The 72,089-nt window shown below is 38.5% G+C and overlaps 1 protein-coding gene across 1 annotated transcript; it reads right to left on the bottom strand.

Moving 5' to 3' along the window:
• Positions 1 to 32,999: 32,999 nt before the first annotated feature.
• On the bottom strand, positions 33,000 to 71,700 carry ICE1 (interactor of little elongation complex ELL subunit 1). Its single transcript, XM_070940789.1, has 19 exons — positions 71,554 to 71,700; positions 64,348 to 64,406; positions 58,795 to 58,829; positions 57,900 to 57,918; positions 57,507 to 57,618; positions 56,611 to 56,687; positions 55,550 to 55,587; positions 53,076 to 53,158; positions 52,171 to 52,210; positions 52,006 to 52,065; positions 49,555 to 49,644; positions 48,017 to 48,372; positions 42,601 to 46,869; positions 39,936 to 40,104; positions 38,378 to 38,538; positions 37,754 to 37,944; positions 37,058 to 37,164; positions 36,035 to 36,133; positions 33,000 to 34,153 (listed from the first exon to the last, which is right to left on the bottom strand). The coding sequence occupies exons 1-19, from the start codon at positions 71,644 to 71,646 to the stop codon at positions 33,957 to 33,959; spliced, it is 6,255 nt and encodes a 2,084-aa protein (XP_070796890.1). The 5' UTR covers positions 71,647 to 71,700; the 3' UTR covers positions 33,000 to 33,956.
• Between the last annotated feature and the right edge of the window lie 389 nt (positions 71,701 to 72,089).

Here is a 72,089-nt window from a genome sequence, read left to right as displayed (position 1 = left end):
TTTTTATAAAATGTTTTATAGATGGCATTTAGATCCTAAAAAGTTGTCATGTATGTACCCTAATGTTCAGCCAAAATGTTGGAGATGCGAATGTTTGGATGCTACGTATTATCATGTATGGTGGACCTGTAGGAAAGTTAAGGCTTTTTGGATAAAAATTTGGTGGGTCATGCAGAATGTTTTGAAGAAAAAAATTCAATTTTCTCCACAATTGTTTTTATTGGGTATAGTTAAGGGTTTTACACGGGGTGAAATAAAACTAATATTGTATATGATAACAGCAGCAAGATTGTTGATAGGTAAATACTGGAAGAATGAAGCTTTGCCTACTATCGAGGAATGGACTTTGAAGATGGCCAGTTTTGCAGAGATGGCGAAGATTTCAGCGTATTTAAAAGATTGTTCACAAGAGACTTATGAATGGGAATGGAAAAGGTGGATAGAATATGTTCAGAACAAATACCAAACTAGAAAGTATCAAATAGCTTTTATTTGAAAATAATGTATTAGAAATATTTTAATGTAAAGAGACAAAGAGGAAAAATTATATAGGGGGAGGGATGGGTTCAGGTTTATTTATTAGTGTTATTAGTTATGAGTATGTAATAGGGAAGTCTGGGGGGGGAGGGTTAGGGAGGGTTAGGGAGGATGGGAAGTTTGGGGAGAGTGGTGGGGGGGTGAAAAAAGGGGTGAAAATGTAATTGTAAAACTTTTGCAATAAAAAAAAAAAAGTTTGACACCCTGGTGTAGGGGCTTAAATAATGAAATAGGCACTGAATCGTGAGAATTGGCATTCTGCTTAGTATCAAGTGTGCTGTCTTGGAATATATATTTTGTATATGACCAGAATGAAGGAACAAACTTCAATAAACTTAGCAAAACAATACAACTCTGGAACTACCATAAAAATTAGGGCTATAGAGCTCCTGAATATTGGAGCAGTGATAAATCAGAAAACTGGAGCTAATCATTCTCTGTACTGTAGGCCTCAGTAAAGGTTTTGTTCAGCTCGTGCTGATAATGGCTGATGGGACTGAATGCAAAATCTCTATCCTTTTTTGAAGCACCTTTCTAGCCCTCTTAATGATATATGTGGAAGATTAAGATTTCATATATGGCTCTGCAGTCCTAAGACTGCCACTTTTTTGTAAAAGCCTGAAAAGGCTTTAAATATGGGGTAGTAGTAGAGTTTTGAAATTGTAGAAAAATACATGAAACTGAGGGACAACTGAAGGGAACAATAAATATATTTCTATTCATATATACTATAGAACAAAAGATTTTGAACTATTGTCTAGTTCCAACATTTTCTTCCTTTCATTCACTCTGCTTTTAAAGTATGTCACATGAATGCCACTAAGATATAGCAGTTGTTATGACTACATAATGAAAAAAAAATGTTGCTAGCATGAACATTTTTTCATGATCTTTTCTTTTGCTTGATCCTGGAACAACCTCTTAAGCAAAAAATAGGTTATATTTGCCAGTAGTTACATAAACCAAAAGAGAGGACTCAGGCAAGGTTGGACAAACATACAAGTAATTATATGTTTTGTGTCTGGGTATTTATTATACAGGGTAGTTATTTGTTTTGGCTGAAGGCCCATCATAAACTCAAAATTACAGACTTTGACCATTAACGTCATATAGTAAATGGAAGTCTGTAGTGGAAAATAATCAAATTATTCCCATTAGATTCTTCCACCATCATTGCATTTAATATTGCATTCATTTTCATTGTCAGCTTGAATACTAGCTTGAACATAAGTAACCTGAACTGAATATTCTTTAACCATAATTTATTTCTGGCTCTCAGACTTCCTATCAATAATGAGGGTATTAAATTTGTGGAGCTCCAGGATTTTGGCTGTTGCTACTAAATGTTCTGAGACAGTGGTGGATTGCTATCGGTTCTATCCGGATTGGCAAACTGGTAGCGGCGGCAGTGGGAGGCTCCGGCTACCAGCGCCAGATGCTTCTGCGCATGTGCAGAAGCAGTGTGTGTGCACGCAAGCACATGCACATGCACAAGCAAACTGGTAGCGATGGATTTTGCAACCCACTACTGATCTGAGAGCTAGTTTGATGTAGTGGTTAAGGCACCAGATCGGAAACTGGGAGACTCTGAGTTCTAGACTCACAAAGCCATCTGGATGACCTCGGGCCAGTCACTCTCTCTCAGCTCTAAGGAGGAGGCAATGGCAATCCACTTCTGAAAAATCATGCCCACAAAAATTGCCGGGAGTTGTCCAGGCATTCACCAGGGGTCAAAAATTGACTTGGGCACTAAACCCTAAATGATTTATCGTTAATAAAAACCTCTCCATCCATATTTTATTATGGATGAAAAGGCCAAAACTCCATTACCAAAACTTAGATGGGGAAAAAGGAGAGTTTTCTTCTCTTTGCGATACATCCAATCAACTTTCAGTTTTAGTGGCAGCTATAGTCCCAGAGATGGATGGTGGGGATAACCATTGATATCTGGGAGACTGTTGACATCAAGAGACACTTTGCCAATAACTGACTCTACACCTCTACTTGGTTTGTGTAATTAGGCTCAAGGGGAAAAGTTTGGTCTGATGTTGTTATATTGCTTTTCCTGTTGCACAGTAGCATCCCTGCTACGCTGCTCAGCCTATGTGGGGATGGCAGTGGAGTTCCCTACACTTGTGGCACTGGAGACTTCAACCAGCCTTTCATTGGTGAGATGTATAGAGCAGTTGGGAAGTCATGGCCATTGTGATAGACACGGGCCTGATTTAACTTATGTAGGGCTCAACAGACATAAAAGTCACATGTTAGATGTGGTTTCATCTTTTAAATGTATCTTTCAGACTTTATTGCAGGAAATAGAATTTTTTCCCTTCTAAAATAAAGCCAGACTCATGATGTCAAAGGGTCAGTGTTATGTATGTATCTCTTTTGTGTGGGAAATTCAAATGTGAAGTGAATTCTGATTGGTTCATGTTTGCCTCTGAAAAGTATATAAGGAGGGCTGTTGCCTGTGTTTCTTTGCTGAAGTCTCACCCTGAATTAAAGAGCTGTTGTCACTAGCTTGCTTGTGCCTCTCGTTATTCCCGCGCTACAACATTGGTGACGAAGGTGGGATAGAGGCCACAAGAAGCAAACTCAAAAGCTCGGACTTCCAGCCAGGGTGACGAGGGGACTATGGAGACATACTGCAATGTCTGCCTACGTCCCGCCCAAACCTTTCGATCCAACCCGAGAGAAGTGGGGATCGTATCTGACCAGGTTCGAGTGCTCCTTGGAGGCGAGTGAAATGCAAGGACTCTCAGCGAACTGGAGAAGAGCCCTGTTCCTAAGCCACTGCGGGCCAGACGTTTTTGAGATGGCCAAGTCTCTCTGCGAGCCAACCCCAGTCCAGACAGTCTCCTGGGATGTCCTTCAAGCCAACCTGAGAGCTCACTACGCTCCAGTTCCATCTAAATTTGTACAGCACTACGAACTCCGGCAACGTGTACAAAAAGAAGGAGAACTGGTCAGCGCATATGTGGCCGCCCTTCGAAAAGCCGCAACGCATTGTGACTACAGAGACTTAGACGACGCGCTACTTGAGCAACTGATTTGCGGCGTTAGAGACACCGGGTTACAGAGGCATCTTCTGGCCAAGCCAGACCTAATGCTAGCCGGTGCGCTGGATGAAGCCTGAGCACACGAAGCATCAATGAAGGCTTCTGAAGTGCTGCAGCGACCACTACCAAGTAAAGACAGCCCGAAAACAGCCCCCGTCCACAGAGAGGAGGCGTGAACCAGCACAGAGGAAGAGTCGGACGAGGACGTCTTCCATACAGAAAAGAAAAAGAGCGAACAAAGCCGCTGCCACGAGAACTGTTCTAGCTGTGGCGGAGATCACGAGAGACAATCGTGTAGATACAGAGACGCCATTTGCAGGCATTGCGAGAGGAAAGGCCACCTAGCACGAGTTTGCAGAGCTCAATTTCTGCGTAGTCGAAAGCCACGTGACTACCGCAACCAACCAGAACCAGCGCGTTCAAAACAGCCAATCAAAGATGACGGCATGAGAAAACGGCACAAATCTCAAAAGCGGGAAACCTACAGCACGAGAATCGGCCAAGCCAGCACAACCGACGATGAGAAAGTCTACACGAAAGTAGAAATCGAAGGCAGACCGTGCGAAATGGAAATTGACACCGGGTCTACACTATCGATAATGTCCTGGACAACACTCAAAGCGCTCCTGCCTAAGTTCCAGAAAGCCCAGCTGTCCCGACAGAAAGTTTGCCTCCTCGACTACCAGGGAAACCGAATTCCTGTAGAAGGCGTGGGCACATTCCGGGTCACCTACGGCGAGTTCCAGAGAGAGCTGCCCCTGACCATCGTGAGCAAGCCGATACCGAGTCTCCTGGGCATGAAATGGTTCCGAGCCCTCAGCATGGGCTTCACGGGTGTTCACAGCATCGGCGGCCCATCCCTCAAAGAAACCCTCCTTCACGAGTTTCGGGACATTTTTGAAGAGACTCTAGGCAAGTGCATGGGGACCCCTATTTCTTTTAATTTAGACCCCAACATAGCGCCAATTAGACTGAAAGCAAGACGGGTTCCATTTGCGTTAAAGCCCAAAATAGATGCAGAGCTCGACAAGCTCATAAAGCAAGGGGTGCTAATTCCCATAGATCACGCTAAGTGGGAAACTCCAATAGTCACGCCAGTCAAATCGGACGGTTCAATTAGAATTTGTGCTGACTATAAGTGTTCGATCAATAAGGCGTTGCAGCAGAGCGCCTATCCCGTTCCAATAGTCCACCATCTACTACACTCCCTGGGGCCTGGCAAGCTATTCGCAAAACTAGACCTTGCGCAGGCGTACCAACAGCTGCCAGTAGATGACGCTACGGCAGAATCACAGACCATAGTAACTCATAGTAAATGCACCAGACTACAGTTTGGGGTTAGCATTGCCCCAGGGCTCTTCCAGAGTACCATGGAGCTCCTTCTGCAAGGCCTCCCAGGTGTCGTCCCATATTTCAATGACGTTTTAATTAGTGGCCAAGACGAGATTCAGTTAGGACAGAGGGTTCGACAAGTCCTAATCAGATTCAGAGAAGCGGATCTCAAACTTAAACGAGCAAAATAAAAAATAGCGGTCCCATCAATGGAATTCTTAGGCTACCGAATCGACGGCACAGACATTTACCCCACAGAAAGCAAAGTCAGGGCCATCCAAAACGCACCCACCCCAAAATCGAAGACCGAGCTACAGGCCTTTTTGGGGCTGCTCAATTTCTATACCATGTTTTTGAAACACAAAGCCACTATTGCGGAGCCACTGCACAGGCTCCTTGGAAAAAACGTTCCTTGGGTGTGGGGCAAACAAGAAGTGGCCGCATTCAACGCAGTAAAGAAACTTTTGTCTGAGGACAGTTTCCTCATCCAATACAATTCTGAACTACTTCTAGTGTTGGTGTGTGACGCTTCCCCCTTTGGCGTAGGTGCAGTTTTAAGCCATAGACTGCCGAACGGGTTGGAGGCGCCCATCACCTATTACTCTCGCACTTTGTCTAGTGCTGAAAGGAACTATAGCCAGCTGGACAGGGAGGCCTTAGCGGCTGTAGCTGGGGTCAAAAAATTTCACGAGTACTTGTTTGGCCATACCTTTGAACTCATTACGGACCACCAGCCTCTTTTGGGTCTTTTGGCTGGAGATAAGCTGACCCCAGCTGCTCTTTCCCCCCGGATGACCAGATGGTCCATTTTCTTAGCCGCGTACTCGTACAGACTGCTCCACCGGCCGGGCAAACCTTTAGGACATGCTGACGCCCTCAGCCGATGCCCTTTGCCCAAACTGTTGGACAACCCGACCCCGGAAGCCCCAGTCCTACTTATTGACGTTGTATCTCCGGGCCCCATTTTTTCAAACGAGGTGGCAACGGTTTCTGCCAGAGACTCTGTTTTGCGCACTGTAATGGGCTGGGTTATGTGGGGTTGGCCTACCAAGGTGGACAGTGGGGATTTTCAATTGTATTTTAACAAGAAGAATGAACTGTCAATGTTGGGGGGTTGCTTATTGTGGGGGTGACAGGGTGGTCATTCCTTCACGGTTGAGGCACAGGGTTCTAGAAATGCTGCATGAGGGATACCCTGGTATTGTTCGCATGAAAGACCTAGCTCGTAGCTATGTTTGGTGGCCACATCTCGACCAAGACGTCACTGAGTGGGTGGGGAAGTGCAGGCCCTGCCAGAATCCCGCCTAGATCTCCTATTGCTCCCGTTCGGGAATGGGAAAAACCAGAGGGCCCATGGGGGAGGATTCACATTGATTTCGCTGGCCCATTCCATGGCCAGAACTTTCTAATCATTGTAGATGCATATTCTAAGTGGCTCGAGATCGCCTTAATGCCATCTACCACTTCTGAGGCCGTAATCAAAGTACTCAGAAAACTATTCGTAACACACGGGTTGCCGGACACCCTGGTATCCGACAATGGGCCCCAATTCACGGCGACTCAATTTGAGGGTTTCCTAGCCGAATTAGGCATAAGACATGCATTATCAGCTCCTTTTCATCTGGCTTCGAATGGCTTTGCAGAGAGATTTGTAAGAACGACCAAAGAAGCCCTTTCCAGGCTCAATGCAGGGGACTGGCAGGCTAGAATAGATGAGTTTTTAGCTGTACAGCATGCCACCCCATGCCCAACCTCGGGCTGCAGCCCAGCCGAGCTTTTAATGGGCCGAAAACTAAGGTGCATTCTCGATCGATTGCATCCCAACTACTCCCCCGATAATTTCAAGGGGGAGGGGGGAGGACTAAGGCAATTCCAAGTGGGAACACCAGTATTCGCCAGAAACTATACCAATGAGCCCTTGTGGGTAGAGGGAACCATCGTAGGAATTACCGCCCCAAAGTCATACACAGTTGATATAGGGCATGGTAAAATTTGGAGGAGACATATTGATCAATTGCGTAAACGATTACAACACGAAAATGCAATTGCTGTAAATCCTAACTATCAAAGTCTTCCTGACACAGCTACCTCAAGCCCGAGTAAGCCGGAATACTTATCTGGCAACCCAGAGTTCCAGCGCTGCCCCAGCGAGTCGACACTCCCAGCCGGGGATAGCCACACCTCCGGAGAAATCCAGGAGGTTCCATTGGCGGAGCCGGGAGAGACGGGAGGTCCCTCCGACTGGCTCGACGCCTCGCCAACAACTGAACTGCGCAGGTCAACCAGGACTAGGACATGCCCTGGTCACCTGCGTGATTTTGTATGTAAATATGTAAATAGATAGGATAAGTGCCTTCTGGGAGTGGAGAGGTGTTATGTATGTATCTATTTTGTGCGGGAAATTCAAATGTGAAGTGAATTCAGATTGGTTCATGGTTGCCTCTGAAAAGTATATAAGGAGGGCTGTTGCCTGTGTTTCTTTGCTGAAGTCTCACCCTGAATTAAAGAGCTGTTGTCACTAACTTGCTTGTGCCTCTCATTATTCCCGCGCTACAACAGTCAGGGTTAACCTAATAAACTTGGTGCACATCCCAGATTGTCCAGTTATTTGAGTTCTGTAGAACACCTGAAGTTAAAATGTGTGTCAAATGATAAAGTTAAAAATCAAAATGATAAAGTCAAGAAAGTTAAAACTCCTACCATCACATGATTACATTTATTTCTGTAAGCTGTCTGGAGTCACTGTGATTGAATTGGGCAGTTTTATTCATTTTCTTAATAAATAACTAACCATGATTTAGGTAAAGAAAAATCAGAGATTTTGTTTTCCATAGACAACATCTTAATTTCTCACTAGTCTATTTAAAATAACTTAATTAGCATAGGAAGACCTTCTATATATGTATATCAGCTTTAAAATAATATTCTTTTTGCAAAATATATCTTTCCCTGTAAACTCAGTGAGGTTTCTCAACTATCTATTTATGTCAAATCTTATTGTGTGCATTTGTACATTTCCATGGAAACATCGTAGTTTATAGAAAGCATATGAGAGTTCCTCCAGTTACTGAATAACTAGATAAATTAACAAACCGTTGCACAATATTAATTTTAATTTTAATGCATTTTGGCTATGTGTTTAGTACCTTTTGGCAAAAATGCATAACTGTAAATAAGCTATATAATTGACAGGTATGTAATAGCCATTTACGGTATGTTCAACTCCAGCCACTGTTATACCCAAAATATCTTCTGTCTATCTAAAAGGGGAGTCCAGTGATTCCAAAATGAAGTTAAAAATAAGAATTGCTAGAAGACTACCTTGACAAGACAAGACACTAGATATCTTGATAGATGAGGAGAAAATACTTTTTTCTAATAACTCTAGTACAGTACCACATGTTGATGCAATTAATGTCCAATTTTCCAATTAATAAAAATGATAGGATTTTTTTTCTGAATATACATGGGAATGACACTTAACAATCTAATATTATCAAAAGCCTGGCAGGTTACTCAAAATTTTTTGAAATAGATTCCCCAAGGTATGTGGGAGAATTTGTATTGGCTATGCGTATGCCCAATTCTCTCTTCATTTGCTTGTGATTATTATGTCCATGTTGGGATAGTGCACCACAGCTAGCTGCCATTGTTTCTGTTCTCTCTCTCTCTCTCTCTCCCCCCTCCCCCCCCTCTCTCTCTCTCTCTCACACACACACACACACACACACCGCTTGGAACAACTAAGGCACATAAAATGATTTTCAATTATATCTCTAAATGAATTTGTAGCAACATGTTTTGACTTCTGCACTACCTGCCTAAGCTCCTGGGACAGCTTTTAATGGTATATTTCCTTTTGAACAGAGAGGGCAAGGTTGATACCCTTTTATTTGTATCTGGGGGAAACAAGCAAGGTATAGTTTATGATTCCTAACTAATAATTTGTGATGCCTAAATAATTTTAATCTCTCCCATTAGAATGCTGCTCGGTGCTACTTTGGCCCTTCCCATTTCTAAGTGCCTGTTTTTCTGCCAATGTTCAAGACTGCAGTGTATGAAAGACCTCCTGCATCTTAATAATCTGCTTGCTTACTGCCAAAAGCATTTCTTAGGCAGAAATATATTTCAGAAATTATAAAAAAACCCATCACCCTCACATCTCCTTTAATTTAATGCTTCTCTCATTGCTTTCCAGATGCTTAGATTATTTTTATTCCTCCATAATCTTGCAAAATTTAATATTTTTACGCCATTAAATCCACAAGCCTGCAATTCTACAAAACATTTACTCTGCCAAAAGTCCATTGAAACCAAGCAACATAAACAATTGGGAGGCATGGGGCCACCAAGTTGTCCTTCTTTTAAATGACCAGCATGTTCAGACAGATGCCTTAATTACTGCATGTCATCTGATTCTTAAAAAACCAATGGAATATATTTCTCAGTGCAGATTTAATAAACTGCATCATGTGAATCCCAGAGAGAAATAGAAGAACAGCTTGTTATCAAGATAATTCATGAAGTTATGATTTTAAGTGTGTTAATTATATGCCTGCAAAGTCACAACCCTTTTAGTAATCTGTGTTGTTCTATCTGTGTTGTGCTCCTATCACTCATATGATTTTGATTTTGATTCATCAGATTTAATGAATCTGGGCCGTAAAATATTTGGAGAATCACCAGATGGCATTATTTATATCTTTGTTGCCATCTAGTGATAATCAGATTTTGCAGCTCAGACATGATATTTCTAAATTAACACAATTTGGCCATCTTTAACAACTCTTTTTCACAACCAGACATTCACAGGTTTTAGAGATACGACTAATTTCTCTCAAATCTTATTGTTTGGTTTTGACATTGAGAAAACCACAGGGCATGACAAAATTTTCACTGCTTGCCTAATTTTTATCAGGGAGGAAACTCATTTCAGTCCTTTGGGAGGCAATTGCAATTGGTCCCCAACTTGGTTTGATTTGTACTGTGATTTTATGGTTCAGCACATTGTGAGCCATTCAAAGCTGGTTTGATGTTGGCAGCAATTACATTTATTCTAAAACAAGTCAAGCAGTCAGTCAATCAATCAATCAAAAGAAGGTGCTGCCACCCAAAAGCCTTGTTACAAGTTCTCATCAGCTGATCCTCTTTCGTGATGGAATTTCCCATAGATTACTGTAATCCTTCTTTGGCTTTGATAGAAGATACGATGTATCTCTTGTACATTAATGTGTCACCAATAGAGGGAGCAATTTGTCCATTGCTCCCATCCAACTGCCAAAGCTGATGTGATGGGATGTAATCCAGGAGGGAGGGGGTGCATTTCAGAGGAGCAAGAGACCACTCCTTTCAGATAGTTTATGTGAGAGAAAAAGGGTGAAGTTGGCTCCTACTACCTACTAGTTCCCAGAGCACATGATTCATGGAGGCGTCAGTTTGCTTTAGTTTGTCAAGATTCTGTCTATGGATGAGGAACAATAAAAAATTCTGCTTAGAATTAGAAGAATCATGATGTATCTTTCATGGTTTTTGGAACCTGACAACTGAGGACAGAAATGAATGAGATCACAGGGTAGTTATAGATCATGAACCTTGTGGTCTTGTTTGTTTCCAGGGATGTGTATAGGGTGTGGTCCAAAAAGTCAACATGGGAACCATGAAGGTACCTTAGAAACTGCATCTATGCACATAAAACAGTGGATCTTTGATTGCACCATCATGGCCAGCATCCTGACATTTTTTTACTACACTCTACACATACCTCTGTAGGTTTGTGCGCAATGGTGGGAATGTTGCATTGCTTCTATTGGCATTATGAAGTCTTTCCTCTCTCTGCATGCCATTACCTTTTCAGACTTTAGAGCAGTCTCACATTTTGAACTTTTATTCAAGTTATCCAACAGGAATGATATGCAGTCTGAGTCTACTGCCCTGATGATGCTCAACACATTTCCTTGGGGAAGAGCTTGACTTTCTTGTCATGAACATGGCTAGCTGGAGGACACCTCACTATAAAGTGGTTTTGAACATAAGAGAAACAAGAGAAGTTGCAGTGAGCAAAAACTCTGTCTGGGCTGGAGGTGGGCCCCAGGGCTTCCTCTGACTCCTTCAAACTGGAGACAACATTTCAGGCATGAGGGATGAAACATTGCAATTGTAATGCAAGTCCTACAAAAAGCTTAGCAGTCTTTCCCCCTTCAAAAGATCCCTCACTCCCCAAAACAAAATGAACACAAACACAAAATAACAAAAAGCCGCCCCCAAATAACAGTTTTTAAAAAATCACCTTCATTCAATATGCATTATTGCTCCATTCATCATGGCCCTCCAAGCAGTTAAGGGTAGCCTTTGATTGACAGTAATTTGACCTCCAGTGGACAGGATGGATGTGGGCTCAAATGAATGCTACCGTAGGTAACACCATCTCTAGTTTTGGATAATCCTGGTGGTAGGGGAATACTGGACATGTATTCATCTCCTGTCTCCAGCCATGTATTGAATGATGGGTTTCAAAACCCAACTTTATCTTCTTGCTGAATTGCTATAGCTTATAAATTGTGCAAGCCTGGTTGACATTGAATATAAGCAGTCACCTTTTTTTGGAAATAAACAGCATTGTAGAACATTGTGTGTTTTATTTGGATGAGGGAAGAACAACATGAATTTTCTTTTCACCTACTAAAACCCCCAACAATTTAATAGACCTTGTTCCCTTCTCTGTCCCATGGAAATATTGATTCACAGTAGCTTGAACAGATGGAAACGTTACCGCTGCTTGGCAACAGTTCACATCTTGTCTCATTACTATTGTTTGACACATCAGTAGGTTTTATAGGCAATTCCCATTTTTCCAACTAGAACAAAATGCAAAATTTGAATAAATGGCATTCTTGGCTCTAATAGTACAGAACTGAAACAAATCTGATGTCTTGGGAATGCTTATATTAAATGCTTTTTATATATTCCCTGAATGTTTTAATATTAACAGAAAATTTATTGAACATGAGGCATTTTATAATGTATGTTATTTTATTTCAGGATATGAAAATAGTATGTATTAGAGAGCCAGTTTGTATTAGAGTGCATGATTAAGGCGTGAGGCTAGAAATAGAGAGATGGTAAATTCTAATTCTGCCCTAGGCATAAAGCCAGCTGGATGATCTTGGCCCTCTCTGTCAGACCTTGGAAGGAGACAATGGCAAAACAATTCAAAACTTGCCAAGAAAACTGCAGGGACTTTTCAGGCAATGCCAGAAATAAAAATTGACATGAAGGCACACAAACAAACAATCTAGCTTTTAACAGCAGTTAACAATTAATATATAGTAGTACTAGACTGAATAAAAAATTAAAAAAACTATTTTTTACACTTATTAGATAGCAAACCTGGATGTTCATTTTATATTTAAAACAGTCTAAGTTTGATGCATGGCTGCTTCCAGGTTTTCTCCTTTCTTTCTGACTTATATCAGTGGTGGGATTCAAAATTTTTTACTACCGGTTCTGTGGGCATGGCTTGGTGGGCGTGGCATGGCTTGGTGGGCATGGCAGTGAAAGGCCACTGTAAAATCTCCATTCCCTTCCTACTCCAGGGGAAGGTTACCGCAAAATCCCCATTTCCTCCCGATCAACTGGGACTCGGGAGGCAGAGAATAGGTGGGGGCGGGGCCAGTCAGAGGTGGTATTTACCGGTTCTCCGAACTACTCAAAATTTCCCCTACCGGTTCTCCAGAACTGGTTAGAACCTGCTGAATACCACCTCTGTCTTATATATATTAAAAGCCATTACCTGTAATATGAAACTTATTTTCTTCTCTTCTCCTTTTTTTTTTTTTTTTTTTTTTTTTGGTAAAAGGGTTAGCTAAGGCAAATATTGGTGGTCTTTGCTTTTTCTTACTTCAAGCAGATCACTGAAATCAGGGAGAGAAATCAAAATTATTAATTACCAGGAAAGAAAGAAGGAATCTTGATCTGCTTCAGAAGATGAGATTTTAGATATTTTTGAGATTCGTTATAAAAGTAAGCATATACATTATATGGACAAAACACACACCAATTATTATGAAATCTTACTTTTGAGATAAATAATTCAAAATGAAATTTGAAGCCTTTCATTTCAAAGTCTGTATTTAGATTTCAGAATCAAAATGTCAATTTACATTTTCTGTCTGGCTTATGAGAAGGATAGGAAGCACAGCCATGACACTAACTCAGTTGGAAAAGTAACAATTTGTGTCTCTTTTTTCTGTCTCTCCCCCCCCCCCAGTGGATATGATGGGAGGTCTGACAGCTGGACATTATCTGAACCATTTAACTTTACAATTAATTATTCTTTTTCTTCTGTGTCTTTTTATTTAGATTGGGAGCCTCATGATGAGTAAGGGGCCCAGGAAGTCTTTCTTCTTCAACATCATCCCAACTTTTCTACAGGAGCTCAAGGGGGCATACATTTTATCTCTACAAACTTCCATGATTTACCATAGCTGGATGTCCCCAGTCCTAGTCCAACACCTTCACATCACAGTTGAGCATAAATATTAATAGCACTAGCATTTAGACTTATATACCACTTCACAGTGCTTTACAGCCAGAGGTGGGTTTCAGCAGGTTCTGACCAGTTCTGGAGAACCAATAGCGGAAATTTTGAGTAGTTTGGAGAACTGGTAGTAAAAATTCTGACTGGCCCTGCCCCCATCTATTCTCTGCCTCCCAAGTCCCAGCTGATTGGGAGGAAATGGGGATTTTGCAGTAACTTTCCCCTGGATTGGAGAGGGAATGGAGATTTTACAGTATCCTTCCTCTGCCATGCCTACCAAGCCATGCCCACCAAGCCATGCCACGCCCACCAAGCCACACCCACAGAACTGGTAGTAATAAATTTTGAAACCCACCACTGTTTACAGCCCTCTCTAAGCAGTTTTACAGAGTCAGCATATTTCCCCCAACAATCTGGGTCCTCATTTCACCGACCACAGAAGGATGGAAGGCTGAGTCCACCTTGAGCCTGGTACGATTCAAACTGCCAAATTGCAGGCAGCCAGCAGTCAGCAGAATTAAACTGCAGTACTGCATTCTAACCACTGTGCCACCATGGCTCAAATACTTAAACTTTTTAAACTTCAATCTTTTAAGTATAATAAAGAAATGAAATTCAAATGAGAGGCTTCACACTAGCCAAATTCTGAATATTAATTTCAATCTAACACTCACTAACTCAGTCTGCACGTACAGGTAGCTTTTGCTTAGCGACTGTCATGTTTAGCAACTGTTGTCAGTTGCAACAGGGATGAAAAAGTAACTTTGTGACCAATCCTCACATTTATGACTTTTGTGGTTCTATAAAGCAAAGGAAAAATGAAATAAAGATCATAAGCACAGTTGTAGTTTCACCAAGAAGCTGCTTTGCTTAATGACTGAGTCATCAGCCCAACTATGCTTGCTAAACAAGGGTTACTTGTATCAGCTTTTACCACTTTTCAAAATCTTTGACCAGTTCCAATTCTCAGTTCATGCATACATGGGTCTATTTATGTCTGTCCTCCCTCCCTCCCTCCCTCCCTCCCTCCCTCCCTCTCTCTCTCTCTCTCTCTCTCTCTCTCTCTCTCTCTCTCTCTCTCTCTCTCACACACACACACACACACACACACACACACACACACACACACACACCAGAGACAGAATACTGGCATCTCCTTTCATCTTCACATCCTCAACATTTTGAACGGGATGTCTATTTCGGTTTAAATTCTTTATGTAAGACAAAGTTTTTTGGGCAAACATGCAGATATTTCAAAATGAAAAATCAGGATTTTCATCATCATGACATCATTATGTATGAGTTGTCACTTATCATCACCATTTATCCTGGATGTCTATGAATGACTAGTGCATGTGGATGAGCCATCATGGGAACAATGACAGAAACAGAATTTTCATGCACGTTGTGTTCATCATTTCCTCAAATGGCGATAAACGATAGCCTGAGTTGCCTTTGGGTTAGAGAGCAACAGAGATTTGTTTTATTTTTAGGTATATAAGCAGAGCATAAAGTGGAGGCAACTGGCAATGACAGAGCTTCCAGTAGTCTCAAGGTACTTCCTGCCATATGAGTTAACAACTGTATCAAGGACTTCTAAGCAAAACACAACCAAGAGCACATAGAAACCTTCCTCAGACCTTTGCACATCTAAAGAGGAATCCATATAAAGGAGGAATAGAGGCAAGATAGAGGCAAGTTTAATGCATTTTTTTTAAAAAAAACCACCTCTTTTTTTTCTCTTTTTAGACTTTTGCTGCTCAGACAGGAGGTATCTCCAGCAAAATAGAATTCTTTACATAGAATTCTTTATTAGCCAAGCATGATTGGACCACACAAGGAATTTGTCTCTGCTGCATAAGCTCTCAGTGTACATATGAGCGACAAGTGATAAATCATGATCATAATCATAGAATACAATCATCATAAATCATAAGATACAAACTCAGTGATAGTCCATAGGACACTAAATAAGCAAACACCATACAACGCAATCAAGAAAGCACTCAGACCCCCCTCCACCTCTGTTTTTGGCAGTCCTTTTCTATACTGTATAAATATAACAAAAGTCCAATAAATTCCTTTTTTGTTTTATAAGTCCTAGTTTGAGGTCCATTGACACTCTTGCTATAGAAATTAAAACACTCACCCATTGTCTAGGCATATGGGAATCTCAAATTCTTTATTCATTTCTTAACATCTGCATATCAAATTGATTTATTGATATAAATCAAATTGCATATCAAATTGTTGTAACTGCAAATATTGCCATTGAGTACCTGGTAGGGCTCCGCCTCCATCCTGCTACTATCAATGCTTAAATACAACCTAATAACAAGCAATTTTCTGGATTTCAGAGATTGCCTAAATGAAATTGGAAAAGTGGAAGGGCAGGAAAGGAAAGCCTGGTTTATCTTTTCTTCTCTGGATGGTGATCCACTAATGTTACTTCTGTAACTGCAGGAAACAAACCTCATTCTTGAGAGAAAAACAACTGTGGTGATTCCCAAGGTTGCTTTGGGCTCAGATATAGATCAAAGATCTTTTCCATACTGTGTCATGTTTGATTTATGCCTGAATGTGAGAATTACTTCTATTGCATTCAAAGAAGGGAAAAACAGTTTTTATGGTTATCAAATAATGCCATAGTTATATATGACTGAACCCCAAGTTCATGTAATGTGTTACAGTAATTACACAGACTTGTTAAAGTCTAAACTTAGTCCCCAGGGAGTTGGGAGGCATAGAAATGCGACAAATAAATAAACTACTGTCTGTGGATCCACTCAACTCATATTCAAGGCATCTCTTTCAACCATGGGTTGTTGAACAAGCCATAGTAGCATAATTAATGCATAGCATTAAGCCAAAGGTAGTATTAGAGGTACTAGCACTAGAACTAAGCGTATGCACTGCAGCCTTGGACAAATATCAACGTCCCCATGCACTCAAAGATCTGAAAAGAGCTCTTTTCATTCCATGGAGGTTGTGCTTGACAGGGAAAAATATCAGAGAGTTTTCCATTTTACTTTTATTCCAATCTACTGATCTTCATTCCTGAGCTAACCACAAATTATAAACCAGAATGGCTTGGTTTGTGGACAATTCTTTGGAGTTTTCTTGACAAGGTTTTTTTCTAGAAATGGTTTGCCATTGCCTGTTTCTTAGGTTTGAGAGAAAGTGACTGGCTTAAGGTTACTCAGCTAAGTCAGAACTAAAATTCATGGTCTCCAATTTCTAGCTTGAATGCCAAACTGGTTCTAAGCTAAAATCAATCCAACCAAAACATGGTTTATACATTTATAATCTCATCTATGTGTGTGCACTGATCTAAAGGAATGTCCATGAATTTGAATAATATAACCTGTACCAGTAATTGCTATGATCCTTGGGAAGAGATTAATTACTTTTTAAAAGAATGGTACATTTTTAGCTGATCAAGATATGATACTAGATTCCATCTTTGATAGACAGCTACAGTAAAAATGGAGAAGCCAAATGAATTGAGCTATTTACTTTTTTAAAAAAAAATGCTTGTCAAAGGTATGACTTCAAGTTACTGAGTGGCATTCCTGTATTATATAAAAAAGTTACATTCTGTAAAAGAAAGCTTGAAGGTTGAGGATTGAGAGAATAGATAAGCGGACTGGAAAATGCTGTTGCCATGGATATGAAATTCTCTTAATAACATCTTTGTGATTAACACAATACTGTTATTTTTGCAAAGGGTGTACTTTGGAAATAAAAGGACCAGAGGAAAGGTCAAGGTTAAAGTTAAAGATTCATTTCCCCCCCCCCAAAGAAGTACATTCAGAGCTACATAGTGCGGCAGAAAACAATACTGCTCATTTTCCTCAACATATCTGGCCTCAGCCTGCTCTAGGCCAGTTATTTTAGACTACTGTGGTGTAAAAGAAAAATCAAAAAGCAACTGACAGACTATTGATGATTTTTTTCCCCTTGGTGAGTTTGGAACATTTAAAGGATATCTTTCATAACAGAAAATCTTCCAAGGTGTCATCTGTGGAAATGATCCAACTATAATGCAAATTAGGGCTCCTCGATGCTCTCTGAGCTTGGTTGTTTTCTGGCAGACGTTTCATTAACCAAACTAGGTAACATCATCAGGGCTAATGGGGATTAACACTAATGATGTTACCTAGTTTGGTAATGAAATGTCTGCAAGAAAACAATTAAGCTGAGGGAGCATCAAGGACCCTTCCTTTCAACTCTGAGCTACAAATTTTCTCCTTTATTAGTATAATGCAAATTAAAATTCCCATTTCAATAAATCAAATCAAATCAAATCAGGTTTATTACAGTCAAAGGCCAGAGACCAGAACAAATCATTTCAATGAAGTAGATTTAAAATAACAACTAAAATATTGCAGAAGAATCCAAAATTCATATCACATAAATGAAATCAAAGTTAAAATCAATATATACCTATAAATATATCATCATTTACAAACACAAAACACACACACATACATTATATATACATACATATACGTAGACACACATACACACACACATACACACACACACACACACACACACACATAAGAGTTGCTTTTATTGTTTTTTAAATTAATTATAATTAATAAAGTTTTATCATCAAAATTAGCCAAGAAACTTAAATTTATTAGAATTTCATAAATTGATATGTCTATCTAGTGTATAAATAAATGTACTTATAATAATAGTTACTAATTCTACTATAATGAAGTGTAAGTGATTACACAGAAAAAATAGAGGTTTTTGGGTAATAATTGTATGTAATCTGCAATATAAAAGGGTAAGAATAAACATATTCTTACCAATTAATATTGAATTATTATTAATGACTGATGCTATAAATATTTGGTCACTTTGCATCAATAGTTCAAATTGTCCATGTTTACCCCCAAGACATAATATTTTCACTGATGTTGATGAATGATGAACAGAGTCATGGGAAGTCAACAGATTTCTCTGGGAGTAGAAATGGGGATGGATTTGCTTTAAAAGTTGTTACAAAGATCCACTAGGCTAGGGCCTTATTTTTTGGAGATAATGCAGTGAGTTTTCTTTCTAGTCTAGAGAAACAATACAAACCCTATAGAGTAGAATCGTCTTTAATGTTTTTGCTGAAACTAGGGAATTTCATCTCATATACACAATTATAATTATGTCCCTGCATGGCCTTTGAAGGAGACCCTGCTCAGAGGTTTCCACAAGAGGTTGCAAATGATGAAAGATGTGATACAATCTCTGCTTTTTGTGTTGACAGGTTTAGTGTTTCTCAGTCTGGAGGTTTGTTAGTTAAGATGCCTTTGGAACTTTGTATCTTTCACCTTGCACTTAAGGTATTCAAAAGTGAAATTCTGTGATTTTTCTGGCACACTCAAAGACCTTTTCTCTCAGAGCTGATTGGAATGGAACATCATAAATATGTTTATTATTATTGTGGCCAACCAGATGCTTAGATTATATTTGGCATTTTTGTCCACCTATTAAGTCGTTCCCAAGATCCTGGAATAGACAGATGTTGCTGTTTAATAATATTAAAGTTATCATCACAAAATATAAGTTGTGATACAAGTTGTTGTTGTTGTTAGCTGCGAAGCCTTGTCTGATCCATCATGACCCCATGGATAACATTCCTCCAGGCCTTCCTGTCCTCTACCATCCTCTGGAGTCCATTTAAGCTCACGCCTACTGCTTCAATGACTCCATCCAGCCACCTCATTCTCTGTCATCCCTTTCTTCTTTTGCCCTCAATCTTTCCCAGCATTAGGCTCTTCTCCAGTGAGTCCTTCCTTCTCATTAGGCGGCCAAAATATTTGAGTTTCTTCAGGATCTGGCCTTCTAAAGAGCAGTCAGGGTTGATCTCCTCTAGGACTGACCAGTTTGATTGCCTTGAAGTCCAAGGGACTCACAGGAGTCTTCTCCAGCACCATAGTTCAAAGTCCTCAATTCTTTGGCGCTCAGACTTTCTTATGGTCCAACTTTCACAGCCATATACTGCAACTGGGAAAACCATAGCCTTGACTATACACACTTTTGTTGGCAGGGTGATGTTTCTGCTTTTTAGTATGCTGTCTAGATTTGCTGTAGCTTTCCTCCCCAGGAGCAAACATCTTTTAATTTCTTGACTGCAGTCCCTATCTGCGGTGATCTTGGAGCCCAGGAAAATAAAATCTGTCACTACCTCCATTTCTTCCCCATCTATTTGCCAGGAATTGAGAGGGCCAGATTCCATGATCTTAGTTTTCGTAATGTTGAGTTTCAAGCCAACTTTTGCACTCTCCTTCTTCACCCACATCAAGAGGCTCTTTAGTTCCTCTTCACTTTCTGCCATTAGAGTAGTATCATTTGCATATCTGAGGTTGTTGATGTTTCTCCCGGCAATCCTAATTCCAACTTTTGATTCATCTAGCCCCATTATATAAGTTGTACCAAGTATTATTATTTGTTTGAGCAGTATGTGAGTCTGGTTTCAGCCTCCCTTTCACTATTTTTTCCTCTAAACCACAGTCTTTAGATTGAATTTTAAACTGGACTTGAATCAGGGAGGTTTTCCTGCCAAGAATGCCTTCAGACAGAAGGCTATTCACTGATTGTCCTTGAACTAGAGAACTGCCCTTTGAAAAAGTTGGACACGTGCCCACCCTAATGGAAAGAAGAAACAAAATTATGGAAAATCTGCCTCCTAGAACAATTTATGTGGTGGAAAAATTAAGATGAAGAGTGGCTATGAGCACATTTGTTCTATTAATGTTGTTGGTTTGTCCTTGGCAAAGAGAGGCTAGCACAGACACAAATAGGGAAAGAAAATTTATTATCAAAGGTCTCCAGTGTGTAAAGATCAGCAAAACCAAACAGCAGATTATTATCATTGCTGATATATCATACACAGTAGGACTCAGGTTGCTTAGCTGCTGAAACTGAAGAACAATTCAAAGACTGCTCTATGTAGTACATTTTTTAAAATTAGTGGAACATTCCCACTGCTTCAACTATTAATTTCTTTAATTGCTTTAAATATGCTTTAGAATAAGCAAAAATGGTGAGATTCCTCACCAATATTAACCCTATGCCCCAGCATCTAACTGTTCTATAAAGAAATCCAAAATCAAAATGGTCTAAAGAATTTAAGCAGAATGTCAGATCTGAAGGTTGGAAACTTTCTAGCAGTTTGTCTTCCTTCCTCTATTTCAGTGATGGCAAACCTTTTAGACACCGAGTGCCCAAATTGTGTATGTGCGCATGCACAAACTAAAAGGTACACGTGTGAACACACACATGCGTGGACATGTGTGTGTTCACATGCACAGCAGAGACCTGAAGACCAGCTGGCTGGTGGGAGGCAGGGCATCCCAACACCGGCAGCGTGGCAAGAGATAAGATCTTTTTCTTTCATGAGCTTCTGTTTTTGTCGTTTGCAGGGAAACAGAAGCTAATGAAATAAACATCACGGATATCTGACCTAGGGCGACGGTGCGTGTGCCGGCAGAGAGGGCTCTGTGTGCAACCTCTGGCACGTGTGCCATAGGTTCGCCATCACGGCTCTATTTGGTGTAATTCCCACTACTTCCAGCCAATGTGCAAACTTTGGAACATATTGTTAAGGAGCAACAGCACATTTTCTAATCTGTGATTTTAAATGGTCATGGATACTACAGCTAATCTCATGGGGCCCTCCTGCATGTCATTGAGAAATAGCTAGTCTGCTGCAATTCATGTCATAAAAAGAGGGAAGCTCCATACCTGGATATAATTTATTTCTCTACACCATCACTGACCTTGTTCTTCATGGACTCATTTACCCAGTATACCATTAAAGTTAAAAAAATAATAATAATCCTGACCAACACGGTAGAGAATGCAAATAATTTTCTAAAGGTCACGTTTGAATTGTCTTTAGCTCTGGTGACTGTGAATGCTCACTACCTGTTCTGTCCCCCTTCCCCACACAGGCAAACACACAACCAGGCACACCTGCCAAGATTTTATTAAGCAATCAGACTAGAAACCCTTGCAGATAAGAGTTTTGGCAGTAAACTGTGAAATGCTTGCCAAGTCAGTTTTCACTCACAGTCAGCAAGAGAGAGTTTCTCCTCAGTCTGGTTCAGTAGCAAAAAGTAATCCACGAAGCAAGAATTGGCCAAGGTCCAATACAAATATGCACAAGCCAGATTTCAGGTAATGCGATGTGACTCTCGGGTTTTTAACTTTGACCGTCACAAAGCCTGAAGAGCAGTCACACCCACTTTTATTCCTTGTGGGGTGTGGCTCAGTGACTCAGCTCAATCTCTTGCCCTCCCACACCTCTTTCGTTGCTGCGCACGCTTCTCCCTCTGACGCTGCCTGGGATCAAGTCAGGATTCATCATCCTCGCTCCCTATCTGTTGTTGTTCCAATATGCTTTCCTCCTGGCATATCCCAGGCTGTTCCTCTTGGCCTTCAGATAGAACCTGAGGCATTGCCAGAGAGGAGGGTCCTGGAGAGGGAGGCCTTATCAGTTCCTCCCCATCACCTTCTGAGTCCTCTTCCTCTGTTAGGACAGTCTCCGGAGTCGGGGTCACAACACTACCCCTGAAGAGCCCTGTAATAATGTACAACTTTTATAGGACATTCAAGTAATTTCTTTGGTCTTATCCATCCATCTTTCCTTTATAATACCTTCTTCTATTTACTTCAACCCTGCCTTTTTCTGAGTCCATCCCTTACTGAGTCCATCCCATTCCCAAAGAGAATAGTCAGACTTTATTTTCTCCAGGATTGAGTGATGTGTTCTTCTTTCAAGTTCATGCAACTGTTACTGTCTCCAAATATATAATTCAAAAGCATCTATCTTCTTTCTCTTGCCCTTTCTTCACTGTCCAGTTTTCACAGTTGTAAATTTCCACTGAAAGGACCATTGCTCTAACTTTTCTGTTGTCTTTGAATTGTCCTTTTCCTTCAGGATCTTGCCTCTGGTTGCCTTCTTCCTTAGGATTTATCTTTTCATTTTTCCAGATGGTTCTTTGTGCCCCAGAAAACATAGCTATTAACACTTCATTTCCTTGCTTCCTTGCTGTGAAATGTTAAGCTGATTAAGCAGGTTTGTTGACATTTCCTTTTCTTCTTAATATTCTATAATAATCCAGGTTTTTTACTTTATATTTTATTTTCCTAATGAGTTTCTCTAAAGCCTTTTTTACTTTCAGCCAACCATATTTTTGCATATCCCAGTGTGTTAATATTTCAACCATTCACTTGCCATTCTTATAACATATATAAATTAAAAAGATATGGCAGTAATAGATATTCTTCATTCACCTCCCTTCCTTATTCAGATCCATTGTGTTTTCCCAAATCTGTTATATACAAATAGCTTACAGTATTTTTCATAATGAAATATGAAACTCATTTGTTTAGAATAAATGGTTAAAAATATACACTTGAATATTTACATTAGCTATGTATACATAGAATTGCAATCGGTAAGAATTATAATGATATTATACTTTGTTTCTCTTTTCTCTTTTTCTCTTTTTGTTTTTCTTAAAGTATTTTAAAATATTTATATATCTTTTATTTTTCAAAAAGCCCTTTTTATGCATTGTTTTTTTTCCTTTGAGAATGTATGTACTTGCATCGTAATTATCTTTGTGTGTTGTTATCTTTCTTTTTTTTTCCTGTTACTATTTTAAAAGCACAATAAAATAAAAATACAATAGATTCTTTTTCATTGTAAATATTCCTGAAAAGAATAATCAGCGGTTCTGACCAGTGGTGGGTTTCAAATTTTTTTACTACCAGTTCTGTGGGTGTGGCTTGGTGGGCGTGGCATGGCTTGGTGGGCGTGGCTTGGTGGCTGTGGCAGAGGAAGGATACTGTAAGATCTCCATTCCCTTTCCAATCCAGGGGAAGGCTACTGCAAAATCCCCATTTCCTCCCAATCAGCTGGGACTCGGGAGGCAGAGAATAGATGGGGGCAGGGCCAGTCAGAATTTTTACTACCGGTTCTCCGAACTACTCAAAATTTCCGCTACCGGTTCTCCAGAACTGGTCAGAACCTGCTGAAACCCACCTCTGGTTCTGACCCATCCAGTCCCACGTGGCTTGGTTTCCTTCATGCCTGAAAAGAGAAGCCTCATTCCTCTCCTTTCAGCCTTACTAGTGAGGGTGATCCTACCAGGACCTCATGTTTCAGGGTCATTGTTGCTCCTGAACCCATTAAGAATTGGCCAGATTGTGCAAACCATCCAAGAAAGATATCACAACCAGAAACTCCTCTTGACATGTGCTAAGCTTGACCTATGCAAGACTGTAGACCTCAGAGAATTTAAGTAGAGCCACATTGGTTGCATTGGCTATAGACTTGAGTATCCTGTAAAATCTGTTTGGAATATCTAAACCACAATAATGGTAGTGAATTCTTAAGGAAGCTGGGAAGCAGCCCTGTTTGTATTGATACCCCCCACCTCCCCCATCCCAGTGATGTTGTGATGCCTTAATAGCATCATAGTTCTGGAAGTCCCTAATAAAATTCACAGTAGAACAATTGGGGTTTTTTTTAGGCTTAATCAAAATATTATAAAGTGACAAACTATGGCGTAAGGATTTTGTTGACCCTGTCTCAGCAGATGGCTGCACCAGGCTGACTTTGGCTGGTTTGAAAACTATGCAAGGTTGATCTTGGTTGGTATGTGGATTAGAAGCTACCAAGGAATTCCTTGGTTGTAGAGTAGATTGGGAAATCAACACAACTTTCCTGAAAAAGGAAACGGCAAACTAATTCTGTGGTGCAGCCCAAAAGTTTTATAAGCTCCAGTCAAAGGTATCTTTAGCTTTATTTTGCTATTGATGAAAATATTGTCCAACTATATTTTCTGTAATTTTTTGATAAGAGCCAACGCAGCAATATGCTTATTTGCCTTTGATAAATTTTGAATGAAGGATAATGAAAAATTGTAACAATTATATGGCAAACAAGTCCTAGAATCAATGGAACTAGTATGAATTTGAAGGAAGGGAAGGGAAGACTAGGAGTCATGACAGCAGTCTTTAAATGCTTTCTACTATCTACAAAGGTAGAACTAAATCCAATACAGGTAGTCCTCGATTTACGACCACAATTGAGCCCAAAATTTATGTTACTAAATGAAACATTTGTTAAGTGAGTTTGGCCCCATTTTATGACCTTTCTTGCCACGGTTGTTAAGTGAACCATTGCAGCTGTTAAGTTAGTAACCTGGTTGTGAAATGATTCTGCCTTCCTCATTGACTTTGCTTGTCAGAAGCTTGCAAAAAGTGAACACATGTACCCAGACACTGCAATCGTCATAAATATGAACCAGTTGCCAAGCATCTGAATTTTAATCACATGACCAAGGGGATGCTGCAATGGTTGTAAGTGTGAACAATAGTCATAAGTCACTTTTTTCATTGTCGTTGTAACTTTGAACAGTCACTAAATGAACTGTTGTAAGTCGAGGACTACCCGTAGGTTTCAGTTATGGGACAGTTGTCTTAATCGTTAGAGTGGTCTGAATACATGACATGGGCTAGAGTTCTCTTTATTCCAAACCTTTATATGGAGACAATTAACCTTCAGTCAGAATAGAGAAGGCTCTGAGATGCCAGCTAGAGGTTTGACATGATAGTTTTCAAGGTCTTCTTGATGTTTCCTTGATGAAAGCTCCTGGCATTGTGGTAGGATTTACTGAAAGTCCAGTGAGCCCAAATCTGGTTTTGTTCATGTTTTTCATGTAAAAAAAAAATCAGTTAAATGCCACATAAACATAACCTATAAACATGCCGCATATTTTAGCTAAAGGCTTGATTGATTAGATTTCCTTCTGGTATCTTCCAAAGGGGCAAACCCCAATGATAACTTGGCAACATACATTATTATAATGAGCAGTTTAAACAAAATCTTCACCATCTGTTCTGGTATTCAGCAGAGAGAGACTGATTTGCAGTTGAAAGAGAAATAGGAAGTCAGAATGAGGCTCCTTCACTTTATTCTTTAGAATGTTTTTGATGGTATTGAAACAATGAACAAAGAACTAGAGGCCTGCTAATTATGGTTTCAAACTCACCAATTTCAGGAGCTGTTTTTGAGGGTCACTGCTTTTGTGATGGAAAACTATTGGAGACCTTGGAAACGAATTGCAATATATGTTTCCTTTCATATAATATATTTTTAATCAGCCCAGTGCAGGGATCTGCCAACATCTCCTGCTTGAGATATAGTTTTTAGCCAGTGTTGCTTCTCCACAGTTATTTTCTCTATAATTGAGATAATGAATTAATTCCCTTCTTAGAGAAGCTTGACAATGCCAACATTTCATTGCATCTCAAATGTCATGTTTCAAGTATTGCATTTCAGTGTTTTCCAATTTTCCATGTTTTAAAATATTTGCTAAATAAGAATTTGACTTCTCCTAATTCATTTACTTCAGAGGATGGTAGAGGACAGGAAAGCCTGGAGGAACGTTGTCCATGGGGTCGCGATGGGTCGGACACGACTTCGCAACTAACAACAACAACAACAATTCATTTACAATTTCATTGCCAGCTTCTCCATGGAATTGTTGCTGGTGGCCCCCAATGGTGCATGGCTTGCTATGCCTGTTCAGTTCCTTTTTTCTAAGCTGCCATTTTGATTTTTTGAAATATAACTTTCTTCCTAAATGTCTATGTAGATTCTCAGTCATCCAGGTTATGGTTATCCCAAAGGTGCTTTTTTCTTCTTCTTCAGCTTCTTGGATGAGAAGCAAAATGTCTTCAAAGAAAAACCAGAAAGTCCAGTTGCCTCTTGAAAAAGCACCTTTGGGATAACCTTCTTCCATTTCCTCCCATTATGATTGGTAGGTTTTTTTTTTTCTGGCATAACAATGCAAGCCTGTTAATCAAATATTTTCTCCACTGTTCTTCAGTAATGTGCAACTGCATTAATTAAAATTTAAAGTTCACCCACCAACTACTAAGGAAGCAAGCAAACGGTGCAATAATTGGAGAAATCAGTTAACAGAGGTGCTACTTGTATCCAACAAGGAAGATTGTAATGCCTTCCAAGTGCAGGAAGGATGGCTGTGTCCAATTAGATTGGATTTGCATATTTTTCAAATTTGGCAACTTTAAGATGTGTGAACTCAACTCCCAGAATTCCCCAGCCAGCATGATGGTCCCTCTGTTAGCCAGACCTTATGCTACAAAGGGCTTTCGAAGTGATAATTGGCAACATGAATTGCACTTGGAAGCCAACAAGTATGGCTACAGTTTATGAAGTAGCAGGAATAGTTGTGTGTTCTATGACACGCCCATGTCTGAGGCACGCTGCTTTCTGTAGTTAATATAGCTTTCAAGTGATCATCAAGAGCTGTCCTAGATAGCATGCATTACACTAGTCCAATTGAGAGATGACTATCGGAAGGCCCTTCCAGGAATAGGCACAAATGATGGACACAATAAACCTGTGCATAAATCATAAAAAGATCTCACTGGGGATGAGATGGCTTTCAGTTTCAAGCATACCAATGTATCATCATTTTCAGTTTCAAGCTCTAGAGCAATGTTCTGCTGCATTATATTGTAAAGTCATAGTATTGGAACACCCTAATCAGGCTGAGAGGCAGTAAAATATGGTTCACTTGTAATAAATTGGTTAGAATGATAGACTTGACAATAGACAACCAAGAGTTAAATCCTCTCTCATCCATTAAATTCATGAATGACCTTGGAACAGAATGGCTTTTTCAACAAAACCATTCCAGTGTCTGATACCTCTTTACCCTCAGAGAGCAGGGTCAGATCCAAATAATCAAAAGATAGTATCTTAAAACACTGATCCAAGCAATATTGTCCCTTGTCCCATTTGTGTGTGTATGTGTGTCTTATTTCCCGCCTGTAAAATTGATGCTTCTATTTTAATCAGTTAAATTTCTTCTGCCCCCCCCTTTTTTTTGAATAATTTGGATCAAATCTTCCTTAAAGAAGACTCTTCAGGCTGGTAACTATTTCAACTCTCTTTTCCAATTCTCTTTTGCATCTTTCATGAGGCTACTTGTCTGAATTTCTCAATTCTTTCTCACACCGCATCCTTAACAAACCAGATGAGCTCACCTTTGGCTAAATTTCCTGTGCTGGGTTTTTTCAATGCAGAAGACTCCTTTCCTCCCTCAAAAGCCCTGAACACAGTTTACAAGTGCCATCTGCTGGTACAAAGTATAAATTTGGGGGCTCTGAGGTTAGAGACAAAAACATGGAAGTGAACTGTGCATATATTAACTGTGTTCATATAGTGCGTATAGGAATGTACTGTTTATTGAAGAAATATGACAGTTCTTTATTAACCAGACGTTTGGCAATTACTTCAACATTTCATTTGTCATCACATCTTAGTCAAGCAATTGGATCAGTCAGTCTAAGCAATAGCAATAGCATTTAGACTTATATATCGTTTTACCAGTGGTGGGCTTCAAATAATTTAATAACCGGTTCTCTGCCCTAATGACTGGCTGGGTGGGCGTGGCCAGGGGGTGTGATAGCACTCAGCCTCCTGCAGCACTCTGCCAGCCAAAACGGAGCGCAGGGGTTAATTACATTTTTTTTAATTTTTTTTATTTTTTTATTATTAAAATATAAACACAGATATAAAGACAATACAATACAATACAATACAATACAATACAATACAATACAATACAATACAATACAATACAATACAATACAATACAATACAATACAATACAAAGACAAACAAGGGGTTAATTACAAAATATGGGCTTTACTTGGTGACATCCAGATCCAGCGAGCAAGGGGTGTGAACTGCAAAGAAAATACACTTTTGTTTGGTTATGAAGAAATATCCCCAAAGTTGTACACTAAATCTAGACTGACTTTTAGCTACACACCTCCCCAGCAAATAGCAAATTTTGAAGCTCCAGGTAAAGAGGATTCATTTTAGGATGAGTAACCACAGTTTGGATGTTGGAGGTTCCTAAAGGAATGCTGGGAAACTCTGTATTTTAAAAAACATTTGAGGGAAGAGTACAGAATAGCCCTTCTCTGCCTGAGGCTGTAGAAACCTGGCACCAATCAAAACACTTTTTGTGAAGCAACTGATGAACACTGAAGAATGACTTCCAACTTTCTTTGGTACAGATATAAGTAAAAAAAAAAAAAAATCAAACTCTTACTTTAAGATTAACATTTGTCTACATTATTTCCATTATTTAATCATCAAAGCCCAGTTCAACTTTTAATTTCAGTTTCTCACAAAAAGTCCAGTAATGGTTCTTATTGCTTTAATCACTGTTTGTTAATGAAACCACAACTGATTTATTTAATTGCACCAAATTAAATAAAAAGGAATGGAAAATCTTAAGCTCTAAGGTAGACCCATGCTCCTCAACTTTGGCAACTTTAAGGTCCATGGCCTTCAATTCCCAGAATTCACCAGGCAGCATGAAGTTTGCTCATCTTAAACTTGCCCAGACTGAAAAACGCTGATCTACAGATAGGGATTTTTCCATTCCTCTTTTATTGATTCCTACTTACTTACTAGCAATCATAATGCAAAATCCCCATTTCAAACTCACCCCGCAGTAATGATCATGCAAAAATCCCATGCGATGCCGTGCAATGCCCCTGTGCCCCATTTTGGGCCTGGATGTCCTCCTGCACCACCTGGGAAACCAAAACAGGGCAACAGATCCCCTTTCTCATCTTAAAGAATTCCTCACCCCATCATTTTTTTTTTTTTAATAATTCTGCTTGACTATCTCTTGATTACAGCTTTTGTAACCAAGGCCTTTGACTGAACAAATGCTGCTATGTATTTTCACTAATTCTTGCTGATTTGTAAAAACATTGTTACTATTTTGTTTTTGTAACCTGAGCCCTCTATTCTTACTGCCTTTGAGCCCAAAAAGCAGCTGAACTCTTGTTTGTGGATATAGTATATAAAATAGATTGTGGGAAGATGTTCTACCGATTATAGGATTTGTCCAGCTTAATGTAATTCATTGCCTGAGCCATGGTGGTGCAGTAGTTAGAATGCACTATTGCAGGCTCTCTCTGCCGACTGTCAGCAGTTCGATCCTGACTGGCTCAAGTTTGAGTCAGCATTCCATCTAATCCTTATGCTTACATATTAACTTTTACTTTGAAGTCTCTTTGTTATGCAAACTACAAAGATAAATGCAAGTCAGTTTCCAGGTTCCTTCCTCTAAAGGGAATCCTTTTTAACTGAAACATTTTAAATCATAAATTAAATAATCTTCCTTGTCTCAGTTGCCTAATTGGGGCCCCAGCATACTGAGGCATGCAGCTAGAAGTCATATTTGGCCATCAAGCAGGAACACCTGTCATTTACAAATAAAGTAATTCTGATGAGATTATTTATTTCTGTATCTATAATGTAGGTGAAATACTACCAAGCTACCTACTTAATCAAATTTATTAAATCAATAAAAAGCAGTTTCTACTACAACTGTTGAATTAATTTATTTACTTACTTACTTACTTACTTACTTACTGCCTATCTCTTTGCAAGGTGATTTAAATTACACAATGAATTCGTACACGCAGATCAGGGAAAGATCTAAATCAAAATCCAACCATGGAATCATCACCTGAGGGTTATAATATTCATCACAGCATAATGCTGATTACCTACTTCCTTCTTCCTAGTGGGGAACTCTTTTTCTCCTGGCTGGGAAATGGGCTTGTAAAGATTTTAAACGTCTGCCTACTGGTGGCCATGTTGGAAATTACAGGCATTGTACAGAGAGCTTCCCTCTTGCTGACACCTCCCAGGTCCCTTGCATCTTTCCACAGTTGTGGCATTTCCAGGATTTTCTTTATAGCGTGCATCTTTATGTTATGCTCTTGACTTTTGCGATTCAGGATTCAGTTGCTTCTTCATTTCTATTTTTCTTTTGAATTCAGTGAGACTGGAAGCTGAAATTCTGTTTCAGAGGTGGTTATTCCATTCAGACTCTGGAGCTGATAGACGTCAGGGAGGGGAATATGTCCGTTGTGAGTTTTGAATTCAAATTCAAATACTTTATTTGGCCAAGTGTGATTAGACACACAAGGAATTTGTCTCCAGTGCTGAAGATCTCAGTGTATATGCAAAGCAACAGAATCATCATCAATCATCATCATCATCATCCCAAGAAAAGTGGGAGCTAAGGAGGATAAACAATACTACAGTCATACTACATGGGTAAATACACATAAACATTAGACAGAACTGTGAGAATTGAGTGTTCAGCAGAGTGATGTCACGAGGGAAAAAACTTTGTGTCTAGTTGTTTTGGTCATGCAATACCCTATAGTGGCATCCCAAGGAGAGGAGTTGAAACAGTTAATGTCCAGGATGTGAGGGGTCTGCAGATATCTTCTCAACCCTCCTTCTGACCCACGGACTATATAGGTCTTCTATGGAAGGCAGGCTGTTTTGCAATTGTTCTTTCTATAGTCTTACAGTCCTATCTGTTGGAGTCTGTACCTAGCCCGTTCGGTTGCTGTACCAAACCAGACAGAAGTACAAATACTTCAGTAATTCCTCTGTAAAACTCATCAGTTTCTAAGTAACTATCATCACTTGCAAAATCAATCTGTGGCTCCTTTCTGTGATACTGTTATAAATCCTGCATCTTCTATGGCCCATGGACCATAAATTGTACCCAGTAAGATAGTATAGCTATGCCCTAGCACATCCATTCTTGTTGTGTCACTTTTTATGAGATGACTATTGATCCACTGGCATTCATTCATTCATTCTTAGGAAAAACCCATTGATCCATTGGCATGATTTATTTCTACGTTTGGCTTTACTGGCCACTCCAATTGCTGATGGCTCTGAGCGTACCTCACATTTGTAAATCAGCTTAACAATGTAAGAATACAAAATAAAATCAAAACTGTATCAATGTATATAAAAGTTATTGCAGAATTAATTGTTCCATTTTACTGTTGCAAAATGCAAAGAACACCTCTTGCCGCTTGGGTATATAAAATCCCCTGATGGGAAAGAGGAAAAGACAGAATCAGAGAACTGAATTCAGGGATCAACGCATTGGTGATTTTTTTTTTTTTTGCCTCGAGATCTCCAGCAGAGCACTTGAATTTCTGCCTTCAGATGAGTGGCAAGTCAGTAGGGAATAGAAATAAAAAATTCTCTGAGCAGCCAAAGGTTGAAGGGAAGGCAGAAGCAAATCTCTGATGCATGCTCAAAGGTTTATGGGAAGCTTTTTGAAATGTTATGGAAGCTAGCTAGAGACTGCTAAAAGGACAAAAACAAAAAAGGAATGAAAAGAAATGGCTACAAGATGTCATGCTGAGATCACTTGTCATCCATCTCTTTATGCAAGCAAAAAATTGCACAACCCACTCTTGGAAAACTTGAAGTCAGGAGCCCTGATGAACTCAGAGGAAAAGTTTATCTACAGACCTTCTGCCCACTGACTGCCAAGTAGGGAAGACTGCCATTTATTTTTTTCTGATAAAGAAAAAGAAGAATTTAAAAGTATGAAAACATATTTGAAATGTGTGTTTGGAGCTGAAAGAAGCTGTTCCAATCATATTGGAAGTGTTCGAAGTATACAAAAGGTGTTGTAGCCTCAACACAATCTTGTTTCAAATTTCACTCAAACTCTTCCACAAAAGTCTAAGAACATTTTCAGGGAGGTAGAAACAACCATTGTTGAACTTGAAGCTCAGAACATTTCAAAATTGAAAGGCTTCGCATAGTTCCAAGAGAAAAATCGATCTTAAAAGAATCCTCCCGGTTAAGAACTCCTAACTACTATCAACACAATAGTTTTAAATTGGGGTATTTAAATTTATTGGGGTTTTAAATTTGAGCCACTTATTTAATTATTTTAAATTTTATATCATTGTTTTGTCTGTGTTTTTAAATAGGCTGTACACTGCCCTGAGTCCTTCGGGAGAAGGGCGGTATAGAAATAAAATAATAATAATAATAATAATAATAATAATAATAATTATTATTATTATTTTTCATATATAGCATTCCAGAATCAGGAATAAATCACAATGGGCTATCTTGAGATTCTCATAAAGGCAAAGTTTTAGCCCTCCCATAGTGGTATTTACTGCGGCTACTAATTTGAAATGCGGCTACTAATCCTATTTTTTAAAAAAGGATCAATTTTCCCACTATAGTTTTATTTAAAAGATGATTACTTGGGACATTTGCTAATTAATGTTTTGATGCTGACATTCACAGTGCAGATTCGTTTTAACTTAATGTTTTTTTTTTATTATTTTTAGATATTTTGGATAGATGTATAATTGGTTGGGTATAAGATGCTTCAAGTATATTGAAAAGCAAAGATTGAGTAACTCACTATAAATTACTGAAATACTTATTAAGACAAAAAAGATAATACTTTTTTAATACACAGGTAGAAGGAAATGTTCTCTCCCTATATTCAAATTTTGACAGTAGTTTTATGATGCTTTGGCAGTTAGGATTAGCAACACTTGGCATGAAAACTATGCAGCTAGGAAAGACACAAACCATATTTATTAGAAAAAAAGTGTTTATATTTTTATATATAAGTGAAAATAAGTGAAACTTCATTGAACAGTGCAAGTGTCTTTCTTTCCAATTTCTATATACAGATAATAAAATTCCCAAACTGGAACAACGTGAAATGTGAAACACATTATTTGAATATAACATATATACAAATTCTCATAGAGAAGTCATCTCAATATTCTATATATAATGTGGATGTTAAATATTTCAGGAAACACATTATGCCTCCTTTAAATAATTAAAAGCAGGAGGGTTACCACTAGTTTTTTTTTTTTGAAGTCATGATTTGGTCTAGATTAAGAAATTTACAGTAGAAACAAATCTATTTTAATGTAGTTAAACTTGAGAGATACATCACTTCCCATGGCACAAATATCTCTCTTTTGTCCCAGTGTCATTTTCTAATAAGAAAATATGCAGAATTTTGAAACACAGGGGATTTACAGAATCCGTTTAAAGAAAGAAGTGGGATGAATGTTCACACTATTAGGAACAGCCTTTTTAAAAAAAAAAAACAAAAAAAAAACTTATTCAATTCTCTGAAGTTAGCATGCTTAAACATAATCAATAGACAAATAGAAAAACCCAGTTTACTTAAAAAAGATTTCAACTAATTTCCAATGAAGATAATTTGGAGACCATTTGGCCTATGACTCCCAATTTGGAAGACCATATCTAAGAGAACATTTCCATTTCCATAAATGTTTTTTTTTTCCCCTGATTTAAAAAGAGCTAGTACACAAGACAATTTGCTGTTTCTCTCCTACGATAGTATTTAAGGACACACTCATTTGCAACATAACCTATTTCAGGCTACGTTGGCCAAGATGCTATGAATACACCTATGCAAGAATTCATACTTTCTGCTGTCCCTCAAAGTCTCTTCTGCTTCGAAGAAACTTCTTTCAGAGGAGTTGCATTTTCTACTGGAAACCTTATGCTAATGAACAATCTTCTGTTCTTCTGTGCATGTTAGTAGACTATTGACTTCACTTATGCCATTTAGAACAGCAGAGGGAAGACTGATGGTGTTTACTGCTTTCCATGCATGGATGGCCTCCAGGATTTTTGATGGATTGCTAGGTCCCAAATCAAAGAGTGCATATGCGGCTGCTAACTGGACACCCCAGGCCACATCTGGAAAAGATGGAAATATAACAATCAATAATATCCTTGACCAAAGGGAATTTTAAATCACTGTGGCAACATTAAAATAATATTGGTCCTGCTACCAGGAGTTCAAAATAGGACTATCCTATGACTTGTGGGACATTCAAGCCTGATGTGGAATGAGGTGCTTCAGGACAACCTTTTACTCGTTCACTGCAGAATGGACATCTTGTAATTTTCAAGATCTTCAAGTCCAACTTCTCTTCCGAGAGCTGGGTCTCTAATATGCATGGGAATTTAATGTGCTGCAAGGAATAGGGAGTTGCACCTTGTTCCAAAAACAGAACTTTGTAAACTCTGTGGATATTGCCATAGCATGGGGGGTATATACGCAATACACGCAAACATACAAAATACCTGGTGTGAAATGAAATCTGGAATGAAATCTTTCACATGAAGTTTCATTTGGGAAGGAGTGGATATAAAGGACATTATACTACACCTTCTGTAAGGCTTTGATGACCAAGCTCTTCTCCCAAACACTGGGAGAAGAAACCGTTATGATTCGGGGACAGTTTTTGTTGTTTTTACTGTTTTAAAAGTAATTAGTTTTACAGTTTTATTATGTTTTTTATGTTGTGTATATTTTTGGTTGGGAGCGACTCACAATTGGTTGTAAGATGGATGGCTATATAAATGTTTTAAATAAATAAATAAAATTGACACCAAGAAAGCCAGTAAGGATCCCAACTGGATCGGAATACATAAAAGTAAACTGTAAACTGTAACTTATATCTTATACTTCTAGTAAGAAACTCCATTTGCAAAAACTGAAGTTAAATAAATAATAAATACGTTGTTGGAGGCTTTGTTCTTTGGATCTTACTGGGAACAGAGGTGGGTGGAGAGGCCTTAAGCCCCATTCCAGGTTAGAAAATATGAATTTTTCCAGATTTTAATAAGGTAAATCACATGCAGACTTCTATTAAACATATATTTTATTTTTAATGTGCTTGATTCTTTGCCCCACTTTTTACAGCTGAAGCTCAGTCTCCATTTTGGAGAGGTGTCCCTTTGCGCTAAGCCTTCTTCTCTAAGCCCAACATCCAATTGTGTTTCCTTTGTTGCTGAACATTTCCTAACTAAATACATACCAGTTTCAGCAGATATATTTGCTGTCACTTTGTGTCCTGTATTTTTCAATTAGATTATTTTTGCTTTTCTTTTTTGGGTCCCTGCTTAGTGACAGAGAGAAACATGGCAACCTGAGCTGTCTTGCCTGGTTGGAGCAAGCTTGTGGGATTGAGTAACACTCTCAAGTAGTCTTCTGGGAATAACCAGCTATTTGCTGCTGCTGTTGGTTTCACTGTCCTTATTTGCATTTTCATCACTTTATCCTCTGTCAATTAATTTATTTATCCAGCTTTTCATTTTTCTCCTCCCTACAACATTGTTCCATTTCTTATTTTGCTTAAAGAATTTTTTTTCATTTCCCTACCCCAATGCCTCCCACTATATTAATTTCTCTTTCATTTTCTCTGCTGGCCTTTTTCTTGTCTTTTACCATTTTGAACAGTGTCCTCCCTCCACCAAATTCAATGTAGCTCTTTTTATAATGAACATTTTATATGTATTCATGTCATAGGTAACAGTGGCATAATTTTCTGAGCAACACTACTGAACAGGAAATAAATAGATACAAGCCACCTGCCACCCTTGCTGCTTGCATCAGAGGGTAGATGAGAATCTAGCTTCAAAGCAGGCTATACGATTCTTGTGTAGCCCTACTGGTATATTCCAATCCAACTCATTTTCCGATTCTTCTTACTTAAAGAAAAAAATCACTTACCAGAATGGCTGACAGACAATTCATTTTTGTAACTACCATACAATATATGTGATTATTACCTTTTTCTTTTGCGTGCTGTAGAAAGACTCCAATAACAGAACTGATATTTTCCACAGCAGGAAAAAATCCTTCTCTCAGACCTATTTGTCCTAGACAACCTACAAAGTGTCAAAAGAAAAAAGTAACTGAGATTTATTTCTCAATTATTTGCTCAACTTGCCTCATAGTTATACTGCTATAGGTTGCAGTTGGGGGCTCATGTCCCACATGGTACCATACATGGGGAGATGCTGAAATGGTATTGTTAAAAAAATTCCCATTTCCAAGGTTTTTTTCCTTGATAATTTACAGCTCATAAAGTGTTGATGTGGCCATGAGTCTACCAAGGAAAAGTGGAGGGAAACAGGTGTGTTAGTTAATAGTGTGCCAGTTCTGCAATCTAACACAGAAGACCCATTGGGGGTCTATTTCTTCCTTTCTTTCTTTTCCTCTCATGACTGACCTGCTTTGCTTTCCTCCTTAGATGTTTTCCTGAGCACATACTTCCTTTTTGGTGCTATGAAAGTCAGAGGCAAAAAAGGAGACCCAAAAAAAATGGAATTGGCAGAAAGGAGTTCTAGAAATGAGGGGCTTTTTGCACTTAGTTTGCCTTTAAAAAAAAAGTGGAACTTTTGTTGGGAAGAAATGGAACTTGTATCATGTATCAAATCTGAGCACGAATGCTGAGTTCACTCATCCTGGATATCCCTCAGTTCAATGAGAAAAACTTCTATCATCTTTGCATTATGGGGGGAATGGAAGTGTCAGACTATAAATATATTTGTTGGGTGCAATAAGGTGGAGAATGGTGTGACTAAAAAAGGTGAGGAAAACTTTAATATATTCACTCTTTGGAATCTGACCATCCTGTCATTATTAAAGATAGAAAAAAAAAGACTATTAACTCTACTCCTTAATATTAAGACACTATATTAAGGTTATAGAAATCAGCATCTGATTACAATATTTCATCACTTCGCCTAAGGAGGTGTAGATAAAAGGGGAAGAGCCTGATATCTGCAGTGAAAACCTTACATGCTCACCAATCAGTCTCAGCACGGTGGCAATGATTATATTAGAAGACGAGGAAATGCTTCCATTGCCATTCCTGTTCTTTATCCAATTATCCATGATTGGCCACAGCTCTTTGCTATGAAAGAAAATGGAGAATTATAGGCACATTCTTGTCCAAAGCTAGCATGGCCTGCCAAATTCTTCTGAAAGACAAAAAGCTCTTGCTTGAGATAATTTCAAGCTAGCAGGAAACAATAAGCCTTTCCCACCTTAGTTTTTCCTCACTGCTGTTAGGCATCTATTCTCTCCCATACAGAGCTAAGATGTTAGAAAGCCTCTCTATTCCATTCCTTCCTTTAACATGCAATCAGTTACACTGGCTGACGTTCACACTGTTTGGGGGAAATAATGGTACATAGTCTTCCATTGTTAGGACTGGGAAAGAGGAGTTGCAGGATTTATCACTTGAGCTCTGGAGTGAATTACTGAGGTACACAATAAAGGGAAGATTCTTCCAAACCCTTTCTACATCTTGACATCAATAAAAAGGCTGGCATCTTGGCTACCACAGCTGGACCAGCTGCTTGGCTGCCACAGATGGAAAAATGGCCATGGAGATAAGTGAACGGGGAATTCTGGGAGCTAACACATTTTAAAGCTGCTAAATTTGAAAACACTGCTCTGGAGTCATACTGTATATAGAAATATGAAATTAAACATGATACCTTATGATATTATCATGGGTCCAGCACCACTTTTGATATGAGCATAAGAGGTCAATTGCAAACACATATTGCCATGTATTCTCTTTCAGGTCTTCTCCATATTTTTCACTCAGCTGAAATTCCATTTGTGGACACAACTGTATTGCCCAAAGTAGACTGGAGATCATCATGCTAATATCTACTGGTGCATTCTAAGGGAAAAGAAGACAATAAAAATAATGAATTTAGCTTAAATTAAATTTCTATGACAGAAAAATATATGGAAGTACTTTTGGGGAATTCTGATCCAGGAGATAAAAAATGCTTGTTTCCTTTGGAAAATATGTAAAAATCTCCCAACAAACAATAATACAAAAAAAACTGTAAAAGAAATAAATTAAGTACTATAGAGATAACTGCTTTGGCCAAGATCAAATCTGCATTTCTAATTTAGGGGGATAAGTCCATTCATATTACTTTTTAGAAACCAGCATTTGAGCAACAGATCATCAAAGAAGTATGCAACATTGCCCTTTGTATCTTAAAAGATAAATCAAATGTGGTCCTGATCTTACATAATCACTAAGAAATCAATGTGGAGTCTGTCCTTTGATTACACACAAAGAAAACATCAAATATTTGTACCTCTTCCCAATTGAGGTAGGTTTTCAGGCATTTCAACACATCTCCTTTTGCACGCTGTCTAGTTACTAACTGGATTGCTTTGTTGATCACACTTTCAGAGGAGAACACTTCACTCCATATGTTTGCAATAAACAATATCAACTGGTCAGACCTTGGGAAATCTGGAAGGGAGAAAGAAAAATTAAAGTAAAAGGGAGAAAAATGACTTCCCAATTGAGCAGGGGCAAGCTCCTTAATATCAGGAGACTGCGAGTTCTAGACCTCCCTTAGGCATAAAAGTTACCTCACAGGGCTGTTGCTGTGAAGAAAAAAACTGGGGGAGAAGTACTAGGTACATTTGCCATCTTGGGTTACATATAAAAGGCAGGATAAAAATATTTAATAGTATAATAATGATACAAATGATGTCTGCCACAAAATGGGGCAGTGCATCCTCTCTCTCAAAGAGAAATGGTTCTGCTCACATTGTTGGCAGCCAGCCATCCTTACCTTCAATGATAATATAAAACTGAGAGTTTAAAAGAGAACTGGGTAATCTGTAGCCGTTAGTGCAATGGTTGTGATCTCTAAAGCATTCCAGTCAAACTGCTTTTTTTTTTTTTTGACAAACCCATTTTATTAAAATAAGAGATAAAGTGAGTTAAACACTGCAAATACCGTATTTTTCGGAGTATAAGACGCATCTTAGTTTTTGGGGAGGAAAATAAGAAAAAAGCTGATTGGCAGGTGGATCGGCTGGAATACCCTTAATCAGCTGTTCCCAGAGGTGAATTTTAGCAACAGGTTCCTTGGTTGTGAGCTCTGTGCCTTATTTTTTTTTGCTTTTTTTCTTGCCTCTGAAACAGAGGTTTAGAAGAAAAGCCTCTGAAGCTCTGTTTGGGGGCTTCTTTTCTGAAGCTTCATTTCTGATGCTTTTTTCAGCCTCTGAAACTTCTGTTTGAGAAGCTGAGCAGGGCTACATTCGGAGTATAAGATGCACCCAGATTTTCACCCTCTTTTTTGGGGGGAAAAGGTACGTCTTATACTCTGAAAAATACTGTATTTGAATCCTCTCCCCTATGATCATGAAACATTTTAATAAAGGCCAAAATTCCAGCTCCATCCTTTGCAGTCACCAGCAACTATCCCTATGGCAGTCAAAACCTGAACATTTCTTTAAAAAATAAAACTCACCAAGGGTTGCTCATCCAGATTTAAATAATTAAAATAAATAAAAGCTGGTGCCTCAGTTTGGACCTCTGAATGGCCTCAAGAATAGCTTCCCATAACAATACAGCAGAAGAAAGGTAGGAAATTATTCCAACCCAATAGTTTGCAATTAGAGCAGGATCACAGACTGTTCCTGCCTGAAAAATATAGTTCAGGGTTGAGAATGTTTTAAATGAATGCCAGTCAAATATTCTGAAGCAGTAAACTGGATCCTTGTGAGGGATAAAGTTAGAGTATTATTCACAGGAGTTTTTTAGTCCTCTGCAATGGTTATCTAATTGGTATGCTTCTGAATCTTCTAGTTACTTGGTAGTTTATGACAACATATAAACTGTAAGTTATACTCTACCTTCTTTAAGTAGAGTGTAGCAGAAGAGACGTGCTTTTTCTAAGTCTCCAAGCTGATGGCATATTCCAACATAGATCCTGCAGAGGGACTGAATATAATTGTGGCCCAAGGACGTCTTCTGCTTTTTCAGCTTATTTAGAATAGTCTGTAAAGCTGGCTCAGCCAAGGACTATAAAAGCAAAACAATATTTGCTTTTGAATTTCAAAGAGTCAACATAATGAGAAAGCAATAGTAAAATGAATAGATACAGCAATGATCTTCAGAACTAGCAATTTATCAATACAAGAACAAGGAAGAATAGCCTCAATGCTGAGAAGATACAGCTGCTGTAAAGAATTCTTGACAGATGCTACATAAATGTCCCTCGGGCTCCATAGCAACTTTTCCCTTTTGAATCCAAAGCACTGCACTGTCCTTTTGTATCTCTCATTAAATACAGTACAGAAGAATCTATTGCTTAGACTTTTCTCCTACTTTTTTACTTAGATCCAGTGTCAACTGAGTGAGAGCTATCTATGGTTATGTAAGGGTCTTAAATAAGCAGAATTCGCTAGTCCTCTTCTTTTGCCTTTATCAACTACAGTATCATGATTTTCAAATATACTGGTAGCAATTGGTGCTTCCTATTTCTATTTTCTCATGGCACTAAAGATAAAAAAGTATTTTAATTGAAAAGGTTCAAAGTTATATTCTGTATATTGCTGGAGGCAACTTTAAAATCATCCATTTGTGGAAAGATATCATCCATGAAAGTCAGGTGGCACTGAATCAATAAAATATCTGACACTGTACTGTGATTTTCACTATAGTTCTCCAAAACTGCATCCTTTTCTTGAGTCAGTTTTAGGTCATCAATTATTTTCTTTCAGAAATTGGTTAATAACTCTCTGAAAATTGCTAAAAACTCAGTTATCACATTGATAGTACCATTGTAAAACGTTTTTTGAACGGTTGATTGACTAAGATATATTATTTATACCGGGAAGTCTGATAGGCTGAGCTAAGTAGCAATTCAACAACAGTTGGTTCCTATCAAGTCAACTGGTGTCCTAGTTCTACTTACAAATTGTGCCACTGTTTGACCCTTTAAAACCTTTACCTGCAGCTCTCAGAAACTATGGCAAACAACTGAGAAAAGGCACTGTGATTTCCCAAAGGGAAAAAAAAAAAAAACCCTGGGCAAACCTTAATTCAAGCTCAAGATCAATGCACCTAAAAATACCCCAAGCCCTCAAAATGATACCCCGGAAGTTTGCCCATGTCTACCTAGTGACTATTATTGTATTATTTCCTATTCCCATTATGATCTTTAGCTTCTAATTTTTGTTTTTATATAAAATCTTTGATTATAAAAAATTTAGCCCTTTCCGGATGATTTGGTTCAAATCTTATGCAATTTGTGCTGCACACAATTGGATGAAAAAAGAGAGATGGTTCTGGGGAAGGCCACATCTTAGTAGTATTGTATAAACATATGGAAAAGATTGATTGATTGTTATTTCACACTTCTTAACCGCCCATCTTCCTCAGAGAGGTGCTCTGGACGATTCATTGCCAAAAATTTCCAGTTAGAAGTGATTTCTGCCTGGCGGATTGAAAAGTCACTGCTTTTCAGAAAAGACCAAGCTAGATTACAATTCTGAACAAGCTTCTTGGATGAGAAGCGAAATATCTTCAAGGAAAAACAAAGCAAGTCCAGTTGTTTCTTGGAAAAAAGCACCTTTGGGATTCTCTAGAAAACGTTTCACATATGCCTAATCACACAACTGTAGTCCTGCCGCCTAAATAATATGGAATACATGCAAAATACATTCTAAAGGTCTATATAGCAGCACAAATTAAAAGTTAAACAAATTAAGATCTTTAAAACAGTAACCTACACCAAGGTACTTGACCTTTGGATTACCCAGTAGATCTCAAACAATAGGACAGGTCAACCTTTGATATATGTGATATAGCCAAAAGGAGGACAAATATTCAAAGGAGGGATAGGGATTTTTAAGCAAAGCACTTCCTTTCTCTAACTGAAATTTACATGGATGGAAAACTGCTCTGCATAGCACTCTTTAATGCACATTGTATTTATGAGGACATCTATCACTTCACTTCCAAGGAAATACGCTATTTAATTTTATAGTACTTAAAAAGGTAAGTGACAATTTAATCCTAATGTTGGAATTAGGACCTCAACCCATAGATTCTCTGAGACAGTAATAAGAGAAGGAGAAATGTTTGTTTAGGCAAAACTCCTAAACATCTATGTCTATGGAGATTCTCAATCATCCAGGTCATGATTGTCCCAAAGATGCTTTGTTGAAAGGCAACTGGACTTTTCCCTTGAAGATGTTTCACTTCTCATCCAAGAAGCTTCCTCAAAGAAACGTCTTCAAAAAAAACAAAGTCCAGTTGCCTTTTGAAAAAGCGCCTTTGGGACCTAAATACCTATCCATAGTAGCTATGATTGATTTTTAAAAAATCTCCATATCATTCACTGAATGATACTTATCTTTAGACAATTAGAAATCAAAAATCAAATACATCATCAAAACAGCTCTTAAATGCCTCTTCTAGCAGGACTAAGGCTCTAAGTATTATTCCAGAAAGGTTTTTTTCACTATTTCTTTTAATAAATGAAAACATGTTATATATCTATATAAAGCTGACCTTCTTTTCAACAGCAAGTTCATAAACAACTTCTTTCTCTTCATCTCTCATTATTGGAATCTTTGATGTATTACCAACAAGAACTCGGCTACGAATAACAGGCATTAGGTCAAAACAAGCTTCAGAAACTTTTTCCAATGCTACAGTTACAGCCGACGTATTAGGATCCTCTGTTTTCTCCATTTCCAAAAGTGATTCTGAATTACAGTTTTCTGTTGACTTAATAGCATTCCCATTGTCCAGAGTGTCACCATCAGGAATGCACTGTTGGTCACCATCGGAGCGCTCTTCTGAGCAGGGGTTCAGTGTTGATGATCTGCTGCTCTCTAAACATGGTCTTTTGACATTCTTTGACATGGTCACAGATGGCAACTTCCTTTTCCCAGTCTCATTCACATTGGAGAGCAGCTTCTCTGGATCAGATTTAAATCTGATCCTTGTTTTCACAAAAGCAGTTGATGGGGAAGCAATTGCTTTAAAGCCACTGATTTGATGGCTACCCTTCCCATCTAGAGAAGATGACCTATTAAACTGAATGTTACCTTTCAGGATATTGAGTGTTCTTGCCCGAGCAGATAATTCTGGATACATACTGTCCAAAATTTTCACTGAATTTTCCTGAGGCACAGGTGGAACAGAATTGCTAGGTGTAGATGAAGGCAGTCTACCTGGAACAGGAAGGGCATGTTTAGGAGTGCTGGAACAAAACCGAAGAGGGGACGATAAACTTCTCTGACCTACTGAAATTTCAGAGGGTGATAAAGTGGATGATGATGATGATGATGATTTGTGTTTTGGGATCTCTGACAGTGTTGACGTTAGAGGAGGAAGTGGGGTTTTATGTAAAGGAGAAATCAATTCATCAAGTGGAGATGGTAAGGAAGAGTGGCTTGAAATTGATGCTACAGGGGAACTGCGCTGAACACTTCTTGGAGGGGTAGCTAGCAAAGGTGGAAGTAATGGAGGTAATGGTGGACCCATCTCTTGCATAATTTTTGTTAAAGTTTTTGGATAATACATAGTTTGTGTAGAAGTATCTACATTGGCTAGAATGGTTTCAGCTGGTAGGACAGGCTGTTTTTTCTTTTTTCTCTTACAGATAGATATGGTCTGGAGATGGGTATCATCACTATCAGTAATATCTTCCTGTGCTTTAATCATGACAAGGTCTGAAGAGTTGAATGTTTGTTCTACTCTATTCTTTGCAGAAGGAACCGGTGGTTCCAATTTTTCTGATAGCACTTTTTGTAGTTTATTATTAGAAGTGGGAGACTCAGAGATAGGTGATATTGATGTCCTGTTGGTCTTAGATGCAATACTTCCTTTATTTATATCATGACTCTTGCTATGGGATATATCACTGCCATCATCAATATGACAAGCCATGATGTAACTTTGGTCTATATCTGAGCTGGATTCTGAAGTGGAAACGCTCCTTTTTAATTCCATGTTGGATTTTTCTACAAGTAAGTCAGAGTGGACTTCCCTATCAACAGGGTATTTTGTATGTAGTACAGCTGTATCATCATTAACATCTAGATCATTCATAGAGGACTCCCCAGAGATCGTTTTCTTGTTAGATAAATCCTGACTTGGCAATAAAGTAATTGTTGGAACATTTTCTTCTGTTTGCTTTTCTTCTAACTTTTCTATTGCAGAGGTGGTTTCTATTTTTAAGGTTGTGTTCTCATTCGTGCAGGGCCATACTGATGCATATGAATGTTCCCATGTCTTTTTAATCACTTCATTTACAGAGAAGTCAGTATCACCCACTTCAGCTTTTTTATCTTTTGAGCATTCCTCTATTGTGACCACAGAGAACATCTCATGTCTGACACCATCTGAAGAAGTCGTACTGGGTGGAAGACTAGCTTCACTGTTTTTGATTGAACAAGGTATGACTCTGGATACTGCACATCCTGGATGTGTTTTTGTACAATTCACTTTTCTTAACGGATAAAATTCTTCTTCTGATGAATCGGAGTCAGAGGATTTCCCCACTGAAACAGAATTTTCTAACATACTTACTTCATCTATTCCTCTAGACCTTATTTCAGTACTCGATACAGTATCTGCATCCTTAGCTGTTTTTTCATTGATATTTTTTACAGGATCATTTCTTGACCACATGTTTAAATTCTTATCCCTGGGAATAAGAAGTTCCCCATGATTTAGAAGCAATTTGTTTTTTGTAGAAGTATCTACACTGTTAATATTGTTTGGACAATATCTATCAGAAGACAGCATTTTAGAGTTGTCTTTACTGCAACTTTCAAGAGTAACTGATGCCTGGGGCTTGTTGAAAGTGCCATCATTTTTATCTTGCTCAAAATCCATTTTATCTTTCTTATTACTAGGATTGTGGTAATCCCAGTTTATATCTCTCAGATTCAACATCTTATCTGCCTCTGATTCAATAGTTTTTGACTTTTTATTCTTCCAATTTTCCTCAGAATTATGTGGATCAATGTGATCACCATTTTCATTGTCAGGAGAGGGAACAGCAACACCCATAGATTCTATATTTGCTTCAGAATCAGCTGTCATAACAACAGATAAGGCTGATTCAATTTCTCCATTTTTTCTCTGTGATGTATTTTGCATCGGTTGAACTGTATCACTGCTCATGTTCTGTACTGAAGCTACTTCATTTGATGCAGAACAATAATAATTCAGCCCTTTTTCTTCCATGGCATACTTTTTTGTATCAGGTAGTTCATTTATAAACATTGAGCTATTTTTTTCAATTTGTGAATGCCTATGCATCAAACTAGGTGAATCTTTTTCACTTAATCCTACTTTAAGGGATTGTATAGTTCCCACTTCAGTGAGTTTCCTTGATTCATACTTTAGCTTCATAAGCCTTTTTCTTAGCGGATTTAAGTCTTCCATGTAACTGTTTAAACTACTCCCAATGCTTTCTACTTTGGACATGTTCTTGGGTATAATGTTTGCATTTTCAACTTGTCCCATTTGAGAAGCACTTTCAGTGACATTGTGTACTTCAAGGGATACTTGATTTGCTTCAGTAAATCCCTCAGATTTCAACAAAGAGTCTTCAGGAGAAGATGCTTGGGTTGGTAACTTGTTGGTACTGCTTTTGCAAGTTAATTCCTCCTGTGTTGATTTAATACATGTTTTTTCATCAAGTAACCATTCTAATTGTAGATGTTTTTCCTTTAGTGTATCTTCTAACTTTGTCCCCTCATTAGCTCCATCAGACACATTTTTTCTGGACCTAACATTCATGGCCTCAACTATTTTGCCGCCATGATATGATTGCTTCAAAACCTCAGATAATGTTGCAATATCTGAATTTGATCTCAATACATCAGCTTGCACATTGTTTCCATTTACCTCGCTTCCATTTTGTTGGTTGCCTATCTCCACTACAGAATGAGGTTTATTAGAAGTTTCCAAAGAATTAATATTCTTTTCAATAGATTCCATACACGTTATGCTGGCACTTGATCGCTCAACTCTTTCACTAAGATTTGTTTCAGGGAGGAATTCAGAATTACTGACATTCTTTTTTCCCTCCATTAATGGTTCATTATTTCTTTCAGCTGCCGCATTTTGTCCTTTTACTGTTATATGTTCAGTATGCTTTTCACATAGTAGGCTTGCTTTTCCTGAGTAAGATTCTGTCTGCAGGTCCTCAAAAACACTTTCCATGACTTTTCCTTCTTTATCATTAGAAGGATCCTTCAAATTTTTAGAAGTCACTGGTGTGTTTTCAGCAGCTGAAATAGGTTCTTTGGTTTGCTGTTCTTCACTGCCTTTGGGTCCCTGACCCCAATCATCTTCTTTTGTTTCAATTAACCTTTTCTTTTCCTCCTTTTGAATGAAATCATTAGTCTCTTCCAGCACATGTCCGATTTTGCTAACCATTTTTTCACTGAGTTTCTCTGTAGTGGGAGATATTGTTTCAGGGGCTGTGTGTATTAGTTCAAAGTCAGAGTCTTCTTTTAGGTGTTTTTCTTCAGTCTTTGATTTAGTATTGTTCTCATGAAAGTACTCTGATGTTCTGAGCATAGAGTCAGATGACAGCACCGATTCTTCATTTTCTAATTTTTTCGATCTTTCATGTGATTCCTGTAGATGAGTCTTTACACTGCTGTTTTTTAAAACTTGTGAGCAAAATTCTGTCAAATGCAAAGTTTTAGATGCTGGTTTGTCCTCATATTCTTCTATAATATTTTCAAGTGTTTGCGCATTCTGCTCCATTTCATCATCACTAGAGTCTGTGATGTCTCCAAATAAAGTGTCCTTAGAAGAGAAAAATGTAAATATTAATGTACTAATTAATAATGTATATAGTTGTTACAAAAATTAGCCTGAAAAACATATTGCTTAAATATCAGAAATCCTTAGAAGTATTTTGGGCTGATATGGCACTGGAACAGGCTTATTTCATCCGGAATATTGTGTCCAAAATACTTTAAATCATTTCTGATGAACATCATTTTATTTTGGAAAATATGATCTGCCTCCAGAATAACATAATATGGAATAATTTCAGCAGAGTCCATAGAGAAGAGGAACATTCTGGAGTTCTCTGGAACAATCTAGTCACACGTCAACAAATTTTGTTCGGATAGTTGCAAATCTTGTAACTGAAATATATTTTGTTCCACATGCACTAATTCTGTTGCATCAATTTCATCACTATCTCTACAGAAAAAAAGTATCTATTCAAATTCTGAAATTCTTATCTTTGAAAGAGTCCCCCCCTCCCCCCAAGAAAGAAGTTCATTCTTGAAACTTATAAAGCTTCTTTACCAGAAATAACTGCTGGCTAGAAGATCATCACAAACATCAATGTCTTTTTCATATTACTTTTGGCCAAAAAGTTACCTCCAGCCAGAACAGTCTTGACATACCATATTTTTCGGAGTATAAGACGCACCGGAGTATAAGATACACCTACCTTTTTTGGTGAGGAAAAGAAGAAAAAGAAATCTCCCTCTGCCTCTGAGCAATTTTGCCTCTTTGCAGCAACAGCAAACAGCCTGCTTTACTTTCATTTTCGTTTTCAGCATAGCTTGATTAGCACAAGGAAAAAAAAATCTGCTCCAGCAATTTACCTCTTTGCAGCAAGCAGCAGAGCCCTGTGCAAAACAGCTGAGAGCAAATCAGCTGAGAGTCGGGAGGCCGATCCAATCAACTTGTTCTAATTAGGCTATGCTGAAGCTGAAAGGAGCTGTTTTTTCTTGCTGCTTGCTTGCAAGGAGGTAAATGCTGTGAGGCAGAGGCCAAAGGGTGGGGGCCAGTGGGTGGGTGGGGCTACATTCGGTGTATAAATTTTCACCCCCTTTTAGGGGGGAAAAAGGTGCGCCTTATACTCCTAAAAATACAGTAATTTCTGAAGTTAAATAAATAAAATATTTAATTTTAATCCCTTTTTGGAATTTACCGGAGTAGTAGCAGGTGAAAACTGTATAGGTGACAGAAGAGGAGGAAGAGGCCTAATCCATTTCAAAACATCTCGCAGACTTTCACCAAATTCTTCCTGCTCCTTGTTGAGAAGATCCATGTTATTTGTTGCAAAATCTGCCTCAGAAAAACCATCTAGACACCTGTCTTCATCAGAAATACCACCGTTGTTCGTTTTAGTAGTCTCCATAAATTTGTTTTCTATCAGGTGACTATTTCCAGCAATTTTTTTGTCCACCTGTATCTTCAGTGATGTTGGAGAAGTTCGCATTGTAGAGGGCTCTGATAGCCATGCTCTTTCAGATTTCTTCACTTTTTCAGGATTTTGCCCTCTTTCTATAAGACAAAAAAAAACCAAAAAAAAAAAAAAACCTTTGATGTATTTTATTTCCATTCCCTGGAAGTTTAGGGTAGCAAAAATATACTTTTCAAAATGATTTGTGCCAGTTGTTAGATGTTAGCCAAAACACATTTCCCTTCCCTTCAACTTCCAAGAGGGAATTATATATAGGAGTAGATTAGTAGATTAGGTTAGTGTCACCTGTAGGGAGAAACATTTGTGTGATGTCTCCAAATAAACTCTTTCATTTTTCACAGGTTACTCTTGTGAAGAAAAATGAAAGGACTGCCCATTCCTCTCACCCTGGGGAGCCTGCCTCGTGTTAATATGTGCACACATTAAAGTGCTACCACACTATAAAGCTACTGCAGTATACAAGCTCACCTGAAAACATCCCTCCTTTGAGCAAAGAGGCATTTTTGACCATAAACAAAATAAAATTTCATTTCTGCAGAGATCGAGCTTGAGGATACACAATATTATTCTCTCTACTCCAGAGTTCTGTCTCCATAGATCAAAAGAACTCCAACCAAGTAGGACGAAATCCCTTAATATGATTGTTTCTCCCAGAAATGACAAGGAAGAGAGTGTAAGTGCTGATATTTCTTAAGCATTGATAGCTATAGGGGTATATATGGCATGTTCAAAAAGTATCTTGGCATAATTCCACATTCTTAAGGGAGGGTGGCCATGTTGTCTGATTGTTTATCTCTGCTTTTCTCTTTCAGACAAAGAAACACAGATGAGCAGATTACAATGCTATCAGACAAAGATACACAAGGCTGGCACACATACAAGGCTGACAGCAAATACATAGAAAGAACAAAACACAAAGGTGAGTAGGTTGGAGAGGAAGAATGGAAGACAGAAGCAGGGCAGACACAGGCAACCCCCCTCCCCCCCCAGATAAACAAATGTACAAGTGAATAGGAAGAATATTGCATTTTAGTCTCTCACTCTAAGCAAGTTGGGAAGCTATATAGGTTTCTTTAATTAATAATAAATAAATTTGGAAAATACTTACTTATCTTTCTATGTGTTTCTGAAGGTGCAGGAAAACCAGCAATTAGAGAGGGGGGGGGGGGAAAGCATGTATGTTACTTACTCTTATTAAAATATGAGAAGTTTTTTTTTTCAAAACATTAAATTTCCTTTAAAGCACTGGTATTTGACCTCACCTATTGCGTGTTCACGTTTGTTGATCTGCTTTTTTCCTGTAGAGTTTTCTATACACTGCCAGAGTTCTTCCAACAGAAATTTAATTTTTTCTGTAACAGAAATCCACATCATTATAATGTTTACATGTGGTTTGATGTACTGGGACATGGTATATATGCAATCCAAGACACTGATAAAAAGAAAAATTCAGGTGGATAATTGTGTTGTGTTTCTAAACAAAAAAATGAAGCATATCTCCACAATGTTAAGATATACAGTACATACACCAAACAAGGAGCATATGTGTAGAATATACACAATTCAGAAAGCTAATTTTTAGCAAAGTTTGAAAAAAAAAGGTGTTGGTCATCAAAAAGTCAAAGCCCAAGGCCTAAAGTACAACACATTAACAAAAAGAATGGAAAATCACAGATATCCTGGACCCCGCTGAGTTCTTTCTACTGAACTGTCTTGCATGCATAATTGATGGAGATATAAAAATCATTGTCACAAATAAAATATTGTTTTTCTTTTAAACAGTTTAATCAGCAATGAAGATGGCTATAAGAAATAAGAGATTTCCAGTAGCATCATGGAATACAGATCTATGTTTGTGGAATACATAATTAATTAAGGAATCCTAGATAAGTCCAAAATAGAGATCAACATAAATATTTAAACAAAATCAGAATTCAATTATACATATGTATATATAAATATATATTCCTGTATATATTTTGATTTTATCTAAGTGTTAAGTCATAAGGCTCTTTTTCCTTCTCTACAAGTCTCCTGAGTTTTGTATCTCCTTGGAGAATTCAGGCTATTGGTATGATAAACAATACCAAGAAGTCAAGCACGTCAATTTAAATTGCATCATTTCCTTGTAATTTTGGCTAGTCCCTTCATTAACTAAATAATGAACCCAGAAATGAAATAAAATAAAAAAATTTAACCTGATTTTTTTCTTAGCATTCAAAATTTGTTCTATACTATCTGCATATAAAAAATACATAAATTTAAACCATATCACCTGGGATAAGGAAAAAAAGATCACATTAAGTTGACCAAGCAGGAAAGCCTTTGAAAGAACACATTTTCCTTCATTTTCCTTCTCAGATGTTATCATGTGCATAAAATATACTTCTTTTGGTAGATGAGCTGGGAGAATTTTTAAAAAACTACCAGCTTTTACGTGTTTGCTTTCAAGGATAATGATTTGTACTTATAAATGGTAAGAAATTAATCTTTAAATAGTGTTATTATTTTTAATGAATTCTAAAGATGGCTGCCTCTCGCAGACATTTTTTTAATTGTGTTAAATTCAAACAGAAAAAGTTCAGCATAATTATCACATTGTCACTTATTAATAATCTCAAATAACCGATTTTGTGGGAAAAGTTGATAGGACCAATGATTTCATTCCTAAAATACCAAATAATTTTTATCTGCCACTTCCTTACATTCTTCCTTCTCAAATTTCTCCACTAGCTTCATAACCAATCTCCGAAATTTGCTCCTTTGTCATGCTTGTTATTTACTGTACCTTCCAGTTTTCTACCATCAACCTGGGTCCCGCCCAAAAAAATGGGGTAAAGTACCGAGTCTTCTTTCTGTTCCAATGCTTTTAACTCTTCATTATCTTTACAATCTGTACATTTCTGCTCTGGCTTTTAGGTGAACAGTGAGACAGCCTCTTTATCCTGCATCTCACTCTCAATGTCTTTGGAGATTCTCAGTCATCCAGGTCACGGTTGTCCCAAAATGGCTTTTTCAAAAGGCAACTGGACTTCCTTGTTTTTCTTTGAAGACATTTCACTTCTCATCCAGGAAGCTTCTTCAGAAATTGAAGACATTTCTTCCTCATCCAAGAAAATGAAGAAGCTTCTTGGATGAGAAGCAAAATGTCTTTCAAAGAAAAACAAGGAAATCCAGTTGCCTCTTGAAAAAGCACCTTCGGGACTCACCCTCAACGTTTCAGTAATTTTAACTTTGGTGGAACACAGAATAAATATTACATCAATAAATCTTTTGTAGCCTTTGGAAAATCTCCAATTTGTGGTCCTCCTGGCCAGGCAGGAACCAATGGTTCCCATGCTAAAGAGAACCACAACATCATCATAGATTAGATGATTTCCACTGGGTCATCAGAAGAACCACTGACTTTGAAATGTGGAAGGAAAAGCTCTAGCATTCACATTGTAGATCAGAAAGATTTGTCTTCTGGGAACTGAGCAAATCATCTCTCTGTGTGTGTATGGTTTCATCATGTCTGTGATAAAGAGACCGTGTCCTAAATATGGGGTTAAGTGTCTGGAGATCCTAGATATATAGTCATACCCCTAACTGAAACCTGACAATCCATACATACCAAAGCATCAGAGCCTTCTACTGAATAAACCAATTATACCAGTTACCAAAGAACAGAAGAATAATCTACGACAATATATGCAAGACTTACATATACCAACCTTTGTCCACATTTGCTACTAAATTCTCACTCTCACTCTGGGTCTCTGCATTTTTCAACACTGAGAAGAAAGAGAACCAGATATATCAGATTAAAAATTAAACTGTGAATCCAAGTAAAATATTTCCTCCCCCATCCAAAACAGATACAAATTATGAGAAGTCACCTTTTTTTTGCTTTCTGTTAGGGAAGCCATCAATCTTTTCCTATTAACCAAAAAGGGAAGAAAAACAATTTAAATTAATGGATGTACACAATCTGCAGTAGTGACACTGAAAAAGATGTCTGATTTTGTTTTTCTGTTCACTACTAAAAACATCAAAGTGGTCTTTGTCAGTCTTCCAGATGCCTTTGAAATATACTTCTCAGAATTTCCACCAGAATGCCAATGAGATATGCTGGGAAGGAATTCTGGGAGTTATAATCGTAACATATCTGAGAAACATCGTGTTCAAGAATGCTACTTTACATGCATAATGTCAAATTAGAAACATCCACTTTAGAACAATTTATTCTTCAATTGTTAAATGGTTAAACAATAGTCTTTGCTACTACCTCCCTCTAGATTGACATGTATTTTGCCTCTTTCTTTGCCCATCTAAAGTTAAGGCAAATGTACTGTGGTTGGAGCAAACCTCTCCCCTCTATACAAAGATATCATGCATCCTGGATTTTTTTTCAAATATTACCATTATCATCAGAGTTAGTTGGAATAAACATCATTTCTGCAGATGCCATTTCTGTTGCCACACTGGAGAAGCTATAAATCGAACAGTTCAGTTCTGCAGTTTCCGTCCCCTTTTTGCATTAGTAAACTTATTAAAATAATACGCATGTCTGATACAAATGTGAGGAGCAATGGAAGGTGTCTTTCAGTTGTGGGAATTGTGCCCAAGAGAGCACAAAACTTTCTTATGTCTCAAATGACTCCTGATAACATTCATTCCTTATCTTAGAACACATTAAATACCCCTGTCATGTTAGGTGACTACTTACAATTTAACAATACTACAAACTTTAGTCTTTTTTTTTTTTTAAGGAAAACTATATATTATTGCTTTAAAAAGTTACCTGTGCTTTCTTCAATTCCTTCTCAAGTACTTTCTTCTCTGCTTTCAGTTGCTTAAATTCCTGACTGTGCTTTGCTGCAGCTTCTTCATTTAAGGAAACAAAGTAATAAAAATGCATTAAACAACACAGATAGCATTCAAAATTATGGCACGAATCTATCAGTGCACTTGGATGTTAGTACCTTTCTGTTTGGTTTAGCCTTCTAATATTTATTCAGGGTTTGCAACACTGAGCTCTGTACCAGTATGTATTTCATTAGGATTTCATCACACTGGATGTGTGTACAGTTTTGCTTTGTTAGAGTCACAGTAAAACATGAACAGCAGACACCAGTTCCACAGCTTTTCTCCAAATGTATAAACAAAAAAACTTCATGTGCTTGGAGTGTCTTTTTGGTGGTCTCACAAACCAAAATGATTCTTAGTGAATAAGAGTATTTGAAAGAAATTGCTTTCATATAGTAAGTTATATGATAAATATGCAAAATGCATATCCAGAATGATGCTTCTTATACATCAGTACTTCCTCAAGGTTTCTTGACAGACTATAAAATGCAAATATTGGTCATAATGATTACACTATATATTTTCAGAATGCAATATGCATATTCACATTTCTGCAGAAATTATTCATGTTCATCGCCTAATCAAATTCATTAAAATATAACTCAAATATGCAAATATATTCTGATCACAATTGGGACTGGCAACTCTGTTGTGAAGTGATGCGGTTGTAAAGCAAGCATCATGTGACTAGGCCTGACCTACTGGCTGTTATTGTTAAGCAAATCACTGCAGTCATTAAATGCAACCTCATGTAACTATGATCTGTGAATTCCTGCTGGTTTCCCCAATGACTTTGCTTGTTGGAAGCCAGCTGTGATGGTTGCCAAGTGCCTGAATTGCAATCACCTGATCATGGGGACATGACAATGGCCACAAGTTTAAGGACTGGTCATAAAACTTCCTTTTTCAGGACAGTCATAACTAACGATGGCTGAATGAGCAGTCAGTAAGCAAAAACTACCTGTATTCAGGCAACTAGGTGTTAGTTGTCCAATCTCAAGCACCCTGTGGTTTCTCAATAGCATAAATGGAATTTGATAGTTAAACAGTCTTAGTTTTCTCCTTAATTTTCAAGCAGATATGTATAGAATTGCCTTGAGAGACTCAGTGAATAGAGCTTAATTACAAGTAAATGGATCAAGAACTTGGTGTTAATGTCTGCTGACATATACACAAAATTAATTACTAACAATTATTAATTTCAATTCTGCAAATATTGCAATCTGTTTCCACATAAAAGTAATGACGCTTCCCAAATATGTATCAGAGAAAAAGCAGTTAGGTTCTTGCATTCTTGGACTCTGTACTGGATCACCATGGATAATCCAAATTGAAATTACTGACCACAGTGGCTTGGCTGAACCACACAACTGGACCTTTTCAAACCTCATCACCCAGAAACCTTCTTCACACCTTGGCTTCACCCTATCTGTTAGGGCATTGCCTTGGCAGTTCCTGCTGCTGCCATCTATCTTTTAAGGGGTGCATCACCTGATCTCCTACTCTTAAACCCTTTTGACGGGAGTATGGTTTTCCTGCTTGTACCTTGATTAGGGTATTGTTGGCAGGGCAAGACAGGACACTAGCAGGGTAAGTTACTGTGTATAAACAGGGAGCAAATCCCACACTTACATTGATGATGTTAGTTAATCGGGTAATGAAATGTCTGCAAGCAAACAACCAAGTTTAGAGAATACCAAGAACTCCACAAAGATTTATTTTATGACTTCTAGATATTTAAAGTTATTCCCTTACATACAGGTTAAAGGAGTGTTTTCCAAACTTTTTCCTTCATTACCCAAAACCATTTATCAGAAATGTTTTTTTGCTCAATGAATGTATAACACTTTAAATTAATTTAAATATTTTTGTTGTGTTTGGATAACTGGTTCATGTCATTAAAGAAAAAAAATACTTTTTATCTAATTTTGGATAATTTACCCAGATTTGGGACACACTGGGTTACAGCGAATCCCATCTTATTTCATATCTACTTTTTCAATTTAAAATAAAGAAGGAAGAACTAGGTTGGAAACATTTATCCTTGCAGCTATCTATGGCAATGTTTCAGTTTTTTGCCACAGCGACAATGCAGAGATAACGTTCCACTTTCTTTTCCCAGAAGAATATAAGAGCTTTTTAGTTTTCCATCTTTTTCTTTTATTAACGTTGATAATTAAGACAATGGATAAAGATTAGTAAATGGATGCTTTAACCCTGATTATAGTGCATGGCATTGCATGAAATATATTTACCTAGTTTACAGGGATGAAGATGAGATGACAGTTTGAGAAGCAAGTTCAATTTTATGGCCAAAATCTCTTTTTGTATATTTAAATATCTTCTGCCAATTATACATTTGTGTTATAATCATGAAACATCACCCCACAAAAATAAAGACTAAATTACCTTCAAGCTTTTTCACTTTATTTTCTAATTTTTTCTTCCTGAAAGTATAAACAAAATTTTAAAATACATATGTGAAAAATGAGCCAAGAACTTCAATATATTTTTGTTTTTGTTTAGTTTATGTAATCTATTATGTTTAGATCAAAGTTGCATTTTAGATATTTCACAATTTGGTTAGCTTTATGAGGTGTTGGCTGCCCATAGTGTTCTTTACAGTTCTTTACAGATAACAATTGGAATTGTGTAACCATTAAAAGGGGGTGTTGTGCAAAATCTGGAAAGGTGAGTGAAGCAACTATTTTTTTAACAGTGAGGCAACCATGTCATTTGAAATATTTCAAAAGCTGCCCTGAGCTATCTGCATATGCATACTCACTTTGCTTCTCTGGTGGTACTACTGGAAGTGTTGTCTGTGCATACTCAGAGACACACTTCAAGGACAGATGCTTTGCATGTGTTAGCAGGCTTTATTGAGGGTCCCTTTCAAATACTTTGCACATCCCTAATGAAGACTGCTCATAACATACAATAAACTCATCAAGAAAAGCAGGAAGGAAAATTGGGAAGAAAACTTGCTAACCTGGTTGACAACTAGCTTGAGATGTTTGCTTCCCTGAACTAGTGAAAGGTACACAATTACGTCTACTTCTCTCATCAAGCAAAACCATTTGGTTACACTATTTATCATCACAGAAAAGGAGGCAATCTATGCAAAAAGGGAATGAGTCATCAGAAAATTTCCATCTTGCATGGAGTAGTTCCCTAAGTGGTATTCTTCCCATTACAGGAATTGCATTTGCTTTCCTATAAAAAAAAATGGAATTATGTTCTGGTCTTGCTGATGTGGAAATATATTAACCAATTATTTGCCTCTTATCAAAGCTGCCAAGGAAGTCAATAACCGCTCTCACCCAAAGGTCCATCTTTCTCTCTCTCACTGTCTCTCTTTTTCCTTCTAAAATTACAGGAAGATCTTGGATGATTATTTGAATGTTTTAATTAAAAAAAAAAAAGGCAAATGCAGTCTACATCCATTAGTTAGTTCCATTATAATGACTCACACACTGTCACTTTTATCCATTTCTTCTCTCACTCGAACATATTCCAGATGAGTCTCTTGGTAGATCTTAAGTGAACTCTAAAAAAAGATGATATGAATACATGTATACATGTATATGCATATAGATGGAAATTTCTGTGTTCATACATACATCTTTTGGACAATTCATCTATGTTTCTAAATTCATACCACAGCCCTGCAAAACCCCTCTTTACTGGATAATAATCAGTCATAAGGCATTAATATATTCATTTTTTTATTTTGTGTCTATGATGAGCCAAGTTAATTTGTCAATGTGTATCCCAAAAGTATTGAAGTTTTAGTGCTACATTTAAGGATGGGGCAAAAGCATGTCTGGAACTGCTAATGAAGTAAAAATCGCCAACTAAAGTCACCCATCCACTCACTAATGTTCACTGCTAACAGTCCTTCTAGGTTAGCCTGTATGTTCCTCACCAGAAGTCCAACAATGTACTAGGCATGAGATGACACAAATCAGAAAAGAAAGCCCATTGAGATAAAAGATGGACATGAAACAGCACAGTGAAGTGTTAAATCGCCAGCAAATCACACTACCTCATTCGCTTTTTAGATTTTATAATTATAAATAATATACAATATTAATTACAGTTATAATTTACAGCTGCTAGTCAACAAATGAGTGTAAGCTAACTTTTCAAGTCCTAGTCTTGACTTACTATGGTATCAAGGCATGCAAATTTCCAAGTAATAACTTTTTTAACCAAAACTTGGCTAACCAAAACCAAAACCAAAACCAAAAATACATAAATTTCCAGGTACAAATCATAACATTTATTATAATGTTAAAAAACAAACAAACAAAAATGCAGTGCCTCTAAACAATATGGATCTCTATTTCAGAAAAGACGAAGCTACCTTTTTCTCTTCTAGCTCTGCTTTTACAGATCCCAGTTCTTCTTGACACTTTTTCAGAGGTGATATTTTCTGGAACATTTGTTCCACTTGGTGATGAAGTGTACTGTTTTCTCTGAAACGGACACAGGAAACTTTACAGAAAGAAAGTATGGCTTTAAAAATGATTAGAAAAAAACAAAACTTAAAATTCAGCTGAAATTCTGTTTTGTGCATTTGTTTTGTCAAAGGCCCAAAGAAGCAATAAAGCCAGAATAATCATACAAAAATTAATTCTACAGAAGCTATTTTGTCATGCTATATTGCTTGGGAAGAGTTACATTATAAGTAACTATTAATACCCAAAAACTGATAAAACTCCAAACAATGGAAAATTGAACTGGAATAAATTCTTACCTTTTAGCAAACTGAAGCTGTGCTCACTTGTTAAAGAAAACTGGATATACAGAATTATTTTTGCTACATATGCTAGACCAGGGGGGAAAATGGGGGTGGGAAATAAACCCTCTCAAAAGAGAACAGGTTTCTTGAAAGTGTGAATCCATAATAAGGAGAGAGAGAGAACATAATGAGAAACTTGGGGTGCTGCCTAAATTAAGAAATGAAGGTTGTTAAAAAGTGTTAAAATCTTAAAAGTACCTTTGAAATGGGAGAGAGAAAACTGAAGGAGATCAAATCCTATGACAGTGTAGAATCAATTAAGGATCACGAGTGTTAGAAACCAAAGGAAGGAATTCAAAGTTGACTGGTACAACATTTCTTTATAAAATCCTGAAATCTCTTTAGGATTTACTGATACATGAATTTGTGAATGGATAAGGGATGGGTTATTTCTCTTAATCCCTGCTTTTTACTAGCATTTTAAATTTGGTATAAAAGTATCAGCATTCAATTTTTTTTTAATTATCTTGAAGTCATCAGGTAGCTTGATGACTGAAGAGTCAGAGCAGTACAATAATTGGTGACTCTCACTTTATGGATGCTTTGTATCAGATACCCCCTCTCCACACAAACACCACACAATCTCACTGTCATGGAAACAAAGCAGATGCTTTCTACTAAAGTTGTTGCGGCTGCTGCTCCCTATCTAGCTGCTAATGCCTGATGCAACTCTGGGTAATCAAAGACCAGTCAGATTACACCAGCAAGATTTCAGAAGTCAGAATGAATAAAATATATAGTATATGCACTTCAGTATGTCATCAAAACACTGCTCATCACTTATTAGAAGTTTCCGATGCCACTGTTGAAAATGCTACATTGCAGGTTTTTTTAATGCAGAAAAGGATATCATTGCATTTTTGTTGGTATTCTGCGAGTAGGTGGCTGTAAGAAAAGACAGGAGAAGGATTAGATAACAAACAACACACATGACAAACAAACAAGACAGACTGCTGACTGGCAAAGGGGGAAAAATAACTCAAGAGACCAAAATCTAAACTGCATATCTTGAAGATCATTGTCTGGTAGTTACAGAAAATGGTCTCTTATGTTTAGAAGAAGAAAAGGGAAGGCATTATCTTTTCCTTTTGAACAATATAAGATACCATATTTTCCGGCGTATAAGACGACTTTTTAACCCAGGAAAATCATCTCAAAAGTCGGGGGTCGTCTTATACGCCGGGTACCCGAATCTGAGTTGCTGGTGCTGACCGATGACACTTTGGGAGCGCCGGCAACATTGAGGGGAAGCTGTACTCCAAATTAGTTCCAACCTACAAGAGGTGCCAGGCAGTGCGCGGCCCACGAGAAAGGAACGCGTCCCCACTCTACCCCAGAATTCGGGTCACCTTCCTTTCTTTCCCAGCAGTCCACGGTGAAAGCGGCGCCGCGGTCGACCTGGGCCAGCGCCTTGCACACCTGGCTCTGCGTCTCCATTATGAGAAGCTCCATGCGACTTCGCATGTCTCCGCCCCAGTCGCGCAGCTCTCGCAATCTGCTCACCGGAGGAGCCATGAAGTGCTCGCACCGCCTTGCCAGATCTTCCTCGTCCTCCTTTCCCCATGGCTTTTCCGGTTGTAATTGTTGCTGCTGCTGCCACCGAGGCTGCTCCTTCATCTCCGCCCGCCGCACCAGACCCAGCCCGGCCAGCACCGCTGTGGCTCCCGCAGTCCAAGCGGATCAGCACCCGGGCTCGCAGGCGAAGGGTGGGAGTGCACAGCGCACTTTCCTGGCTTGGCGCCGATCCGGACGGCTGCAGAAGGAACTGGGCACCGGCTGTCATGTCTTTTCTGCTGTGCGGGATTCGGCACCTGGGCTCCCGGGGTTTAAGCCTCCGGGCCGGCCCGTGCTGCTCCAGGATGTTCGCTTCGGGCTCCTTGGAATCGCTGCCGGGCAGTTCTTCCCATTAGGGCGATGGTGGGTGGCAGCGATCGGCGTTGCTTGGACTGCGGGAGCCACGGTGAACTCCTTCCCCACGAGGTATTGCTCTGCATTTCACCACCTCTTCCAAGCTCGCAGCCACCCACCATCGCCCCAACGGGAAGAACCGCCCGGCAGCGATTCCAAGGAGCCCGAAGCGAACATCCTGGAGCAGCGCGGGCCGGCCCGGAGGCTTAAACCCCGGGAGCCCAGGTGCCAAATCCCACACAGCAGAAAAGACATGACAGCCGGTGCCCAGTTCCTTCTGCAGCCGTCCGGATCGGCGCCAAGCCAGGAAAGTGCGCTGTGCACTCCCACCCTTCGCCTGCGAGCCCGGGTGCCGATCCGCTTGGACTGTGGGAGCCACAGCGGTGCTGGCCGGGCTGGGTCTGGTGCGGCGGGCGGAGATGAAGAAGCAGCCTCGGTGGCAGCAGCAGCAACAATTTACAACCAGAAAAGCCATGGGGAAAGGAGGAGCAGCGCTAAATTACCTTCCGGGGTGGAGGGGTGTGTGTGGAAGAATAGGTGAAGCTAAAACGGCTTTCTCGTTCATCCCGATGTCGGGAGAAGCGGCTTGAGGGGCGCCCGAGCTTTTAAGATTTTAACCTGGGCTAATCGGGTGGGGGAAAGAAGTGCTCTAGTCTGCAAACGAGGCAGGGTCTTGGGTTTAAAGCGTGGGGGGGCAGAGAAACTTTCAAGGCAGTTTTCTCTCAGCCAGAGGTAGAATCTGAACGGGAGAATATGGGCGTCGCTGCGTGGATTGCATTATTTCGCTCATTTCTGGAAATATCCCTGCGCCCCTTTTCGCCTCCCGGAATTATGTGGCTCCCACCCACCCCACCCCACAACAGATCTGCGCGAGAGGCCAGAAAACTGTGGGTTTCGTGTGTGTGTATGTAACAAAAGGTGCAGATGTCTTCCCCCCCCCGTTTCTTTCCGGCTGCAGCCTTTCTTCTGAATGGGGTCGGGCTGGATACGCCGCGAAAGAGATCGGCTTGGGGAAAAAAAAACCGGTCTGCCGCCTTTACCACTACCTACCCTCTCCACAAACACACACTTTTTGTTGTTGTTTGTTGCTGATAACATTCCCCCTCTCCCCCCCCCAATTCCACGGGTTCAAAGCCGCCGAGAGAGAGAGAGAGAGAGAGGGAAAGAAAGAAAAAAAGAGTTTTGATTCTGCCGGCTTATCGCGAAGGCATTGGAACAAGCAGCCTAAAACCAGGAGGCATGTAAAGTCGCGGCTTAACGTTGCCGCAATGAGACTTTGGTGCCTGTTTGTGTGGACGGTGTCCATGCTCGCCGCGTCCTCTGTATCGAGACCTCTTTTAAAGCTCCTTTTTGATAAACCCCCCTTGTGCCTCTTCTCCGGGTTTCTTGGTAACTGGGATCCGCTACACGTGCAAAACGGAGTCCCGAAATGGCTCTCCCGAGGTTGCCCGCTCTCACCATTACTGCAGCTGTCCGGATTGGCGCCAAGCCAGGAAAGTGCGCTGTGCACTCCCACCCTTCGCCTGCGAGCCCGGGTGCCGATCCGCTTGGACTGCGGGAGCCACGGCGGTGCTGGCCGGGCTGGGTCTGGTGCGGCGGGCGGAGATGAAGGAGCAGCCTCGGCGGCGGCAGCAGCAACAATTACAACCGGAAAAGCCATGGGGAAAGGAGGATGAGGAAGATCTGGCAAGGCGGTGCGAGCACTTCATGGCTCCTCCGGTGAGCGGATTGCGAGAGCTGCGCGACTGGGGCGGAGACATGCGAAGTCGCATGGAGCTTCTCATAATGGAGACACAGAGCCAGGTGTGCAAGGTGCTGGCCCAGGTCGACCGCGGCGCCGCTTTCACCGTGGACCTCCTTGGAATGCTGGAACCAGCTGGTTGCTGCGCGGAGCTTCCCCCAGGCATCCAGGGAGATATTACCGACGCTCTGACTTCCCCAGACCGGTGGAGCTCGCCATCAGTGGGGGTCAGCTGGGGAAGTCGGAGCGTCAGTAATACCCCCCTAGATGCCTGGGAGAAGCTCCGCTCAGCAGCCAGCTGGTTCCAGCATTCAGCAGCATGCAGCCTTGACTAGATTGGCACAGCTTTCTGTCAATGTCATCAGTCAGTTCCAGCAACTCAGATTCATGAAGTGTGCGGATCTCGACAAGGCTGCATGGGTGAAGGAAAAAAACCTGGTACAAAATAGCCCTCTTGCCACTACACATAGCGTAGCCCATTACCTTTCTCTACAGTACAGCAACAATACATACAGTACAGCAACAGTACATACAGTATAGTATACAAATATAACAGTCAAGACCCCATCATGGCTCCACCAGCAAGAAGAAAGAAATATGAAGCCAGTTTTAAACTTAAAGTTGTAAACTTTGCCATGGAACATAATAACTGTGCTGCTGCAAGACAATATGGAATAACAGAAGAGATGGTTCGGGACTGGAAAGCAAATGTAAAAGCATTAAAGAGTATGCCAAGGGGTAAGTGTGCATTAAGAAGAGGCACCCCACATTGGCCAGAACTCGAAAAACATGTAGCAGACATGGTGAATGAGCATCGCCAAAACGGTTATGTAGTGACACGAAATAAAATACGTTTGTTTGCACTTCAGTGGGCCAAATCTAACCCAGATCACAGCAACAGATTTAAGGCCACTGTATCCTGGTGTACTAGATTCTTGGAAAGGCATAAGCATTTGAATTAAAATTACCATATTGAAATCAAATCTGATGTTTTTTAATTTTTATTTGGTGTGCGTTGGAAGAGGGGTAGTCTTATACGGCGAGTATAGCCCAAACCCTATATTTTAACAGGAAAATTTGGGGGTCGTCTTATACGCCCAGTCGTCTTATACGCCGGAAAATACGGTATGTTTGAGATCTGATTTCTCATAGCATTTTTGTTTTATAAATGTATCCCCAAAACTGGAGATGCGGATTCACCTTGATGACTGAACTGCTTCCAAGTAAGTATATCAAGGGCTGTAAACAGTAGAGGGGGAGCCACACAATTGTGGGGAAACTGCTCCCCAAGTGCTTAAGTAAGCACATACTATGCTCATAGCATCTCTCTAGCTATCTGTCTGCCTGCTTACCTGTTTGCCTACTTATCATTATTGTTGAGGTGGCTCTGCTGATGTTAATATCTGTTGCCACTCCTTGCTTTTTAATCATAATAGTAATACTTCTGATTGTTTTTGTACCGCTGTTTTTTACTTTTTTATCAGTCACATGAGATAGGCCACTATATAAATATGATGAATGAATGAATGAATGATATCTTTAAACAGACATTATTGGCTTGGCTGAATTTCCATAAAAGTCATAATTTTGCACATAACTTTAACAAAGATTCCACACTGCCCTATTTCCAAGTTAATAGCCTTGGGCATTTGGGAAGACAACCATAGCCAAAGATTTCCCATGCTTAATACACTGGATCTTTAGCCATCCCTTCTTACTCTCTACACATAATTGACAGGAACTACTGACATTTTACAGTGCAAAATTGAAATGCTAGATTGTGGTGTCCACAGGACGTCTCAAAAAAGATGACAACATGAATGCACATGCCACTCTTATATACAACACAAATATAGTACATTGCAACATCTGTGGCATGATGTATGGTTTGTCATCTTATTGTCCCTTGCCCTCTCCATAAAGATCCCTTGACACTACACTACACTAGAAAGCAAAAAGTGGTCCTTTACACTACCAGACCCATCCATAGGAAATCCATGCCTCATTGGCAGTACTCCACCATCCAAGATTATATTGCAAACATTTGGCAGGAAAATGCCTGGTATTTGACAGTGCAGTTTCTTGGGTTCTCTCCCAAGTGAGAGTGAGGATGGGAGGAAAATTTTGCTCCCATTCCAGTGTTTAAACCCATTCACCTGGCCAAATGTGCCCCAAATAGTTGCTCTACCCCTTTTAACAATTTTATTGTGTCAAAAAGACACAATAAGACATTTGGTGGTGATATAATTGATAGGAGAGTTGTACCTCATGGCTGACAAAAGGTTGCCTTTTAATGTTTTAGGCCTCAGGAAGTGAAAACCAGTGCATCAGCTGTGCTTGGAAGAAAATTATTTCAGTGAAAATTAATTAGTGGCTGGTATAAAATGGTTTCCAAAGAATATTCCTGTGAAAATGTTTCCAAACACTTTTTGAATCACAGGCATTCCATGTGAAAAACATTATCATAGCAGCAAAGTATATCAGGTTGACATCTTTGCCACACCATCTTCCACAGTAGTGTTGGACATAACAGAACTCCCAAAATGTGTTAAAGTTATACCCCAATATATTTTATCAGACTCTTATAGATTATAACATGGATTATATTTCATGTTAGATTCCTTATGCTCATTATGCCCATTTTATTTGCACTGTCACATATTCCTAGCCTCCCATCTAGTCCCTAATTATATTCAAACAATGGTTTAGGACTACAAAATAAATGCTTGCAAAAATAGATGAAAAGGTACTTACTCAGCATCAATTATTTTTTGTTTTAAAGCTATTAAGGCAGCAATATATTCATTCAAATTCTGCAAAAAAAAAGATGACAAATTATTAAGAATATTTATTAGAGCTGTCAGACTTTGAAAATGATTTAGATGAAGCACTTTGGACCTTGTACAATCTTTTTTCTAGATGGGCTGCCGTCATCCACAGCAAAGAAGTGCAGGACTTGCACAGATTCTGAACTGTTTTTCCAAATCACTGTCAAGTTTGCACTCTCATAAAAATATTTTATAAACACTATTATTAAAAAAATATTTTAAATCAAACTAAAGATTTGATAGAAACACTCCTTTATACGGGACATTTTTAATAAGTTTTAATTTGCTGCAGTAATTTTATTTAAAAAAAGCTAGAAAGATTTAACACCATTATAGGTAGGATTGTATTAGAAAAATAAGGTGGTAAAACCAAACCCAGAAAAATGCTATAGAAGAAATGTGAATGAATTTGTGAGCAAGTGTGAGCTCTTTCTAAGGCTATTATCTTCTATCACCACAACTTTCCTGGTCTTGGTTGTTTCATTAACTCTTTCTTCATCTATTCATTTTGTCGTTTAATCCTCGTTCATTCTCTTTATATTACCAAACCACTTCAATGTACTTCTTTCACACTATTCACTTCTCTACTCAGCATTCTCAGTCATTCAGCATCCATTCACTGTTCATCCTATTTCTTCTTACATTATTACATATGCTTAAACACTCATTCTCATAGTAATCAACTCCAGTTGGGTTGAGACGGGAGGATTAATTGCTCAGAAAGAAATATGGATATGGGAAGGCTTATTACTATAGTAATAGGAAGGAGGTATGACAGGAGTCAGATTACAGAAGATTGGCTGATACCTATCCATCTTCTAGTGCAACTGCCTCCTAGACCACAGTAAGCTGAATTCCCAGTATTTGGCTTCAGGCTGCTTTTAGTGAACTCATGTGTAATAAGACCGTGTTCAAAATACTTTCTTAGGGATCATTACGAAGATTTTGCGTGTATAATCAAGAACTGTTTGGGCAAGAATAAAGAAGTGCCATATCTGACATCTGTCTCAGTTTTGGTAATCGCATAATGCTGGGATGGTGGCGGTTACAGTAATTTGAGAACAGATTGCCCAGAAAATTGGTAGCACCTGTGTTGCTTTCTTCTCTTCTCTTTTAAATCCTCTCCCCAAGGGCAGCATGGCAAGGTTAATTATAAAAACTTTGCTATGAAATAATTGAGTGTGTGTGGGAGATAGAAGGAGAGAGGGAGGAGTGTGTAAAAATGTAAAGCAGCCTAAAGCAGCAAGAAAAGGATGTTTTCTCTAGCATTACTCACAAGGAGTAGTAGGTAGAGTAGCAGAAGTTGTAGCAGCAGTGGGGAAGAGTGGAAAATAGCAATAGTGAATAATGCTTGTGTATATTTTTTAGGGACCTGGGTTGCTGTTCTCTTTTGGTGTCTTGACCCACCAAATTGGATATAATTTAAAAGAACTTGTGACAAATACTATGGGAGATAGTTATCAGGTGCCCTCTTAATGACATGACTGGATGTGAGTAAATCTATTTGAAATTGGGTTGTGCAGACAGACTGAGTATACTGCTGATATGTTATCCACCCTATTGTTCAACATTATTGCTCTTGAGTTTCTAGATCTCACTGAAATTGTTCAGTTATTTTTCATTGGAGCAGCATAAAAGCCACAACAGAAAATAAATTTCAGGTTTGATGTTGGATTTTATCTTTGCTGCTGCTGGTAGACATTAATCTCCCAGTCCTTATTCAGGTAGTTCTCAACTTGCAACCACAATTGAGCCCAGAATTTTGGTTGTTGTAGGTTATTAAACAAGTCACCATGTGATCTGATTTGACTTTATTATGACAACTATTTTTTGACAATTGGAAAGTTTTTTTTATTAGTTTTTATGTATTTTATATCATAAACTAATAAAAAGAAGAAAGGAAAAAAAAAAGGAAAAAGAAAAAAGTGACACCACCATCATGTAGTTTGCTTAACAACACCATACAAACTACATGGACTTTAAGTGAACCATGTGGTTGTTCAGAAAATCCAGCAAGGGCGGAGAAATGGCAAAAAATGTTGCAAATTGCAGTCATGTATCTGTGGGATGGTGCAACTGATTGTAAACGCAAGCCAGTTGTCAAATGCCCAAAATATAGTCCCGTGAGGGTGGACTTAAGTAATAAGTGGACTAATATTTAAGTGCTTAAGTATTAGTCCCCATACACACAATAAAAAAGGAGAGGAGAAGAATTATGGTACAGGCCTTTTTTGAGTCACTACCCCGTCATTTTGTAACACCTTACTACCAAAGGCCAACACAGCCCCTACAGTCTATTTTCAAGAGAGGAGGAAGGTAAAAATGATTTTGATTTGCCAGATATTTAGAGTATAAGGGGGTTTCCTTAACTTTATGGTTTGAGGAATTGTTGGATTTAGTTCTATTTTAATTAGACATCTGAAATTGATTTTTGAATTGTGTGGGGTTATTTGAATTATTAAATTTTTACTGACTATGATTCATTCTGACTCTATGATTGGGGCTGAATGTCAATACTGAAAAGAAAAAATAGGAACAAATATTTATCTATAAACAGATTTATGCTTTAACCACATATTCAAAACAAACAGGCTTTTTTCTAAGCAGATATTCACCAGTTACATTCACATTCTTATGTTTTTCTTCAAATGTAACAATCACTTTTCCTGTTTCAATTTCACCCCCTTGATCACATTCATTTACAATGTTACATAATTTCCCCCAAATTCCTATTTTCCACTACTACCATTCACTACAGCATAACATAAAACTATTGCCATCTTATAGATTTCTCCTTTCCTATTAACCACAACCAGGGTGGATAAAAATCAATGATTTTTTTAAAAATAAAATAAAAAAAATCAGATTTTTTTTATTTAAATCGGATTTTTTTGATTTAAATCGGATTTTTTTGATTTTTATCAAATTTATTTTAATAAAAAACTTTTGGGGTAAAAATCTATCATAAGATAGTTTTCTATTTAAGATACATAAATAATTTAGTTTATTCAGCATGAAATGGAGCTTAGTTATGTAGCATGAGGCTGTATATTCTGCAACACTGGGACTATCGGTGAGTCAACAGTGGGTCAAAGGAGTAGCAGAGATGACAGTTGCTCTTTGAAAATTATGATTTAAATCGAGTTGATTTAAATCAAGCCTTTTTACTAGTGATTTAAATCATGATTTAAATTGTGATTTAAATCAACTCAATTTAAATCAAATCCACCCTGACCACAACCATGACACCAGTTCATATCCTCTGACTTTGTCCTTTCATAATTAAACCTACAACTTTGCTTCTTTACATGTATTCAATTCTATATTAGACTACCTTCATTTAGTAACCATCTTTCCCTAAATACCACAGATATACAGCTTATCTATTTTCTAATATATTTTATCTATTTTACTTTTGTTCATTTTTCACATTAAATCCTGTCCTTAACTCATGAGTTTATTCTTTCGATATTCCAAATTACAATCTTTCATGTGCATTGTGATCATTAGAAGTGCCCATAAATATCAGACTTTACTGACCATTATTGCTCTAATCAACTTTCACTTAATGTTTAGGAGTGCAGTGGCTCACGTGGTTAGAATGCTGGGTTGACAATCTGTAGACCCATGTTCGAGACCCAAGTGCTACTGTGTGGTGAGGTGAGCTCCTGTCATTCGCTCCATCTCCTTCCAACCTAGCAGTTTGAAAGCATGGTACCACTTCAGTGGACTCATTAACAGGAACATGAAAGGAGTCCCTAACTGGGCATCCCCTGGGAAATGGTGATATCTGCTAATCATTTCAACTTGGAAACACCTCTACAGAGAAACTATAGATTGCATTACCAGTCAAAATAATACATTATTCCCTGCTAATGATAAGGGCAATTACTTGGTAAGGGCAATACTAGTCAGATATGATTCTGGCTCATATTCCATAAACATAACCAAATACCACTTTTACCACAATCACACTTCTATGCAAGCTAAAATCTCTAATCTATGGATAACTTTGCAAATCTTTTTACTCTTTCCTATATTCCACCAATTAAAAGGTGCAGTGTACTGAATGCCTAATAATGCTTACTGGGATGGGGAATCACAATTCAACTTGTAAACAAAACCCTTTTTGCTTTACATCCACCTAATAAAATGTTCTGAAGTAAATCCAAACACCAGAATAACTGGAGAAAGCTCAGAGAGGTGCCTACTCCAGATGTCTATTTCTTAGATTCTAGGAATTATAGGATAAGGATTCTACTACAAATCAAGTCCAATACTTAGGTATAGCTAGCTTCTAAATAACCAGGTTAGGTTTGGTTGTAACAAGGAAAAATTACCCCTAAACAGAATGCTTTATTGAAATTGTTAGCTCCTTTTATGACTTGTTTGGCCTAAGGTTTTGTGAGCAGAACAGACTATTCAATAGTCAGTGGATTTGTTACTTTGTAAAAAAATATGTGCAAAGATACTATATAAACACAATTGTTTCAGTTTATCTGCCAAACTGACCTAAATATTTTAATAGTAAGTAGTAAAATAGAATGTGCTTGGGTGAATGAGGCATCATAAACAGAACACTTGTGTCATCTACTATTGAGCAAAACTTTCAATGGTATTATTTTTTGTATTTTGCTTCCATTCATCATATTAGCCTACAATAACCATGTGAAAAAAAATCAATGATGTACTGTAGAGAGATTTCCGGGGTCATGGCTACAATTTCTACAGACTACTTTAAAGAAATGCTAGAGTAGAATTTTATTAGATTCTTGTTGAAACATCTTCTCTTAGACAAAAATAAAGATTTTATGTCTTGGAAAGCAGACTAACAAAGCCTTAACCAGAATGAAAAGCTGAAAATGCACTCTTGCTTTGTAAATGTAGAATGAGTAAATAAGCACTTTAGTAAAAAAAAATCATAGATCACACGGAATTTAAATGAGCCTCTGGACCTTATTAAGCTCTTATTGTAGGGAAGGGGGGGGGAGAAAGAGAGAGAGGGAGAGAGAGAGAATTCTGCTGAGTCAGAGTTCACTTGAAGGTCTAAATTGATAAAAAATTAATAAATAGCACTACAAGCAAGCTAATAATAATTTTAAGAAAGAACATTATTTTATGATGGCATGGAAAAGTGAAAGAAAGTCAAAGACTAAGGTAAAAAGAATGAAGTGTACAATAAAAAAGGATAAAAAATTATTCATCTAAAAGTTTGAGCTTCTAAACAATTTATTGGCCAGAAACAGACATCAAAGTAAACAAATGAAAGCAAAACATATAATTAAGAGATGACAGGATATTTTGAAAACATTTTAAGATGAAAAAACTTTAGGAATATGAATCAGTTCACTTTTCTTTAGTTGTCCTATAAAATAAAAACAACTAAAGAAAAATGAACTGATTCATATTCTTATAGTGTTTTTTCAACTTAAATAGTATTCAAAATACTCAGACAAACAGCAGCTATTGTAAAATTCATGAAACTACTTTATGATGGAATCCAACCTGATCATTTGGACATCAATGTCACTTGAAAAAATGAATTCTAGTATTTTAAGGATACATAAAGCAGTAAGAATAGTTTCATAATGAGTAAAAGTTATAGACTCTAATATTAATATTGACTATTGTACATCTCCACTTACATTATATTAAATCTGATGGAAATCTGGCAAGGGGGCTTACTCTCAAGAAAGCACAAGAAAGCAAAATCATATTGAAAGGGGCAATTTAAATACAGTATTCCTTGGTTGCATTACAGATACTTTTTTCTGAGGTGACTTCAGATCTTAATCTTATACCATAATGCTGAAATACACATTGTTTCTAAGATTGGATAACATATTTACAATTGGAATTCTTTAAATTTCTCCATTCTAAATTGGCAAAACCTACAAAATACTAGAACAATGAATATGTGGAATTTTGTTTTCCTTTCAAGGCAAATTACATTTCCAAGGAACATAAGCAAAAAATTTCAGCACAATTCAGCAAAGGCAACTATCACCCCAAAATTAAATTGACAATACAATGAGGATAACGATCTGTGTATTCTTGAGATTAGAAAATGATAAAAAATTGATAGGTTCAAGATACAGAGATAGGCTTAAGATACAGAAGGATCTTGATAGACTTGAACACTGGGCTCTATCTAACAAAATGAAATTCAATGTAGAGTTTTATATTTAGGCAAGAAAAAACAAATGCACAGGTATAGTATAAGTGGTATCTGGCTCAATAGTAGTAACTGTGAAAGGGATCTTGGAGTCCTAGTGGACAATCACTTAAATATGAGCCAGAAGCGTGCTGTCAAAAAAGCCAACACAGTTCTAGGCTGTATTAGCAGAGGGATAGAATCAAGATCACATGAAATGTTAATACCACTTTATACTGCCTTGGCAAGACCAAACTTGGAATACTGCATCCAGTTTCAGTTGCCACAATATAGAAAAAGATGTTGAGACTCTAGAAAGAGTGCAGAGAAGAGCAACAAAGATGATTAGGGGACAGGAGGCTAAGACATATGAAGAATGGTTGCAGGAACTGGGTATGTCTAGTTTAATGAAAAGAAGGACTAGGGGTGACATGATAACAGTGTTCCAATATCTCAGGGGTTGCCACAAAGAAGAGGGAGTCAAGCTATTCTCCAAAGCACCTGAGGGTAGAACAAGAAGCAATGGGTGGAAACTAATCAAGGAGAGAAACAACCTAGAACTAAGGAGAAATTTCCTGACAGTTAACAGTGGAACAACTTGCCTCCAGAAGTTGTGAATGCTCCAACACTGGAGATTTTTAAGAAGAGATTGGACAACTATTTGCCTGAAATGGCATAAGGTTTCGTGCTTGAGCAGGGGGTTTGACAAGAAGACCTCCAAAGTCCCTCCAACTGTCTCCTGATGAATACAAAAGTGGACAGCTCACCCCACGCTGGAAGACGCAAAAGTGTTTGGGAATTTTAAGAGAGCCCAAGAAAATCGAACCATTCACCACACCCGCACAACTTCGCTCCGTCCCTAAAACACCGCCGGTCATTCATTCAATAAGGTCTTAAAACAGGACTGCCCAATACGGTAAAAACACCCCCGCCCCCCCAGCACGACGGGCTGCTACGGGCAAAGATTAAGAGCTCCACCTGCTGAAGGGCTCCGCAGTTGGCGCAGGCCATGGCTGCCTCCGCCGCGATCGCCGCCGTGTTGGCCGCCGGCGGGGTCTCCCCGGGCATCATGATTCCCAACGCAGCACAAGCGGCCCATCCGTCGCCCGTTGCAAGCCTCGGGCGGTGGTGGTGGCGGCGGCGGTAGCGGTAAGCAGTAAGTAGCGAAATCTTCCCGAGAAGCCAGTGCGACGCAAGAGGGAAGAAAGACCCTTCTCCGGCGCTGCGATTAGCTGCCCCATGCAGTGCCTGATAAAAAGGAAAAAAAAAATTACCCTCAGCCAAATCGGCAGACGGCAACTCCCAGCGTACTACGCAACCTTGACTTTCGCTTTCTCATATCTAGGGCTTGAATGTAAGACGTGGGTGATGTTATCTCCGCATGGCCGGTTCTCCGAAAGTTGCAGACTCCCCCAGCTTCCAAATCGTGCTGTTTTTGCAAACGGATTGTTGTGGATTTAATAAGACAAACACAACTTTTGGGTTAATCAGAGACAAATTTATATATTGCGCAA

This window comes from Pituophis catenifer, unplaced genomic scaffold (assembly GCF_029215685.1).
Source record: "Pituophis catenifer annectens isolate HBS135680 unplaced genomic scaffold, rPitCat1.0.hap2 SCAF_3, whole genome shotgun sequence".
Lineage (NCBI taxonomy): Eukaryota > Metazoa > Chordata > Lepidosauria > Squamata > Colubridae > Pituophis > Pituophis catenifer.
The sequence above is the reverse complement of the archived record's forward strand: the minus strand, read 5'-3'. Positions and strand labels throughout refer to the sequence as shown.

Excerpts from the sequence above, each read along its gene's own strand:
- ICE1 (XM_070940789.1), bottom strand. The coding sequence starts at position 71,646 with ATGATGCCCGGGGAGACCCCGCCGGCGGCCAACACGGCGGCGATCGCG. Across the intron at positions 58,830-64,347 it reads CAAAAAATAATTGATGCTGA|CCACCTACTCGCAGAATACC; the intron begins GTAAGTACCTTT and ends CTTTTCTTACAG. Across the intron at positions 52,211-53,075 it reads AGGAATTGAAGAAAGCACAG|GAAAAGATTGATGGCTTCCC; the intron begins GTAACTTTTTAA and ends TTTGGTTAATAG.